General features: G+C 39.6%; 1 protein-coding gene across 2 annotated transcripts; it reads left to right on the top strand.

Annotated features, from left to right (window-relative positions):
* Positions 1 to 26,184: 26,184 nt before the first annotated feature.
* LOC128643529 (uncharacterized) lies at positions 26,185 to 54,574 on the top strand. Of its 2 annotated transcripts, XM_053696371.1 has the most exons (7): positions 26,185 to 26,279; positions 34,037 to 34,308; positions 42,482 to 42,691; positions 49,735 to 49,775; positions 50,220 to 50,246; positions 50,472 to 50,498; positions 54,236 to 54,574. In XM_053696371.1, exons 2-7 carry the CDS (start codon positions 34,044 to 34,046, stop codon positions 54,317 to 54,319), a joined length of 654 nt encoding a protein of 217 aa, XP_053552346.1. In that variant the 5' UTR covers positions 26,185 to 26,279; positions 34,037 to 34,043; the 3' UTR covers positions 54,320 to 54,574. The 2 variants fall into 2 exon arrangements, with proteins under 2 accessions (XP_053552346.1, XP_053552347.1); XM_053696372.1 differs by lacking the exon at positions 50,220 to 50,246.
* Positions 54,575 to 72,089: the final 17,515 nt, after the last annotated feature.

Below are 72,089 nucleotides of genomic sequence, written 5' to 3'. Positions count from 1 at the left end.
TGTGTCTAAGTGTATATATGCATATGTATATATATATATATATATATATGTGTGTGTGTATAAATGTATATACATGTGTATCTATGTGTTTATGTGTATATAATGTGTCTAAGTGTATATATGCATATGTATATATATATATATATATATATATGTGTGTGTATAAATGTATATACATGTGTATCTATGTGTTTATGTGTATATATATGTGTCTAAGTGTATATATGCATATAAATATATATATATATGTGTGTGTATAAATGTATATACATGTGTATCTATGTGTTTATGTGTATATAATGTGTCTAAGTGTATATATGCATATATATATATATATATATGTGTGTGTATAAATGTATATACATGTGTATCTATGTGTTTATGTGTATATAATGTGTCTAAGTGTATATATGCATATATATATATATATATATATATATATATATATATATATATATATATGTGTGTGTATAAATGTATATACATGTGTATCTATGTGTTTATGTGTATATAATGTGTCTAAGTGTATATATGCATATATATATATATATATATATGTGTGTGTATAAATGTATATACATGTGTATCTATGTGTTTATGTGTATATAATGTGTCTAAGTGTATATATGCATATATATATATATATATATATATATATGTGTGTGTGTATAAATGTATATACATGTGTATCTATGTGTTTATGTGTATATAATGTGTCTAAGTGTATATATGCATATATATATATATATATGTGTGTGTATAAATGTATATACATGTGTATCTATGTGTTTATGTGTATATAATGTATGCATGTGTACAAGTACACACACACATATATACATATATATATATACAGCTCCAATTCCAAAAAGGTTGGAACAGTATGGAAACTGCAAAAAAACAAACAAAAGAGACATTTGAAAATCCAATTCACCCTGTACTATATTGAAAGCACATTATTATCATATTATTTGATGTTTTTCTTTGTGAATTTAATGTATTTTTGAAAATATACACTCCTTTCAAATCTGATGACTGGTTGACTGCAACAAACTCCAAAAAAGTTGGGACAGTCGACTGTTTACCACTGTGTAACATCACCTTTTCTTTTAAGAACACTTATTAAGTGTTTGGGCACTGAAGACACCAGTAGTATAAGTGTAGCAAGCATCATTTTCCCCCATTCATCCATTATGCATGTCTACAGATGCGCAACTGTATGGGGCCTTTGCTGCCTTATTTTGCACTTCATAATGCGCCACACATTCTCAGTCTGAGACAAGTCAGGACTGCAGGCACGCCATGCTAGCACCCGCACTCTCTGCTCACACAACCATGAGCTTGTAATCCGGGCGGAATGTGGTTTGGCATTGTCCTGCTCGAAAATGCAGGGACATCTGGATAGCAGCATATGTTGTTCCAAAATGTATACATATCTTTCTGCATTAATTGTACCCTCACAGATGTGCAAGTTACCCATACAATGGGCACTGACACCCCCCATACCATATATCAAAGTAAGGGCCAGCACTCCTGCAAAAAGTGCTTGTGTAGACTGGGGTAAAACTGCCAAACCCCTCCAGTAATCCAGTAAAAACGTAATGTCCACAGCACTAATGTATAATGAATATGTCTGAATAAAGGAGATATTCATTATACATTAGTGCTGTTGACATTACGTTTTTACTGGACACCCCCATACCATGACAGACGCTGGATTTTGGACCTGACACTGATAACAGCTGATAACCTTTTTCTCCTTGTCTCGGAGAACACGATGGTTGTTTTTTCCAAAAACTATTTAAAATATTGACTCATCAGACAACAAAGCATGATTACACTGTGCTACAGTCCATCTCAGATGAGACCAAGCCCAGAGAAGTCGGCAGCGCTTCTGGACAGTGTTGCTGTATGGCTTCTGCTTTGCATAGTAAAGCCTTATCTTCCACCTGTGGATGCAGCGGCGAATGGTGTTGACTGACAAAGGTTTACTATTACAGAATCATGACGGTTTTTGAAACAGTGACGGCTGAGGGATTGGAGATCAAGCGCATTCAGAAGTGGTTTTTGGCCTTGCCCTTTACACACCGAGATTTGACCGGATTCTTTGAATCTTTTAATTATATTGTGCACTGTAGAAGGTGAAATTCCCAAAATCCTAACAATTAGACTTTGGGGAATGTTGTTCTCAAAATGCTGGATTGTTCGCTGAGGCGTCTGTTGGCAGATTGGCAAGCCTTGATCCAATGATAGCCTCACTTGTTTCACATCACCTTCTTATTTCAATTTGACACATCGCTATTAGTGCTAAATTGCCCCTGCCAGAATAGAGGTGTCATCTATGTCATTGAATGTTCATGTAGAAAACAATATGTTGGTGAAACCACAAAAACCCTTAGAGGAAGCATTAGAGAGAACATTTTATGCATAGATAGAGGCAATCTAGAAACCCATTTATATAACCATTTTAGGGATATTCATCACAATAATTTGAAAGATTTTAAATATTGGGGTATTAAAAAAGTTAAACCTAATTAGAGGGATGGCAACACAGAGTTTAACCTTTTAAAGTTAGAATCATAGCTTATATATAACATGGACACATTGTATCCACTAGGCTTAAACTCTAAAATAGAAATGTCCCCATATATTTGAGTATCCGTTGGTGTATAAGGGTCATCAATAGACATGTGTGCGGTCGAAAAATTAGTTTCGTTTCGTTTTTTTTTCTTTTCGGCTCGGTCGAATTAATTCGGTATGTGTACTTATTCGTTTCGGTAACGTTCGTAATTTAGTTAATTCGTTCTTTCGGATTCATTCAAAACCGTCATTCGAATTTCGGACCGATTCGTAATTTCGGTCCGAATTTAATTTCGGTCCGAATAGTAATTTATGATGTTTTTTTAATTTCGTATACGATTCGGTTCGATTATTTCGGATACATTCGATTTGTTTTTCTAATCAATTAGATATTATTTAATCATATCAAATATTATTCATAAATGAAATGTATTGTATTCCACTTTTAAATGACTGTAATATATTAATAATAAATAAATGTAATATGTCATTTAAACACTATCTTTATAATTATTTAGACTGTGCAGTGTGCAGTGTGTGTGCACTGTGCAGCCAATCAGGCAGCCTGGTTGACAATTATGCTTGCATCACTCCTGCACACTATAGCCACACCCATGTAACTAATATTTGATTCTTATAATTTTTGTGAGTTGAAGAGAGCAGATCAGTTTGATTGATATTGGAGAGAGAAGAATGTCTTTTACTAGAGAAATTGGTATTGTTCATGGAGGTGATAGGGACAGTAGAGATAGGGACAGTGTAGCTAGGGAGAGTACTAGAGGTAGTGATAGTGGACATAGAGATAGGGACTGTGGAGCTAGGGAGAGTACTAGTAATAATAATAGGGATAGTGATAGAGGTAGGGATAGGCATAGGAGGATTCATCATAGGCTTGGGACCTTGGTAGTACTAGGGAGAGAGTAGGTAGGGACAAGGAGAGGCATTGTAAGCACACCAGTGCCAAAAAACATTGTAAGAGGAGGAGGCCACTTACAAGTTCCTCTGAGGAGTCTGACTCTAGTGCTGCTGAACAGCGTGCCACATCACCAAGGCATAGAGGGCCAATGTTTACAGCAGATGAAAATTTGTGTCTAGTGTCTGCTGTGCTGAAAGTCAGGCACATTTTATTTTCGTCCAGTGTTTCCTCCTCGGCCAAGCAAGTGGCATGGAACACTGTTCGTGATGCCGTCTTCGCAGTTGGAGCAGTGGAGCGGACAGCCGCCTGTGTCAAGCACCGGTAAGTTTTCAAAAACAATTTTCTTTTATTGTAAAAAACTAACTCTAGTGTGTTTTAGCCTGTGTGTAAAGGCCAAAATGTGTAAACTAAAGAAACACATTCAATTAATATTATTTTTCATTGTCATGGCATCTTTATTTGAAAAAGCAGGAATGTAAGTCAAGCTTAAAGGGATAGTAAACTCTGAAAATTTATTTCATGATTCTGCTAGAGCATTTATTTTTTAATCAACTTTCTAAATTACTCCTATTTTATTATTAATTTGTCTTTTTTCTCTTGTTATCTTTATTTGAAATTGTAGTTTGATAAGTTAAGGACAGGACAGAGCCTGGCCATTTTTTGTTTTAGTACCCTGGCGAGCTTTTGAGATTGGTGGCAACATTTAACAAACCAATAAGAAAGTGCAACCCAGGTTCTGCACCTAAAAAATGCTCATTCCTGCTTTCAAATAAAGATTCCATGTGAATGAAGAAATAATGACTTAGGGGTCTAGTTATCAAGCCGTCAACCTCAAATACGCTGGAATTCCGCAGCGTATTTGTGGCGAGGCTGATTCGCCTTAGTTATCAAAGGCTAGAGACCGGCAAAAGTAGAATTTTGTGACGTAAACTTCGATCCGCCGGACTCAGTCCGACACAGATCGATTCTTACGTCACTCCAGATGTTCCGCACACAAGTGCGGCACAATCTGACTACTTTTGCTAGTTATCAAAAAACTAGCAAGTACGCTCGGCACTTTTACGGCCCAGCGTACCTGGTTTTCAAACCGCCACCCTGGAGGTGGCGGATCCCATAGGAATCAATGGGAGTCTGACCATAGCGAAAGTACAAGTTCGCTGTTGCCCGACATCCCATTCATTCCTATGGGAGCTGTCTGCACCTAACACCCTAACATGTACCCCGAGTCTAAACACCACTAATCTGTCCCCCTACACCGCCGCAACTAAATAAATGTATTACCCCCTAAACCGCCGCTCCCGGAGCCCACCGCAACTATAATATATGTATTAACCCCTAAACCGCCGCTCCCGGAGCCCACCGCAACTATAATATATGTATTAACCCCTAAACCGCCGCTCCCGGAGCCCACCGCAACTATAATATATGTATTAACCCCTAAACCGCCGCTCCCGGAGCCCACCGCAAGCTACTCTATACATATTAACCCCTAAACCGCCGCTCCCTGACCCCGCCGCAACTATAATAAATTTATTAACCCCTAAACCTAAGTCTAACAGTAACCCTAACACCCCCCTAACTTAAATATTAATTAAATAAATCTAAATAATATTTCTATTATGAACTAAATTAATCCTATTTAAAACTAAATACTTACCTATAAAATAAACCCTAATATAGCTACAATATAAATAATAATTACATTGTACCTATGTTAGGATTTATTTTTATTTTACAGGTAACTTTCAATTTATTTTAACTAGGTACAATAGCTATTAAATAGTTATTAACTATTTAATAGCTTACCTAGCTAAAATAAAGAGAAATTTACCTGTAAAATAAAAACTAACCTAAGTTACAATTACACCTAACACTACACTATACTATATATATTTTTTAGGCAAAATACAGAACCTTATGGCACCAGATAGATGTATATTGTATAGTCTTGATGTGGTCAGTCTATATACCTCTATTGAACATGAAGGCGGATTGGGCGCTGTAAGAAATGTTCTGGCTACAAGTGGTATATATACTGTCCAACAGCAAGATTTTTTGCTGAACCTGTTGAGTATTATCTTGTATTGCAACTACTTTCTTTTTGAGGATAATTTTTATATGCAAGTTAAGGGTACTGCAATGGGATCCAATGTCACCCCTACCTATGCAAATTTATTTATGTCAACATTTGAGGAGAAATTTGTTTACCAAAATAAGATGTTTCTTCTATATGGCGCCACCTGGTGGCGGTATATAGACGATGTCTTTGGAATATGGTGGGGCGACATTGGATCCCTATTGGAGTTTGTAGAGGATCTGAATAGAGCCACAAGATGTATCAAATTTACCCTTACTTGGGATGAGCAATCTATTAATTTTTTAGACACTTTGGTATATAAAGAAGGTGGTGGCCTTAAAACAGATTTATACAGGAAAAGTACAGACAAGAATAGTCTATTACATTATACAAGTGCGCACCCACTCTCTCTAATTAAATCTTTGCCTAGAAGTCAGATGACTAGGGTAAAAAGAATTGTATCAGATGAACAACTTATTGAAACTAGATTGGAAGAGCTGGGAGAGAAATTTAGAGATAGGGGCTATCCGGTTGACCTTATAAATAATGAAATAAAGAGAGCTAAAAAAGATACACTAACCAGTGGAAACAAGAAGAAAGTGGACAATAGAGAAGGTAGAATTATCTTTGTGTCAGAGTATAGTAATCAAAGTTATAAAATACAGAAAATTGTCAATAAATACTGGTTTTTGTTAAGAGATTGTCATCCAGATAATAAGGTTTTTGTCAATGGACCTATGCCAGCATATAGAAAAGGTACTAGCATTAAAGATAAACTCGTAAGAGCAGATGTAGGGAGTAAGAAGCTGAAACAAGGTTATATCTCTGGAAAAGGCTTAGGTTGCTATCCCTGTCTAGGGTGTGCGAATTGTAATAACATGGCCAAGGGCCGTAATTTTACACATCCTTTAACTGGTAAAGTATATAAAATTAATGGCTTCTACACTTGTAATACCGATTATGCAATCTATTTGATTAAATGCCCATGTGGGTGGATTTATATTGGAGAGACCACCCAAAGGGTGAGGGATAGAATCATACAGCACAAGTCTAACATTAGATGTAAAGATTTTAATGCCCCTGTCTCCAATCATTTTCTGACAATTGGCCATTCAATTGCACAGTTGAAATTCCAAATTATAGATCATGACCCTGTCCCACGAAGAGGTGGGGACAGAGAACTGATCTTAAAAAAGAGAGCGTCTATGTGGATTTATAGGCTAGATTGTCTGTATCCTAAAGGAATGAACTGTGAAATTGATTTTAATATCTTTTTGTGATTTTGCAGATTCTACAATAATCCCTTTTCTAGATATGAACAACTGAGATGAAGATTTATCCCTCACTACTATCTTTGTAAATATTAAATTGTGTATTGTTCTGAAATTTCGATATGAAATGTAATATGTAGTTGAAATACGAGTATGTAACACTGTTAGACTTTTATAGAAAAAGTTTTTTGATGCATTAATTGTTATACACCACTAGGTGGCGATAAGATTAGAGAATTGTTGCAGGTATAAACCAGATAATATTATCATTGACCACACCTGTGGTGTTGGGTATTTAAGGAAGTTGTATATTGAATGAGGCTCATATGATTAAGGGCTACTGAGCCCGAAACGTCATTGCTTTACCTCCAGGTACCTAATAAATTTGGAAGATTATTCACAATTGTTGTGCTGCTGGTATTTCTTTGCACTTGTTATATGGGAGTCTTTTGAGCAGTGGCTCCTCCAGCTTTGCACACTTAATCTATATCACTGGTGCTTGAGTCACTTTGACATAGTGGACATTTATTATAGTAGCAGTGAGGTCCGGTCGGCAGATTAGGGGTTAATAATTGTAGGTAGGTAGCGGCGACGTTGGGGGGGGCAGATTAGGGGTTAATAAATATAATATAGGGGTCGGCGGTGTTAGGGGCAGCAGATTAGGGGTACATAGGGATAACGTAGGTTGCGGCGGTGTACGGAGCGGCAGATTAGGGGTTAAAAATAATATGCAGGGGTCAGCGATAGCGGGGTCAGCAGATTAGGGGTTAATAAGTGTAAGGTTAAGGGTGTTTAGACTCGGGGTTCATGTTAGGGTGTTAGGTGCAGACTTAGGAAGTGTTTCCCCATAGGAAACAATGGGGCTGCGTTAGGAGCTGAACGCTGCTTTTTTGCAGGTGTTAGGTTTTTTTCCAGCTCAAACTGCCCCATTGTTTCCTACTGGGGACTTGTGCACGAGCACGTTTTTGAAGTTGGCCGCGTCCGTAAGCACCGCTGGTATTTAGAGTTGCAGTGGCGGTAAATTATGCTCTACGCTCCCTTTTTGGAGCCTAACGCAGCCCTTCTGTGAACTCTAAATACCAGTGATATTTAAAAGGTGCGGGGGGAAAAAAGCATGCGTAGCTAACGCACCCCTTTTGCCGCAGAACTCTAAATCTAGCCGGTAGAGTCTTATGTGTACTCTATGGGGCTGATTTATCAAATGGCGGATGGACATGATTCGTTGTAGCGAATTATGTCCGCCCGACATCGCTAACGGTATTTAAAATTGCACAAGTATTTCGGTAATATGCTTCTGCAATGCCGCCCTCTGCACATTCGTGGACGAGTTAAGGAGCAGCGGTAACATCGGGCAGAAAATATTCAATCTCCCCATATATCTTATTTTGAGCAATGTGTTTAAAAAAAAAACTAAGGTGTGTCATTTATTACCAATTAGCAATCCTGTTGTGTGATAGACCCTCCCTGACTTTATTGTGTCATGGTGAAGATTTCCTTAATTTACAGAGGGAGTGCATGTGTGTGTATATATGTGTATGTATGTGTGTGATTATGTGTGTGTCTGTATGTGTCCGTGAGGGTATGCTTGTGTCTGTGTCTGAGATTTTGTTTGTGTGTACATTTGTATGTGTGTGCAAGGTTATGTTTGTGTGTTTTTGCGCATATTTGTGCATGTAGATTTGTGAGTGTGCATGTTTATTTGTGTTTGTGGGTGTATATGTGTGTGTTTGTGTGTGTGCGTGTCTGTGTGTGCATGTGTATGAGTGTGTGTGTATATGTGTATGAGTATGCTTCTGTGTTTGTGTGTGTAGATGTATGTTTTTGTGAGTATGTATGTGCATGAGTATGTATGTGCATGCATGAGTTTGTTTTTGTGTGTGTGTGTTTGCACATGTTTGTGTGTGCATGTTTGTGTGTGCATATATGTTTGTGTGTGTATATGTTTGTGTGCGTCCGTGCATCAGTCTGCTATTGTTATTTAATTGCAGTTGCCTGTCTGCCAGCGTGTGTGCCAGGCCTACTTTCCAACTAGTGCCACGAATCATATTTGTTATAACAGTAGTGTAAATATTTAAAATAAAAAACTTTTTTGACTGAATCATCAGTCTGCTAGTGCAATTGAATTGCAGTTGCCTGCCTGCCAGTGTGTGTGCCAGGCCCACTAGCCAACTAGTGCCACCAATCATATTTCTTGTAACAGTATTGAAAATATTTTAAATCAAAATTTTTTTGATTGTGAATCATCATTCTGCTAGTGCCATTGAATTGCAGTTGCCTGCCTGACAGCGTGTGTGCCAGGCCCACTAGCCAACTAGTGCCAACAATCATATTTCTTGTAACAGTATTGAAAATATTTTAAATCACAACTTTTTTGATTGTGAATCATCATTCTGCTAGTGCAATTGAATTGCAGTTTCCTGCCTGCCAGCGTGTGTGCCAGGCCCACTAGCCAACTAGTGCCACCAATCATATTTGTTGTAACAGTATTGAAAATATTTTAAATCAAAACTTTTTTGACTGTGAATCATCATTCTGCTAGTACCATTGAATTGCAGTTGCCTGTCTGCCAGCGTGTGTGCCATGCCCACTTGCCAAATAGTTACACCAATCATATTTGTTCTAACAGTAGTGTAAATGTTTTAAAAAAATATTTTTTGACTGTGAAAGATCAGTCTGCTAGTGTAATCTAATTGCAGTTTCCTGCCTGCCAGCGTGTGTGCGAGCCCCACTAGCCAACTAGTGCCACCAATCATATTTGTTTTAACAGTATTGAAAATATTTTAAATCAAAACTTTTTGGACTGTGAATCATCCGTCTGCTGGTGCCATTGAATTGCAGTTGCCTGCCTGCCAGCGTGTGTGCCAGGCCCACTTGCCAACTAGTGCCACCAATCATATTTGTTCTAACAGTATTGTAAATATTTAAAATAAAAAATTATTAGACTGTGAATCATCAGTCTGCTAGTGCAATTGAATTGCAGTTTCCTGTCTGCCAGCGTGTGTGCCAGGCCCACTAGCCAACTAGTGCCACCAATCATATTTGTTGTAACAGTATTGAAAATATTTTAAATCAAAACTTTTTTGATTGTGAATTATTCTGCTAGTGCCATTGAACTGCAGTTGCCTGCCTGCCAGCGTGTGTGCCAGGCCCACTTGCCAACCAGTTACACCAATCATATTTGTCCTAACAGTAGTGTAAATATTTAAAATAAAAAATTCTTAGACTGTGAATCATCAGTCTGCTAGTGCAATTGAATTGCAGTTTCCTGCCTGCCAGCGTGTGTGCCAGGCCCACTAGCCAACTAGTGCCACCAATCATATTTGTTGTAACAGTAATGAAAATATTTTAAATCAAAACTTTTTGGACTGTGAATCATCAGTCTGCTAGTGCCATTGAATTGCAGTTGCCTGCCTGCCAGCATGTGTGCCAGGCCCACTTGCCAACTAGTTACACCAATCATATTTGTTCTAACAGTAGTGCAAATATTTAAAATAAAAAATTCTTAGACTGTGAATCATCAGTCTGCTAGTGCAATTGAATTGCAGTTTCCTGCATGCCAGTGTGTGTGCCAGGCCCACTAGCCAACTAGTGCCACCAATCATATTTGTTGTAACAGTATTGAAAATATTTTAAATCAAAACCTTTTTGATTGTGAATCATCATTCTGCTAGGGCCATTGAATTGCAGTTGCCTGCCTGCCAGCGTATGTGCCAGGCCCACTAGCCAACTAATCATATTTGTTGTAAAAGTATTGAAAATATTTTAAATCAAAACTTTTTTGACTGTGAATCATCATTCTGCTAGTGCCATTGAATTGCAGTTGCCTGTCTGCCAGCGTGTGTGCCAGGCCCACTTGCCAACTAGTTACACCAATCATATTTGTTCTAACAGTATTCTAAATATTTTAAAAAAATATTTTTTGACTGTGAAAGATCAGTCTGCTAGTGTAATCTAATTGCAGTTTCCTGCCTGCCAGTGTGTGTGCCAGCCCCACTAGCCAACTAGTGCCACCAATCATATTTGTTGTAACAGTATTGAAAATATTTTAAATCAAAACTTTTTTGATTGTGAATCATCAGACTGCTAGTGCCATTGAATTGCAGTTGCCTGCCTGCCAGCGTGTGTGCCAGGCCCACTTGCCAACCAGTTACACCAATCATATTTGTCCTAACAGTAGTGTAAATATTTAAAATAAAAAATTCTTAGACTGTGAATCATCAGTCTGCTAGTGCAATTGAATTGCAGTTTCCTGCCTGCCAGCGTGTGTGCCAGGCCCACTAGCCAACTAGTGCCACCAATCATATTTGTTGTAACAGTATTGAAAATATTTTAAATCAAAACTTTTTTGATTGTGAATTATTCTGCTAGTGCCATTGAACTGCAGTTGCCTGCCTGCCAGCGTGTGTGCCAGGCCCACTTGCCAACCAGTTACACCAATCATATTTGTCCTAACAGTAGTGTAAATATTTAAAATAAAAAATTCTTAGACTGTGAATCATCAGTCTGCTAGTGCAATTGAATTGCAGTTTCCTGCCTGCCAGCATGTGTGCCAGGCCCACTTGCCAACTAGTTACACCAATCATATTTGTTCTAACAGTAGTGCAAATATTTAAAATAAAAAATTCTTAGACTGTGAATCATCAGTCTGCTAGTGCAATTGAATTGCAGTTTCCTGCATGCCAGTGTGTGTGCCAGGCCCACTAGCCAACTAGTGCCACCAATCATATTTGTTGTAACAGTATTGAAAATATTTTAAATCAAAACCTTTTTGATTGTGAATCATCATTCTGCTAGGGCCATTGAATTGCAGTTGCCTGCCTGCCAGCGTGTGTGCCAGGCCCACTAGCCAACTAGTGCCACCAATCATATTTGTTGTAAAAGTATTGAAAATATTTTAAATCAAAACTTTTTTGACTGTGAATCATCATTCTGCTAGTGCCATTGAATTGCAGTTGCCTGTCTGCCAGCGTGTGTGCCAGGCCCACTTGCCAACTAGTTACACCAATCATATTTGTTCTAACAGTATTCTAAATATTTTAAAAAAATATTTTTTGACTGTGAAAGATCAGTCTGCTAGTGTAATCTAATTGCAGTTTCCTGCCTGCCAGTGTGTGTGCCAGCCCCACTAGCCAACTAGTGCCACCAATCATATTTGTTGTAACAGTATTGAAAATATTTTAAATCAAAACTTTTTTGATTGTGAATCATCAGACTGCTAGTGCCACTGAATTGCAGTTGCCTGTCTGCCAGCGTGTGCGCCAGGCCCACTTGCCGTTTCCAACTAGTGCCACCAATCATATTTGTTCTAATAGTATTGTAAAAAAATTTTAAATAAAATTTTTGGACTGTGAAGCATCAGTCAGCTAGTGTAATATAATTGCAGTTGCCTTCCTCCCAGCGTGTGTGCCAGCCAGGCCCACTTGCCAACTAGTGCCACCAATCATATTTGTTGCCACAGTACTTTTAATATTTAAAAAATAAACATTTTTGACTTTGAAACATCAGTCTTTTTTTTGGTGTCAGGCTCACAGCGTATACTGTGCCCACTTGCCCAGTGCCACCACTCATCATAATTTTTTTAATAGTATTGTAAGTGTACATTTAAAAAAAAATGACAGGCAGAGACAGGCCACCCCGCAGGTGCCGTCGTGGTCGTGGTGCTGTGATTCCTTTAGACGCTACAAATATGCACATTGTTCAGAGGCCAGGTGCCAGGGGGGACTCGAAAAGTTCTGAGGAGGACCTAGTTGAATGGCTAAAACAGGACACCCAATCTTCTACAGCTTCCGCTCCTAGTCCTCCTAACCTTGACGCACCATCCACGTCCAGCTGTGCTTTGGGCACCTCTCAAGTGACCAGTGCCATTCGCCCGCCTGTCGCCACCACCAACACTAGCACCACTGCCGCTTCACTTGATCTGTCAGAGGAGTTATTGACACATCAGTTGGAAGAAATGATTGATGTGCAACCATCATTGACAGAGGATGTAGATAACAGTGATATGTCTCAGTCAGGCAGCATTACAGACATGGAGGTACGGTGTGATGATGATGATGATGGTAATGATGTTGTACACGCTGCTGCTTCCTTTGTTGATGTGTCAGATACAAATGAAGCGGTTGATGATGATGTGTCGGTGGATGTCACGTGGGTGCCTGCTAGAAGAGAAGAAGAAGAGGGGGAAAGTTCAGATGGGGAGACAAGAGGAGGAGGAGACAAGTTGGAAGCAGGGGGAGGTCGTCGCAAGGAGCTAGTGGCACAGTCACACAGCATGCATCGGCACCCGGGGTCAGCCAGACAGCACGCCGACGCCAATCAACGCATGCTATTGCCACCACCAGAATGCCGTCATCGCAGAGCTCTGCAGTGTGGCATGCCTCTGACAACAGTGATGCCATTTGCAACCTGTGCCAAGAGAAACTGAGCCGTGGGAAGTCCAACAGCCACCTAGGTACAACTGCTTTGCGAAGGCACATGGTCTCACATCACAAACGCCGATGGGAAGAACACATGAGTAGAAGCAGCACACAAACTCAAAGCTGCCCTCCTCCTCCTGCTCCAGCATCTTCAGCCACGTCAGCCACTGCTGTCCTCCTTGCCCCCTCTCAACCATCCTCCACTGAGTCTCTCTTACGTAGCAGTTCCTGGTCATCTGCCCACAGTCAGGTGTCTGTCAAGGACATGTTTGAGCGTAAGAAGCCAATTTCTCAAAGTCACCCCCTTGCCCGGCGTCTGACAGCTGGCTTGTCTGAACTCTTAGCCCGCCAGCTTTTACCATACAAGCTGGTGGAGTCTGATGCTTTCAAAAAATTTGTATCTATTGGGACACCGCAGTGGAAGGTACCCGGCAGAAATTTATTTTCACAAAAGGCAATCCCAAACCTGTACTCTATTGTGCGAAAGGAAGTAATGGCATGTCTGGCACACAACGTTGGGGCAAGGGTCCATATGACCACTGATAGCTGGTCTGCAAAGCATGGTCAGGGCAGGTATATCACCTACACTGCACATTGGGTAAACCTGCTGATGTCTGACAAGCATGGAATGCGTGGCTCTGCAGAGGAGTTGGTGACACGGCCACGACTTGCAGGCAGGCCTGCTGCTACCTCCTCTAGTCCTCCTACTCCATCCTCTTCCATAACCTCTTCCTCGGCTGAGTCCTCTTTTGCTTCTGCGTCTTGCTCCACATCAACGGCACCCCCCCAGCTCCCCAGGTACTATTCAACATCCCGGATACGGCAGTGTCACGCCATCTTGGGGTTGACTTGCCTGAAAGCGGAGAGTCACACCACACCAGCACTCCTGTCCGCCCTGAATGCACAGGTGGATCAGTGGCTGACGTCGCACCAACTGGAGATTGGCAAGGTTGTTTCTGACAATGGAAGTAATTTGGTGGCGGCATTGAAATTGGGCAAGTTGACACATGTGCTGTGCATGGCACATGTGTATAATCTGATTGTACAACGCTTTGTGCATAAGTACCCAGGCTTACAGGACGTCCTGAAGCAGGCCAGGAAGGTGTGTGGCCATTTCAGGCATTCCTACACGGCCATGGCGCACTTGTCCGATATCCAGCGTCGAAACAACCTTTCAGTGAGGCACTTGATTTGCGACAGCCCGACACGGTGGAATTCAACACTCCTAATGTTCGACCGCCTGCTCCAACAAGAAAAAGCTGTTAATGAGTATTTGTATGACCGGGGTGCTAGGACAGCCTCTGGGGAGCTGGGGATTTTTTTGCCAAATTACTGGACGCTGATGGGCAATGCCTGTAGGCTCATGCGTTCTTTTGAGGAGGTGACAAACCTTGTCAGTCGCACCGAAGTCACCATCAGTGACAACATACCATTCGTTTTCTTCCTGGAGCATGCCCTGCGAAGAGTGCTGGATCAGGCCGTAGATGAGCGTGAAGAGGAAGAGTTGTGGTGTCCATCACCACCAGAAACAGCATCGCTTGCTGGACCTGCAGCAACGCAAGAAGAGGATTGTGAGGAAGAGGAGTCAGAGGAGGAATCTGGCTTTGAGGAGGAGGAGGAGGAGGAAGACCAAGCACAACAGGCATCCCAGGGTGCTCGTTGTTGTCACCTATCTGGTACCCGTGGTGTTATACGTGGCTGGGGGGAAGAAGATACCTTCAGTGACATCAGTGAGGATGAGGAACGGGACATGATTAGCTCGGCATCCAACCTTGTGCAAATGGGGTCTTTCATGCTGTTGTGCCTGTTGAGGGACCCTCGTATAAAAAAGCTGAAGGAGAACGACCTGTACTGGGTGTCCATGCTACTAGACCCCCGGTATAAGCATAAAGTGCCTGAAATGTTACCAAATTACCGCAAGTCGGAAAGGATGCAGCATTTCAAAAATAAATTAAAAACTATGCTTTACACAGCGTATAAGGGTGATGTCACAGCACAACGGGAATCTAACAGGGGAAGAGATGAAAGTAATCCTCCTCCTCCTCCTCCCACAACCACGGCGGCAAGGACAGGACGCTTTCCTGACGTGTTGTTGATGGAGGACATGCGGACCTTTTTAACTCCTATGCATCGTCAGAGCCTTTTGGGATCCAGCCTCAGAGAAAGACTCAACCGACAGGTAGCAGACTATCTAGCATTAACTGCGGATCTTGACACTCTGAGGAGCGATGGACCCCTTGACTACTGGGTGTGCAGGCTTGACCTGTGGCCTGAGCTATCCCAATTTGCAATCGAACTTCTGGCCTGCCCCGCTTCAAGTGTCCTGTCAGAAAGGACCTTCAGTGCAGCAGGAGTTTTTGTCACTGAGAAGAGAAGTCGCCTAGGTCAAAAAAGTCTTGATTATCTCACCTTTATTAAAATGAATGAGGGATGGATCCCGAAGGGACTGACATTGGGCGATACATTTGAGTAAAAAAGGCCTGATGATGAGCTGCCTTGGGCTACAAATGGTACACACGCTGGCGTATTTTTTCTTAGAATGCAGGATGACTTGCGTGACTTATCCGCCAACAACTAGTGTTCAAGCCGCAAGGTTTTAGGTCACTTTCTAACTGTTTAGCAAACATCAATTTTTCTGGCGGCTGCAACTATACCGAATTTTTAAGGCATTTGTACATGCCTAATTTTTCTGTCCTCTGCTGCTGCACTGTGGCTACAAAACTCAAAGCAAAAAAAAGGCACATAACAGTGATTAAACTGTTAAGAATAGTACTCATTAACACACCACTCATATCTGGTGGCACAGTAGATTGCACGCGCAGTGCCCCAAATTTGAAGTAGAAGGACCGACCAAGCATCTTTTTCCATCTCACGATTCCGAAAAATTATCTCTGGGTTCCATCGATGCCATACCTGTACTCTATTGTTCAAAAAGATGGCATATGTGGTGTTTCATGCTGTTGTGCCTGTTGAGGGTCGTGGGCCATCGTATAAAAAGGCTGAAGGAGAACGACCTGTACTGGGTGTCCAAGCACATTTTTTGTTCAATATTCCCGGTTCCTCTCAATTATCTCCGGGTTCCTCAAATCAATGCCATACCTGTACTCGATTGTGCAAAAGGATGGCATATGTGGTGTTTCATGCTGTTGTGCCTGTTGAGGGTCGTGGGCCATCGTATAAAAAGGCTGAAGGAGAACGACCTGTACTGGGTGTCCAAGCACGTTTTTTGTTCAATATTCCCGGTTCCTCTAAATTATCTCCGGGTTCCTCAAATCAATGCCATACCTGTACTCGATTGTGCAAAAGGATGGCATATGTGGTGTTTCATGCTGTTGTGCCTGTTGAGGGTCGTGGGCCATCGTATAAAAAGGCTGAAGGAGAACGACCTGTACTGGGTGTCCAAGCACGTTTTTTGTTCAATATTCCCGGTTCCTCTAAATTATCTCCGGGTTCCTCAAATCAATGCCATACCTGTATTCTATTGTGGAAAAGGATGGCATATGTGGTGTTTCATGCTATTGTGCCTGTTGAGGGTCGTGGGCCATCGTATAAAAAGGCTGAAGGAGAACGACCTGTACTGGGTGTCCAAGCGCATTTTTTGTTCAATATTCCCGGGTCGTAAAAATTATTATAAAAAGGCTGAAGGAGAACAAAGTGTACTGGGTGTCCAATCATTTTTTTGGTTCAATTTTCCTGTATTGTTCAAAAGGATGGCATGGTATTTCCTGCTGTTGTTTCTGTTGAGGGTCTGGGACCCTCATATAAAAAGGCTGAAGGAGAACGAAGTGTACTGGGTGTCCAATCATGTTTCTTTTTAAATTTCCTGGTTCCTAAAAATTATCTCCGGGTTCCTAAAAACGATGCCATACCTGTACTCTATTGTTCAAAAGGATGGCATAGGTGGTGTTTCCTGCTGTTGTTTCTGTTGAGGGTCGTGGGCCATCGTATAAAACGGCTGAAGTAGAACGACCTGTACTGCCTTGCTGCTCCTTTTAGGCAGGCCAACTCTTTGCATACAGGCCCACAGACTCTGTAACAGATCCCTCTTTTAGGGAGAGGTGCAGCCATAATGCAGGGTCAGAACCTCTGTCTGCAACTGGTATACTTGATTGTGCAAAAGGAAGTAACCTTACCATGGTTCCCTGACCGCACATCTTGTTGTTATATTTTGGTGAGGGTAATCATGCAGGCCATATAGAGCTCCCCCGATAGGGGGAGTAACAGGGATGAAAGTGCTAAAAATAGTACTACTTTACACAACCTAGTTAGCCATGGGTCCCAGTCCAAGACCGCATGTCTTGTTGTTTTATTTGGTCCGGCTAATCATGCAGGCCATATAGACCTCCCACCATTAGGGGTTGTAACAGGTATTAAACTAATAAGAACAGTACTACTGAAATAAACCTAGTTACCATGGTTCCAAGAGCGCAGGTTTTATTGTTGTACTTTGTTAGACTAATCATGATGGCCATGTAGACCTCCCCCAAGAGGTCTGGAAGTAACAGGGATGAAAGTGCTAAGAATAGTACTACTTTACACAACCTAGTTAGCCATGGGTCCCAGTCCAAGACCGCATGTCTTGTTGTTTTATTTGGTACGGCTAATCATGCAGGCCATATAGACCTCCCACCATTAGGGGTTGTAACAGGTATTAAACTAATAAGAACAGCACTACTGAAATAAACCTAGTTACCATGGTTCCAAGAGCGCAGGTTTGATTGTTGTACTTTGTTAGGCTAATCATGATGGCCATGTAGACATCCCCCGAGAGGTGGGAGTAACAGGGATGAAAGTGCTAAGAATAGTACTACTTTACACAACCTAGTTAGCCATGGGTCCCAGTCCAAGACAGCATGTCTTGTTGTTTTATTTGGTCCGGCTAATCATGCAGGCCATATAGACCTCCCACCATTAGGAGTTGTAACAGGTATTAAACTAATAAGAACAGTACTACTTAACACAACCTAGTTACCATGGGTCCCATACCGCATGTTTTATTATTATACTTTTTCAGGGTAATTATATATCTATCAAATCGATCTATTTATATTCTATCGATTCTATCTAACTATCAATCTATGTATATCTATCTATCAAATCTATCTATCTTGTGGTCGGACTGTTTTGAGACAGCCACTTGTGTTTAGGCCAAATTTGAAGTAAGAGGACAGACCAATCATCTTCTTCCATCTCCCTGTTCCAAAAATGCAGGCCATATAGACCTCCCCCGATAGGGGGAGTAACAGGTAGTAGTAAACTGCTAAGAATAGTACTACTTAACACACCACGGGTCCCAGACCGCATGTCTTATTGTTATACTCTGTCAGGGAAATTATATATCTTTCAAATCTATCTATTTATCTATCAAATCTATCTAACTATCAATCGTATCTATCAAATGTATATTGCATCTATTGATCGATGTAATTCGTATCTATAAAATGTATATTGCATCTTTTGATCTATGTAATTGGTATTTATCAAATGTATATTGCCTCTTTTGATCTATAAAATTTGTATCTATCAAATGGATATTGCATCTATTGATCGATGTAATTCGTATCTATCAAATGTATATTGCATCTATTGATCTATGTAATTTGTATCGATCATATGTATATTGCATCTATTGAGCTATGTAATCTATGTATCTTTCTATCAAATCTATCTATCTCGTGGTTGTGCAAATGGACTGTTTGCGGTTGTTTGCGTGTATTACACTTGGAGTTTGGTCTGTCACTGTGAAGCGGGCGTAACCCTTACACTACCTGATCGATACAACATCATAACTGATGTTTTAAAGCACATTATTGCAAACAATTTATTAATGTTAGGTGATTTAGGCCTTTTATGGGTTAAAAGCAGACTCTGCATCAAATATGTAATTTTCCATGGGAGTTTTGCCATGGATCCCCCTCCAGCATGCCACAGTCCAGGTGTTAGTACCATTGAAACAACTTTTCCATCACTATTGTGGCCAGAAAGAGTCCTTGTGGGTTTTAATGTTCACCTGCCTATTGAAGTCAATGGAGGTTCGCGCGGTTCGCCGGTTCACAAACAGTCGCGGAAGTTCGAGTCCGCCATTCGCGAACCAAATTTTTTAAGTTTGCGACATCACTAAGCATACACTTATAAATGCAGATACACACACATACACTACATAGTTTACACTTATACATGCAGATACACACACACCCAGGGCCGCCACTAGAGATTTTGGCCCCTGACTTAACCATTGATCAGCCCCCCCCTCCTTTGACATGTGCAATTTTTTACCAAGTGACTAAAACATATATGCACTTTATTCTTTAGTGTCTTTTTAAACTTGGAAATGTTGTAAAGGTAGTAACATACACACACACAGACACACTCATACACTGAAACACACACTCACACATAAGGATTCACATATAGACACTCTAGCAGACATGAAAAGAAACACACTCAGACACAGACACCCAAACAGACACTCAGCACTTGTTTACATTGACCTGACAAGTAATGAGGTAAACTACAGTTTTGTAAAAATAGAAGATTTAGAAAACAAAATATGGAGTTCTGATTATCTTTTTGTAAAGGAAGATGACAACTAAATGATGACAACAGCATGCAGTGGCTGAAAAGGGCCCTGAACTGACTAAACAATAATTTAAAGGTTAAATGGTGGATTGGTGACTTCCGGAAAGGTCTCGTTAGTCTCAAAGTCTGTAGAAAGATGCGAATAATCAGTAGTAAGGTCAAAATGTCCTAAAAAGGAACAGACAATGGACACACACACACACACACACAAACTCAAACTTGCACATACACCCAAGGAAACACCGACAGAGACAGCCTCAGAAAACACACAAAGACATACACACACAGAGACACCCACATAAAACACAGAAAGACATACATACACACACCCTCACTGAGACATCCACAGAAAACACACAAAGACATACACACACCCTCACAGAGACACCCACAGAAAACACACACCCTCACAGAGGCATCCACAGAAAACACAGACATACATACATACACACACACACCCTCACACAGACATCCACAGAAAACACAGACATACACACCCACCCTCACAGAGGCATCCAGAAAAAATACACAAAGACAAATATACACACACCCTCACAGAGACACCCATAGAAAAAACTCAAATACATATGCACACACCCTCACAGACATCCACAGAAAATGCACAAAGACATACACACCCACCCTCACAGAGAGACCCACAGAAAAAAATACATACACACTCATAGAGACACAAACCAAAGCACAAAGACATAAACACAGACACCCACAGAAACACTCACAGGAGGAAACATTTATGCACCTTGCATCCCCTAAATCAACAGTGTGTGACATGCATGATAACAAAAATTGCAGAAATTAAGAGATCACTTTTTAAAGAATCATATTTGTAAATGTGCAAACAAAAATATTTCTGTGAATTCAAAATTGTACATTAATTATCTGGGTAGATGGCTAGATGAAGAAAAGTACTTTTAAAAGGTTGACATGTGTTTGTTTTTTCCACATTTTCCCCAACCAAGAGCACCACTTCAAATATATTACTGTACTAATGTATTTTGAAAATGCTGTACTCTATATGGTCGTGGTGGAACCATAAGCTGTGGTACTCATACCATTAGATCTGGTTATATATATATATATATATATATATATATATATATATATATATATATATATATATATATATATATATAAATAAATAAATAAAAAAAAGCATATCTGCCAAAAGGGCACCTACCATTTGTGTATTGAGGAGGAAACATTTCTGCATGGTTTTAAATATAGAATTTCTACAGCATTGTCAAATAATCATAATTACACTGCTGCTAAAAAAAATGCGGTTTTATGGACCCCTGGCCCCACCATACAACTACTACCACACTAAAGTTACAATCCGAAATTGCACAAAGAAATAAAAAACATTTGCTAAGTAAGTCCTACCTCCTCTGCAAATGAAAGTGATCTGCCGTCTGACTCAGGCACACACTGTACAAAGTGCCAAGTCTGTCTCACACTGTGCATAGTGGTTTAGTGCACACTAAGAAATCCTCTCAAATGCTAATACTTTACTCCTTGTAATAATATTTCCCATGCTCAATTAGCACTCTGCTGTAGTACCCACTGGTGGCTGCCAATTTTTTTTTTATTTTTTTTTCTAGTTCTTGCCTCATGGGGCCCCCCTGGCCTATTGGGCCCCTGACAGGAGTCACCCCTGTCACCCCCTGATGGCGGCCCTGCACCCCCCCCCACATAGCTTACACTTATACCTGCAGATACACACACACTACACAGCATACACTTATACATGAAGATACACACACACTACATAGCTTACACTTATACATGCAGATACACACTCACTACACAGCATACACTTATGCATGCAGATACACACTCACTACACAGCATACACTTATACATGCAGATACACACTCACTACACAGCATACACTTATGCATGCAGATACACAAACACATTACACCGCATACTCTTATACATGCAGATACACACACACACTGGATAGCTTACACTTATGCATGCAGATACACACACACACACACACACTACACAGCATACACTTATATATGTAGATACACACACACTTATACATGCAGATACACACACACACTACATAGCTTACACTTTTATATGTAGATACACACACACTTATACATGCAGATACACACTCACTGCAAAGCATACACTTATACATGTAGATACACACACACACTACATAGCTTACACTTATATATGTAGATACATACACACTTATACATGCAGATACACACTCACTGCACAGCATACACTTATACATGTAGATACACACACACTTATACATGCAGATACACACACACACTACATAGCTTACACTTATACATGCAGATACACACTCACTACACAGCATACACTTATACATGTAGATACACACACACTTATACATGCAGATACACACACACACACTACATAGCTTACACTTATACATGCAGATACACACTCACTACATAGCATACACTTATACATGCAGATACACACACTTATACATACAGATGCACACACATTACATAGCTTACATTTATACATGCAGATACACACACATACAGTACATAACACTACATAGTATACACTTATACATGCATATACACACACAGACTTATACATACAGATACAAACACACACACTACATAACTTACACTTATGCATGCAGATACACACACTACACAGCATACACTTATACATGCAGATACACACTCACTACACAGCATACACGTATACATGCATACACACACACACACACTTATACATACAGATACACACACTACATAGCATACACTTACACATGCAGATGCACACACACACTACATAGCATACACTTATACATGCAGATACACACACACGTATACATACAGATACACACACTACATCATATATGGGATCTGTAATTCATTGTATGGGGTCCTGGGTTGGCAAGCACATTAGCTGGCAGTTTGAGGCTAACATTCTTAGTTACCCTAGCTTTAGCACTGCTCATCATATAAAACTGAAGGCATGCTAGTATTATCACCAGGGGTTAGACATCATCACTACCATAAGTTAGAGGTCACCATTACCTGAGGTCAGAGGGTATACAGCCTTCTTACTCCTGCTTAACCCACACACCATTACTTTTTCACAGGGAATATAACAGGTATCTAACCATGGGAGAGAAAAGCCAGCTGCTTCTGAGTATTGGCCCAACAGAATTAAAAAAATAAAATAAAAAAATTAAATGCATGGGGTAATGCGGGACAGGTGGCAAGCAACCCGGGTCAGCGGGACAGACCCCTAAAATCGGGACTGTCCCTCGAAAATCAGGAAAGTTGGGGGTATTAAAGTTTGTGTGTGTGTGTATGAGTATGTTTTTGTGTGTGTTGTGTGTGTGTATGAGTATCTGTGTGTATATATAAGTATGTTTGTGTTTTGTGTGTGTATGAGTATGTTTGCGTGTGTGCATGAGTATGTTTTTGTGTGTGTTGTATATGTGTATGAGTATGTTTGCGTGTGTGTTTGTGTGTATGAGTAGGTTTGCATGTGTGTTTGTGTGTATGAGTATGTGTGTGTGTGTATATAAGTATGTTTGCGTGTGTGTTTGTGTGTATGAGTATGTTTGCGTGTGTGTTTGTGTGTATGAGTATGTTTGTGTGTATGTATTTAAGTATGTTTGCGTGTGTGTTTGTGTGTATGAGTATGTTTGTGTGTATGTATTTAAGTATGTTTGCGTGCGTGTTTGTGTGTATGAGTATGTTTGTGTGTATGTATTTAAGTATGTTTGCGTGTGTGTAGAAGTATGTTTGCATGTGTGTCTTTGTGTGTATGAGTATGTTTGTGTGTGTGTTTGTGTGTATGAGTATGTTTGCGTGTGTGTGTTTGTGTGTATATAAGTATGTTTGCGTGTGTGTTTGTGTGTATGAGTATGTTTGCATGTGTGTTTGTGTGTATAAGTATGTTTGCGTGTGTGTTTGTGTGTATGAGTATGTTTGTGTGTGTGTTTGTGTGTATGAGTATGTTTGCGTGTGTGTGTTTGTGTGTATATAAGTATGTTTGCGTGTGTGTTTGTGTGTATGAGTATGTTTGTGTGTGTGTTTGTGTGTATGAGTATGTTTGCATGTGTGTTTGTGTGTATGAGTATGTTTGCGTGTGTGTTTGTGTGTATGAGTATGTTTGTGTGTGTGTTTGTGTGTATGAGTATGTTTGCATGTGTGTTTGTGTGTATAAGTATGTTTGCGTGTGTGTTTGTGTGTATGAGTATGTTTGTGTGTGTGTTTGTGTGAATGAGTATGTTTGTGTGTGTGTGTTTGTGTGTATGAGTATGTTTGCGTGTGTGTTTGTGTGTATGAGTATGTTTGCGTGTGTGTTTGTGTGTATGAGTATGTTTGTGTGTGTGTTTGTGTGTATGAGTATGTTTGCATGTGTGTTTGTGTGTATAAGTATGTTTGCGTGTGTTATTGTGTGTATGAGTATGTTTGCGTGTGTGTTTGTGTGTATGAGTATGTTTGCGTGTGTGTTTGTGTGTATGAGTATGTTTGTGTGTGTGTTTGTGTGTATGAGTATGTTTGCATGTGTGTTTGTGTGTATAAGTATGTTTGCGTGTGTGTTTGTGTGTATGAGTATGTTTGTGTGTGTGTTTGTGTGAATGAGTATGTTTGCGTGTGTGTTTGTGTGTATGACTGTCCCTCGAAAATCAGGAAAGTTGGGGGTATTAAAGTTTGTGTGTGTATATAAGTATGTTTGTGTGTGTGTGATGTGTGTGTATGAGTATGTTTTTGTGTGTTTGTGTGTGTGTATGAGTATCTGTGTGTATATATAAGTATGTTTGTGTTTTGTGTGTGTATGAGTATGTTTGCGTGTGTGCATGAGTATGTTTTTGTGTGTGTTGTATATGTGTATGAGTATGTTTGCGTGTGTGTTTGTGTGTATGAGTAGGTTTGCATGTGTGTTTGTGTGTATGAGTATGTGTGTGTGTATATAAGTATGTTTGCGTGTGTGTTTGTGTGTATGAGTATGTTTGCATGTGTGTTTGTGTGTATGAGTATGTTTGTGTGTATGTATTTAAGTATGTTTGCGTGTGTGTTTGTGTGTATGAGTATGTTTGTGTGTATGTATTTAAGTATGTTTGCGTGTGTGTAGAAGTATGTTTGCATGTGTGTGTTTGTGTGTATGAGTATGTTTGTGTGTGTGTTTGTGTGTATGAGTATGTTTGCGTGTGTGTGTTTGTGTGTATATAAGTATGTTTGCGTGTGTGTTTGTGTGTATGAGTATGTTTGCATGTGTGTTTGTGTGTATAAGTATGTTTGCGTGTGTGTTTGTGTGTATGAGTATGTTTGTGTGTGTGTTTGTGTGTATGAGTATGTTTGCGTGTGTGTGTTTGTGTGTATATAAGTATGTTTGCGTGTGTGTTTGTGTGTATGAGTATGTTTGTGTGTGTGTTTGTGTGTATGAGTATGTTTGCATGTGTGTTTGTGTGTATGAGTATGTTTGCGTGTGTGTTTGTGTGTATGAGTATGTTTGTGTGTGTGTTTGTGTGTATGAGTATGTTTGCATGTGTGTTTGTGTGTATAAGTATGTTTGCGTGTGTGTTTGTGTGTATGAGTATGTTTGTGTGTGTGTTTGTGTGAATGAGTATGTTTGTGTGTGTGTTTGTGTGTATGAGTATGTTTGCGTGTGTGTTTGTGTGTATGAGTATGTTTGCATGTGTGTTTGTGTGTATGAGTATGTTTGTGTGTGTGTTTGTGTGTATGAGTATGTTTGCATGTGTGTTTGTGCGTATAAGTATGTTTGCGTGTGTGTTTGTGTGTATGAGTATGTTTGCGTGTGTGTTTGTGTGTATGAGTATGTTTGCGTGTGTGTTTGTGTGTATGAGTATGTTTGTGTGTGTGTTTGTGTGTATGAGTATGTTTGCATGTGTGTGTTTGTGTGTATGAGTATGTTTGCATGTGTGTTTGTGTGTATAAGTATGTTTGCGTGTGTGTTTGTGTGTATGAGTATGTTTGCGTGTGTGTTTGTGTGTATGAGTATGTTTGCGTGTGTGTTTGTGTGTATGAGTATGTTTGTGTGTGTGTTTGTGTGTATGAGTATGTTTGCATGTGTGTTTGTGTGTATAAGTATGTTTGCGTGTGTGTTTGTGTGTATGAGTATGTTTGTGTGTGTGTTTGTGTGTATGAGTATGTTTGTGTGTGTGTTTGTGTGTATGAGTATGTTTGCGTGTGTGTTTGTGTGTATGAGTATGTTTGCATGTGTGTTGTTTGTATGAGTATGTTTTTGTATATTTATTTTGTGCCTTATGTGCATGATTTTGTTCTTTTTCATCATGTGATCTTCTGTAAATGATTTCTCTGCTACCTGACTTATTTTTCTTTCAGTTTCATTATGAGACTGCAGCTATTTGTGGAAGAATTTGTTGCATAGTCCTCTAAACCCCCAAAGAAGCAACTTGTCTCCAAGAGGTAGGTACTGTGATATGAGAATGTTGTGAGAGAGGGTTACTGGGTGAGAGTCCTGTACTGTGATGTGAGAGGGGTGTGATAGAGGGTCACTGGGCGAGAGAACTGTACTGTGATATGAGAAGGGTGTGAGAGAGAGTCACAGTGCGAGAGTACTGTACTGTGATGTGAGAGGGGTGTGAGAGAGGGTCACAGTGCGAGAGTCCTGTACTGTGATGTGAGAGGGGTGTGAGAGGGTAACTGGGCAAGAGAAATGTACTGTGATATAAGAATGTTGTGAGAGAGGGTTACTGGGCGAGAGTCCTGTACTGTGATGTGAGAGGGGTGTGAGAGAGGGTCACTGGGCGAGAGAACTGTACTGTGATATGAGAAGGGTATGAGAGAGAGTCACAGTGCGAGAGTACTGTACTGTGATGTGAGAGGGGTGTGAGAGAGGGTCACAGTGCGAGAGTCCTGTACTGTGATGTGAGAGGGGTGTGAGAGGGTAACTGGGCAAGAGAAATGTACTGTAATATGAGAATGTTGTGAGAGAGGGTTACTGGGCGAGAGTCCTGTACTGTGATGTGAGAGGGGTGTGAGAGAGGGTCACTGGGCGAGAGAACTGTACTGTGATATGAGAAGGGTGTGAGAGAGAGTCACAGTGCGAGAGTACTGTACTGTGATGTGAGAGGGGTGTGAGAGAGGGTCACAGTGCGAGAGTCCTGTACTGTGATGTGAGAGGGGTGTGAGAGAGGGTAACTGGGCAAGAGAAATGTACTGTGATGTGAGAGGGGTGTGAGAGAGGGTCACAGTGCGAGAGTCCTGTACTGTGATGTGAGAGGGGTGTGAGAGAGGTTAACTGGGCAAGAGAAATGTACTGCGATGTGAGAGGGGTGTGAGAGAGGTTACTGGGCGAGAGTCCTGTACTGTGCACATCAGAATGTTGTGAGAGAGGGTTACTGGGCGAGAGTCCTGTACTGTGATGTGAGAGGGGTGTGAGAGAGGGTCACTGGGCGAGAGAACTGTACTGTGATATGAGAAGGGTGTGAGAGAGAGTCACAATGCGAGAGTACTGTACTGTGATGTGAGAGGGGTGTGAGAGAGGGTCACAGTGCGAGAGTCCTGTACTGTGATGTGAGAGGGGTGTGAGAGAGGGTAACTGGGCAAGAGTCCTGTACTGTGATGTGAGAGGGGTGTGAGAGAGGTTAACTGGGCAAGAAAAATGTACTGCGATGTGAGAGGGGTGTGAGAGAGGTTACTGGGCGAGAGTCCTGTACTGTGATGTGAGAGGGGTGTGAGAGAGGGTTACTGGGCGAGAGAAATGTATTGTGATGTGAGAGGGGTGTGAGAGAGAGTCATAGTGCGAGAGTCCTGTACTGTGATTTGAGAGGGGTGTGAGAGAGGGTCACAGTGCGAGAGTCCTGTACTGTGATGTGAGAGGGGTGTGAGAGAGGGTTACTGGGCGAGAGTCCTGTACTGTGATGTGAGAGGGGTGTGAGAGAGGGTTACTGGGCGAGAGTCCTGTACTGTGATGTGAGAGGGGTGTGAGAGAGGGTAACTGGGCAAGAGAAATGTACTGTGATATCAGAAGGGTGTGAGAGAGGGTCACTGGGCGAGAGTCCTGTACTATGATGTGAGAAGGGTGCGAGAGAGAGTCACAGAGCGAGAGTTCTGTACTGTGATGTTAGAGGGGTGTGAAAGAGGGTAACGGCAAGAGAACTGTACTGTGATGTGAGAAGGGTGTGAGAGAGGGTCACTAGGCGATAGACCTGTACTGTGATGTAAGAGAGGGTCACTGGACAAGAGCCCTGTGATGTGAGAGGGGTGTGAGACAGGGTTACCGGGCACGAGACCTCTACTGTGATGTGAGAAGGGTGTGAAAGAGGGTCACTGGAAAAGAGACCTGTACTGTGATGTGAGAGGGGTGTGAGACAAGGTCACTGGGCAAGAGACCTCTACTGTGATGTGAGAGGGGTGTGAGAGAGGGTCACTGGGCAAGAGACCTCTACTGTGATGTGAGAGGGGTGTGAAAGAGGGTCACTGGAAAAGAGACCTGTACTGTGATGTGAGAGGGGTGTGAGAGAGGGTCACTGGGCAAGAGACCTCTACTGTGATGTGAGAGGGGTGTGAGAGAGGGTCACTAGAAAAGAGACCTGTACTGTGATGTGAGAAGGGTGTGAGACAGGGTCACTCGGCAAGAGCCCTGTGCTGTGAGAGGGGTGTGAGACAGGGTCATTCGGCAAGAGCCCTGTGATGTGAGAGGGGTGTGAGACAGGGTCACTCGGCAAGAGCCCTGTGATGTGAGAGGGGTGTGAGACAGAGTCACTTGGCAAGAGCCCTGTGATGTGAGAGGGGTGTGAGACAGTGTCACTGGGCAAGAGCCCTGTGATGTGAGAAGGGTGTGAGAGAGGGTCACTGGGCGATAGACCTGTACTGTGATGTAAGAGAGGGTCACTGGGCAAGAGCCCTGTGATGTGAGAAGGGTGTGAGAGAGGGTCACTGGAAAAGAGACCTGTACTGTGATGTGAGAGGGGTGTGAGAGAGGGTCACCAGGCGCAAGACCTGTACTGTGATGTAAGAGAGGGTCACTGGGCAAGAGCCCTGTGATGTGAGAAGGGTGAGAGAGAGGGTCACCGGGTGCGAGACCTGTACTGTGATGTGAGAGGGGTGTGAGACAGGGTCACCGGGTGCAAGACCTGTACTGTTATGTGAGAGGGGTGTGAGAGAGGGTCACCGGGCGCAAGACCTGTACTGTGATGTAAGAGGGGTGTGAGAGAGGGTCACCGGGCGCGAGACCTGTACTGTGATGTAAGAGGGGTGTGAGAGAGGGTCACCGGGTGCGAGACCTGTACTGTGATGTAAGAGGGGTGTGAGAGAGGGTCACCGGGCGTGAGACCTGTACTGTGATGTAAGAGGGGTGTGAGAGAGGGTCACCGGGCGCGAGACCTGTACTGTGATGTAAGAGGGGTGTGAGAGAGGGTCACCGGGCGCTAGACCTGTACTGTGATGTGAGAGGGGTGTGAGAGAGGGTCACCGGGCGCGAGACCTGTACTGTGATGTAAGAGGGGTGTGAGAGAGGGTCACTTCAATAGCAGCAGAAGTTCTCAGCATTGGCAGAATAAATCCATATATTTAAAGGGATAGGAAAATCAAAATTAAATTTGCACGATTCAGCTAGAGCAGGTCATTTTAAGACACTTTTAAATTCACTTCTATTTTCAAATGTGCTTCATTCTCTTAGTATCCCTTGTTAAAAAATGAATACGCACATATCATACACCAGTGGGAGCTGCTGCTAATTGGTGCCTGCACACATTTGTCTCTTGTGATTGGCTAACTAGATTTGTTCAGCAGCTGGCAGTAGTGCAATGCTGTTCCTTCAGCAATGGATAACAAGAGAATGAAGCAAATTTGATAGTAGAAGTAAATTGGAAAGTTGTTTAAAATTGTATGTTCTATCTGAATCATAAAATAAAATGTTGGGGTTTACTATCCCTTTAATGTATTTGTTTATAAGAATTAGACATCTACCCTTCATGTATTTCACTGACTGTGACGTGCATCTTGGGTTGTCAGATGTCCTGTATTTAACTGAACAGTCCAGTATTTTAGCAAGCTGTAAAATCTATACAAAATTACTGGACACTAAGTAACAGCTAAATAGAAAGTTCCTTCTATGCATCTATTCATTACAAATATGGCCAACAAAGAAGTAACTGTGCATTTGCTATTATTTGTGTTCTACGTAATAGTCAGTGAACAATCAGGATAGTAAACTTTATAATTATTAAACGTTTATGTAGTTTAAATAAATTAGCTAATCACCAGAGTGTAAAAACTTTCTCAATACATTGTTTAATATAAGCTTGTTTTTCTACTGCCAAACTTTAATTTGAAGGAGCCAATCCACAGATAGAAGTTGCTACTGTCCTATCTTATAACCTCTGCTGAGGCCAGTTTGGAACAGATATGTAGCAGGGTTAGGTTTATGAAAACCGTTACATTAAAAGATAAGGAAGCAAAATAAATAATGAAACATTATTGCAGGAAGTGTTGTGTTTTACTGCATGTAATTTACATAGCTTCATAATTCACATGAATGCTTTAAAGGGACAGTAAAGTCAAAATAAAACTATAAAGATTCAGACAGAGAAGCATTTTTAAACAATTTTTCAGTTTACTTCTGTTATCAAATTTGCCTTGTACTCTTGGTATCTTTTATTGAAGAGTAAAACTAGATAGGCTCATAAGCGCTCAGTAATGTGCACGTCTTTAGTACACTATGGCAACAGTGTTTTGCAACATTGTATAACACAGCTACAAATAATGTTGCAAAACATTGCATGCTTCTGAGCTCTTACTAGTTTTAGTCTTCATTAAAAGATACCAAGAGAACAAAGCAAATGTGATAACAAAAGTACATTCAATTTTTTTTTTAAATTACATGCTCTATCTGAAAGATAAAATAATCATTTTGACAGTACTGTCCCTTTAAGTAAACCATATTTAACACATGAGAAAAAAAGTTTGAATGTTTAGTAATTTTCTGTCCCTTTAACTAGGAAAGCATATGTAGGTATGCAACATTGGAAAACTCTATTAATTAACCCTTTTGCTGCTAAGCCTTTTTCACACCTTTGTGCTAAGCAGGTGTGAGCTTGTTTTTGCTGATGAAACACTATAGTAAGTCATATTTATGTGAGTAACCCACACAAATGATATGTTATTTTTTTAGCAGAGCCAGCAGATTCAGAATACACCATTATGCTATATAAATTTCATTGCATATGAAAAATGTTAAAAAAATGTATATTATTTGTTAAGATTTTGGTAAATACCATTGAAAATAGCAGGTGAGCACTTTTATTACTGTGATCACCTTAGGTAACAAGAGAGGAGGAGAGTAGGATGTTGTGAGCAGAGCGTAGGGAATGGGGGGGGGGAGAGTATCTGGACACAAGGTCTGAGATATAGGGGGGAGCAGTGCAGTTGAGGGCCTTGTATGTCAGAGTTAGAAATTTGTGTTTAATCCTTTAGGCAAGAGAAAGCCGGTGAAGGGATAGGCAGAGAGGTGCAGCAGATGAAGAGCAATGGGTATGGAAGATGAAGCTGGCAGAGGCATTCATTATGGATTGTAAACGTGCTAGGTGGCAGCTAGGGACACCAGAGAGAATGGAGTTGCAGTATTCGAGGCAGGAAAGGATGAAAGAGTTGATTAAAATCTTAGTTGTGCAAGGAAGTGTAGTATTAGAGCTGTTTTTAAGGTGGAAGCGGCAGGATTTGGCCAAGGACTGAATATAAGGAGTGAAAGAAAGATCTGATTCAAGTGTGACCCCAGGACATCGGGCATGTGGGGTAGGGGTGATGATGGAGTTATCGACAGTAATAGAAAAATGGTAGGTGGAGATTTTGAAAGAAGGGGGGGGGGGGAGAATAAGGAGCTCAGTTTTGCAGAGATTTGGCTTAAAGTAGTGAGAGGATATCCATGATGTGATATGAGAAATACAGTTAGTGACAAGGGTTCAGAAAGAAAGAGATAGGTCTGGCGCAGAAAGGTAGATTTGTGTGTCATTGGCATAGAAATTATATTGAAACCCATGGGACTTTATTTAGGAACCTAATGATGACGTTTAGATTGAGAAGAGAAGGGAACCAAGGACAGAGCCTTGTGGTACCCCAATATAAAGTGGTACCAGGGCAGAGGATGCCCCATAAAAGGCTACACTAAAGGTACGGTTAGACAGGTAGGAAGAGAACCACAAGAGGGCTGTGTCGCAAATGCTGAAGGATAGGATGGTTTGGATCAAAAGAGTGTGGTCAACAGTATCAGTGGCAGACAGATCAAGGAGGATAAGCAGAGAGCAGTGGCCTTTAGACTTTGCTGTAAGTAGGTTGTTAGTAACCTTAACAATTGATGTCTCTGTTGAGTGATGGGGGTGAAATCCAGATTGCAGTGGATCAAGGAGGGAGTTTAATGTAAGGAAATGGGATAGACGTGCATATTGCTTTTGAACAAACTTTGAGGCAAGAGGGAGTAGGGAAATAGCGCGGTAATTGGATGGGGAGGTTAGATCGAGAGAAGTTTTAGAGATGAGGGAAATATACCGGTGCTGAGAGAGAGGTTGAAAATGTGTGGGAGTATACCTGTAAGGGTAGAAGAGAGGGAGGGGAGTAGCTGTGAGGAAATATGATTGGGAGGAAAGGTAGTGAGGTGAGAGGACTGTATAAGGCTAGAATTTCTTCCTCAGTAAGGGGCAAAAAAGCTGAATATATGGCTATGTGGGTTTTCGATGATTGCAAGCTTTTGAGGGGGTGGGAAACTGTAAGTATATTGAGAGCTGATTTTGTTTCTGATTAAGTCAATTGTGTTATTGTAGTGACTGGCAAAATCTTGATCTGAGACTGAGAGGGAAGTTGTATTTGTAGGTGGGGGTAGGCAGAGAAGAGTATTGAAAGTATAGAACAGATGTTTTGGGTTTGAAGAAAGAATAGAGATACAAGTAGATAAGTAATATTGCTTATAAAGGCTAAGGGCAGAATACTAGGAGTTCAAGATGAACTTGTATTGAAGAAAGTCAGGTGAATTCTGAGATTTTCTCCAGTATCGCTCAACAGTATGGGAACATCTGCTTAGGTACCTTGTCAGAGGATGAGTGTGTGATTTCCAAGCTATAGTAGGAGGGGCCAAATTCTCAAGGACTGATGTAAGGGTGGAATTATAGTGGCAGATTGGTCAGGGCAGGAAAAGGAGGAGATAGAAGAGAGCAGAGGTTTGAGAGAGCTAGCGATCTGTTGCTGATCCAATGACTTAATGCTTTTGTGAAGTTTGGTGTGAGGGGTAGAAGGAGGTATAGTTGTAGGGAGGGATATGATGTTGCAAGTGAGGAGATGATGGTCAGAATGTGGAAAAGGTGAGTTTGTGAAGTTTGAGATAGTGCATCGATAGCTAAAAATCAGATCAAGGGAGTGACCATCTTTGTGAGTGGGAGAGTCAGTCTATTGTGACAGACTGAAAGAGGAAATGAGTTGCAGAAGATATAAAGTAACAGGTAGAGAAGATCTTAAGCTAACAATCTAAAGGAGAAGGTGTAACACAGAAGGTGAAAGAGAAGAAATGTCAGATGTATGTGAATTAATGTGAAATTAGTAGATGTTAACAAGTCAACGACCTGAGATGAGGTATTGCATGTGGTATAGTCACATGCAGTGGCTCTGGCTGATTAAAGAGGATGGGGAGGGGCAAATACAGGGTCACATAGAGCAAAAAAAAAATGTGTAAAATAGGAGACTGCAGACATAATCACATATGTTCTGTAGGTGAACACAATGAGCTCGATTTATCAAGCTCTTCTCTAAACTGTGACTGCAGGTTCGCACAAGAGAACCTGCAGTCAGGAATTATCAAGCAGTGGTCATCAGACCGCTGCTTCCCTGCCCTGTTATCCACCTCTTAAGCCTATACATCTATGAGGAATGTTAATGTTACCACCAGTTTCCAAACTTTAACACCTCAATGAAAACAAGCCCCAGGGCCTAGTTTGCATTGAGATGGTAAAGTTCGGAAACTGGTGGTAACATAGAAAATCTCCTTAGGCTTTAATGGAGATAAATCTTTTTATCACCAGTTTCCAAAATTTACCATTTCAATGTCTTCCATGATCCATTTGTAAGTTTTAGTTGAGCCAAATCTATGGACTTTTTGGTAAATCTTGGTATATTATTTTTAGTCACTTTAAAAACACGACCTATAATCTTCAATCTTTTGGCTTGTTTGTCAACAGCTCAATAATGGTGTCTCAAAACGTGGGTATCTTCTCAAGGGATGGAGAGAGCTGCTACAGTTGGTTGGTCACATACCTCTTGACATTTCTAGCACTAGGGGACGTCCATCCTGTTTACATCACCAATAACAACTACCATAGTGTGAGAGAAAATATATCATTATGCAACTTTGCCATTTTGTATCACACAAAGAGAAGAGGAAGAGTTAATATCACTGATGTAACAGACTCTCTGTATGAGGATGAACTAAATATGTTATCACGTTCACTAGGTAAGATGATATTTATTACTCAAGCTAATAAAAATATAAGTGACTTATTGAGTTTATAGACAGAATAATGTGTAAGATTGAGACTATATGTCCTACAAGATCAGCTTTCTTTTATCACTTTACTATGCATAGCAATACAGGCACTTTCAGAGCTCAATGTGGCACCCCTGCACCTGTCAAAGCATCCCTGTTGATATAGTGGTGTGCCTTTAATCTACAGACCCCCAAGACCCGATATTTAAAGCCCAGAAGCCCATTTTAAAAACATCCCCCACATAGTTTTGAATGGTCAGGTGATTACTGTGGTGATCGCCCGGTGAGAATAATTTTGCATTTATTTAAAGGGACACTGAACCCAAAAAAATTATTTTGTGATTCAGATAGAGCATGCAATTTTAAGCAACTTTCTAATTTACTCCTATTAGCAATTTTTCTTCGTTCTCTTGCTATCTTTATATGAAAAAGAAGGCATCTCAGCTTTTTTTCTTGGTTCAGAACTCTGGACAGCAGTTTTTGATTGGTGGATGAATTTATCCACCAATCAGCAAGGACAACCTAGGTTGTTAACCAAAAATGGGCCGGCATCTAAACTTACATTCTTGCATTTCAAATAAAGATACCAAGAGAATTAAGAACATTTGATAATAGGAGTAAATTAGAAAGTTGCTTAAAATTTCATGCTCTATCTGAATCACAAAAGAAAAAATTTGGTTACAGTGTCCCTTTAAGTGGAAGTTAATTGGAGTCCCTATGTGCATATCAAAGTTATACACAGATACCCAAAGGTTCTTTTTTATATGTAGATAACCTTTTTCTCTTTTTACAACTGAGTTTAAAAAAAAAAATCACAAACACACACTATTTTAATTACAATATTGTTATTAAAATTGTAATACAAGTATACATTTTAATATACATTTTGTTGCAGAGTTCTCACGTCATGTTATAAAGATAGATAGAAACGTTCCCTAAAGACCTGTCTGTGCAGGGAAGCTTATCACCCGACTTATTAACAAACTAACTTCACTTAACTAACAGTTGCCCTCTATCTACTCACTAATATCATTCTCACCTTTGCAGTCCCCACCTCCTGTTTCCCATCCTCCTACCCATCTAGATTGTAAGTTCCCACGGGAATAGGGCCCTCAATAAGCCACAGCCTAATAAAATGGGTTGAGTTTGTAGGTATAATCAGATCTCATTACTTTATCACATTGTGTACATATACCGGCTTCTTTATCTTATATCTTTCCATAAGCCATTCACCAATACTTGGAGAGAACAATAGAAAATTAACATTTTATTACCTTATCTCTTCTATACCCCACTGGGAGTGTAATTTATTCTACTGGCTGTGTTAACACAGCTTGTCCTTTAGGCCAAAAACTTTCAGAATAGGTGGGGGACTGTACAGGCTAAAGAAACTATTTTAAATGCCAATATAAGGGTAATGGAAATAATTGTAAACAATTTAATAAACTCCAGCAGGTAAAGTGGATCATTGGGAACAAATTACAGGGGGGAAAATTTTTGGGTAAACTGTTCCTTTAAATATAAGCAGAACCTAAAAATCAAAAAGATCTTCGTACAGGAGGTGGAAAAGGCTCAGCAGTTAAAGGGTTAAACCAACTGAAAACCAATAATTCACAGCATATTTGAGTCTTAAATTAATTTACATGGAAAGTAAGGTTAATATAATGAGGCCTACCGCAACCGTAAAGCCGTTAACCGCAAATACGCTGGAATTCCGCAGTGCAATTATGGAGAGCCTGATTCCCCTTAGTTATCAAACCCTACAGATCGGCAAAAGTAGAAATTTGTGACGTAACGTTATTATAATAAAATTACATTAAACTATATTAAATTAATAATTAATCTAACCTAACTTTTATAATAAAATTACATAAAACTACAAATTAAATTAACTATATTGTATATTTAAACACCTAACCCTACTCAAATAATTTAAATCTACACAAAAAAATTACTAAATTAACAAAAACTAACAACTAAGTTACAAAAAATAACAAACACTAAGTTACAAAAAATATATTTTTTTTTATCAAAGCTTTAAACTAATTACACCTAATCTAAGGGCCCTATGAAAATAACCCCCCCCCCAAATAAATAAAAACCTTACCTACAATAAACTACAAATAGCCCTTAAAAGGGCCTTTTGCAGGGGCAATGTCCCAAAGAAATCAGCTCTTTTACCTGTAAAAAATAAATAAAAATACCCCCCAACAGTAAAACCCACCACCCACACAACCAACCCCCCAAATAAAAAGCTAACTAAAAAAACCTAAGCTCCCCATTGCCCTGAAAAGGGCATTTGGATGGGCATTGCCCTTAAAAGGGCATTTAGTTATTATTTATTATCCAATCAGCCAATAGAATGCGAGCTCAATCCAATTGGCTGATTGGATCAGCCAATAGGATAAAAACTCAATTCCATTGGCTGAACAGCCAATAGGATTTTTTCAACCTTAATTCCGATTGGCTGATAGAATTCTATCAGCCAATCAGAATCTAAGGGACGCCATCTTGGATGACATCATTTAAAGGAAGCTTCATTCGTCGGTAGTCGTCAGAAAGAAGAGGATGCTCCGCGTTGGATGTCTTGAAGATGGAGCCGCTCTGCGCCGGATGGTTGAAGATAGAAGATGCCGTCTGTATGAAGACTTCTGCGGGCTTGGATGAAGACTTCGGCCGCTTCATTGACGACTTCTTCCGGCTTCTTGGAGGAAGGATGTCGGATCTTCAAAACTGTAAGTAAATCTTCTGGGGTTAGTGTTAGGATTTTCTAAGGGTTTATTGGGTGGGTTTTAGTTTTAGATTAGGGTTTGGGCACCGAAAAATAACTAAATGCCCTTTTAAGGGCAATGTCCATCCAAATGCCATTTTCATGTCAATGGGGAGCTTAGGTTTTTTTTTAGTTAGCTTTTTATATGGGGGGTTGGTTGTGTGGGTGGTGGGTTTTACTGTTGGTGGTGTATTTGTATTTTTTTTTTACAGGTAAAAGAGCTGATTTCTTAGGGCCAATGCCACGCAAAAGGCCCTTTTAAGGGCCATTTGTAGTTTATTGTAGGTTAGGGTTTTTTTTATTTTGGGGAGGCTTTTTTATTTTCATAGGGCCCTTAGATTAGGTGTAATTATTTTAAAGCGTTGATAATTTCTTTTTTGTAACTTAGTGTTTATTTTTTTGTGTAACTTAGTGTTTGTTATTTTTTGTAACTTAGTTGTTAGTTTTTGTTAACTTACTGCTAGATTACGAGTCTTGCGTTAGCATTAAAAAGCAGCGTTAAGAGGTCTCAACGCTGCTTTTTAACGCCCGCTGGTATTACGAGTCTTGCAGGTACAGGTGTACCTCTCACTTTTTCGGCCAGACTCGAAAATACAGCAAATCCACTTATCCTATTTATTCAATGGGATTTCCCTAACACCGGTATTATAAGTCTTCCAAAAAGTGAGCGGTAGACCCTCTCCTGTCAAGACTGGTACCGCATTTTAAAGTCAGTAGTTAAGAGTTTTATGGTCTAATGCCGTAGCAAAAAACTCTTAACTAAAGTGCTAAAAAGTACAGTAACACCCATAAACTACCTATTAACCCCTAAATCGAGGCCCTCCCACATAGCAAACACTATAATAAATATTTTAACCCCTAATCTGCCGAACCGTTCATCGCCGCCACTATAATAAATATATTAACCCCTAAACCGCCGCACTCCTGCATTGCAAACACTAGTTACATTTATTAACCCCTAATCTGCCGTCCCTAACATCGCTGACACCTATCTACATTTATTAACCCCTAATCTGCCCGCCCAACGTCGCCGCCACTATATTAAAGTTATTAACCCTTAAATCTAACCCTAACCCCCCCTAACTTAAATATAATTTAAATAAATCTAAATAAAATTACTATCATTAACTAAATTATTATTATTTAAAACTAAATACTTACCTATAAAATAAACCCTAAGATAACTACAATATAACTAATAGTTACATTGTAGCTAGCTTAGGGTTTATTTTTATTTTACCGGCAACTTTGTATTTATTTTAATTAGGTAGAATAGTTATTAACTATTTAATAGCTACCTAGTTAAAATAAATACAAATTTACCTGTAAAATAAAACCTAACCTAAGTTACAATTACACCTAACATTACACTATAATTAAATTAATTTCCTAAATTAACTACCATTAAATGCAATTAAATACAATTATCTAAAGTATGAAAAAATACAAACACTAAATTACAGAAAATAATAAAATAATTACAAGAATTTTAAACTAATTACATCTAATCTAATCCCCCTAATAAAATAAAAAAGCCCCCCAAAATAGTAAAAAGCCCTACCCTACACTAAATTACCAAAAGCCCTTAAAAGGGCCTTTTGCGGGGCATTGCCCCAAAGTAATCAGCTCTTTTACCTGTAAAAAAAAGTTCAATACCCCCCAAACATTAAAACCCACCACCCACACACCCAACCCTACTCTAAAACCCACCCAATACCCCCTTAATAAAACCTAACACTAACCCCTTGAAGATCACCTTACCTTGAGAAGTCTTCATGGCCCTCCAGATGGGCAGAAGTCTTCATCCAAGCCGGGAAGAAGAGGTCCTCCAGACAGGCAGAAGTCTTCATCCAGACGGCATCTTCTATCTTCATCCATCTGGCGCGGAGCGGCTCCATCTTCAAGACATCCGATGCGGAGCATCCTCTTCTTTCTTCGTCCGACGACTGATTGAAGGTTCCTTTAAATTACATCATCCAAGATGGCGTCCCTTGAATTCCGTTTGGCTGATAGAATTCTATCAGCCAATCGGAATTAAGGTAGAAAAAATCCTATTGGCTGATGCAATCAGCCAATAGGATTTTACTTCAATCCTATTGGCTGATTGGAACAGCCAATAGGATTGAGCTCACATTCTATTGGTTGTTCCATCAGCCAATAGGATATTTTCTACCTTAATTCCGATTGGCTGATAGAATTCTATCAGTCAATCGGAATTGAAGGGATGCCATCTTGGATGACGTCATTTAAAGAAACCTTCATTCAGTCGTCGGACGAAGAAAGAAGAGGATGCTCCGCGTTGGATGTCTTGAAGATGGACCCCCTCCGTGCCAGATGGATGAAGACTTCTGCCCGTCTGGAGGACCTCTTCTTCCCGGCTTGGATGAAGACTTCTGCCCATCTGTATGACCACTTCGCCTGGCTTCGTTGAGGACTTCGGCCCGGTTGGGTGAAGACTTCTCAAGGTAAGGTGATCTTCAAGGGGTTAGTGTTAATAATACTTTTATTAAGGGGGTATTGGGTGGGTTTTAGAGTAGGGTTAGGTGTGTGGGATTTAATGTTGGGGGGGGGTATTGTACTTTTTTTTTTACAGGTAAAAGAGTTGATTACTTTGGGGCAATGCCCCGCAAAAGGCCCTTTTAAGGGCTATTTGTAATTTAGTATAGGGTAGGGCTTTTTATTATTTTGGGGGGCTTTTTTATTTTATTAGGGGCATTAGATTAGGTGTAATTATTTTAAAATTCTTGTAATTATTTTATTATTTTCTGTAATTTAGGGTTTGTTTTTGTTGTACTTTAGATAATTGTATTTAATTGTAGTTAATTTAGGGAATTAATTAATTTTAGTGTAGTTAGCTGTAATTGTAACTTAGGTTAGGTTTTATTTTACAGGTAAATTTGTCTTTATTTTAACTAGGTAGCTATTAAATAGTTAATAACTATTTAATAACTATTCTACCTAGTTAAAATAAATACAAACTTGCCTGTAAATAAAAAAAAAACCTAAGCTAGCTACAATATAACTATTAGTTATATTGTAGCTAGCTTAGGGTTTATTTTATAGGTAAGTATTTAGTTTTAAATCAGAATAATTTAGTTAATTGTAGTAATTTTATTTTGATTTATTTAAATTATATTTAAGTTAGGGGGGTTAGGTTTAGACTTAGGTTTAGGGGTTAATAACTTTTATATAGTGGCGGTGACGTTGGTGCGGCAGATTAGGGGTTAATAAATGTAGGTAGCTGGCGGCGTTATTGAGAGCGGCAGAGTAGGGGTTAATAAATATAATGTAGGTGTCGGCGATGTTGGGTGCAGCAGATTAGGTGTTAATAACTATAATGTAGGTGGCGGCGGTGTCCAGAGCGGCAGATTAGGGGTTAATAATATAATCTAGGTGTCGGCGATGTCAGGGGCGGCAGATTAGGGGTTAATAAGTGTAAGATTAGGGGTGTTTAGACTCGGGGTTCATGTTAGGTATAAACATAAATTGTATTTCCCCATAGGAATCAATGGGGCTGCGTTAGGAGATCAACACTGCTTTTTTGCAGGTGTTAGGTTTTTTTTTCAGCCGGCTCTCCCCCATTGATCACTATGGGGAAATCGTGCACAAGCACGTTTAGCCAGCTCACCGCTACCGTAAGCAGCGCTGGTTTTGAGGTGAGATGTTGAGCTAAATTTTGCTCTCCACTCACTTTTTTGTGGCTAACGCCGGTTTTGTAAAAACCCGTAATACCAGCGCTGTCTGTAAGTGAGCATAAACTGCTCGTTAGCACCGCACCCCTATTACCGCAAAACTCGTAATCTAGGCGTTAATACTTTTTTAGTGTAGATTTAAATTATTTGAGTAGTGTTAGGTGTTTAAATATATAATATAGTTAATTTAATTTGTAGTTTTATGTAATTTTATTATAAAAGTTAGGTTAGATTAATTATTAATTTAATATAGTTTAATGTCATTTTATTATAATAGGGTAGGTTAATTATTAATTTAATATAGTTTAATGTAATTTTATTATAATAGGGTAGGTTAATTATTAATGTAATATAGTTTAATGTAATTGTATTATAATAGTTAGGGTAGATTAATTAATAGTTTAATATAGCTTAATTTAAATCTAAAGGTAAGTTTAAATTTATTCTAAGATAGGGATGAGTTAATATTTAATATAAAGTTAGTGGGTTGTTAGGTTTAGGGGTTAATAGGTTAATTCAGTTTATGGTGCTGTGGGGGCTGGTGGTTTAGGGGTTAATAACTTTATGTAGGTGGTGGTGGTATAGGGGGTGGTAGATTAGGGGTTAATAAGTATAATGTAGGTGGCGGTGGGCTCCGGGAGCGGAGGAATAGGGGTTAATAACTTTATTTAGTTGCGGCGGGGTCGGGGAGCGGCAGGATAGGGGTTAATAAGTTTAGCGTTGCGGGGGGCTTCGGGAGCAGAGGGGTAGGGGTTAATAAGTTTATTTAGTTGCGGTGGGGTCCGGGAGCGGTGGGAAAGGGGTTAAACAGTTTAGTATAGTGTGGGTGTTTAGTGACAGTATACAAATAAAGCTGTCAAAAAGCCGAAGAGCAGCGAGATCGATGACTATTAGTTATCAACAGTCTGCTGCTCATCGCCCCGTACTTGGTGCGCAGCTTTTTGACAGCTTTTTTGGTAACTATCGAGAGCGTATTCAGGTCCGCCGCCACAATGTTAGGCGATGTTAGGCGAGCGTATTGGTGCCGGCGAATGCAGCACAGTTGATGCTTTGATAAATAGGCCCCATAGAGTCTATGAAGGGAACAAAACAGGATGGAAATGTATTTTGTGGGCAAATGGATGAAGGGAAAGAGGAAGTTATCTGCCAGAATCTCTGTTTTGTGTGGTTGTTGATAGATTAGAAAACAGCAGAGGATACTTATAACACAATTAACAAAACTGTATACAAATCACAAAACATAATTAAAGGGACAGGAAACCCCAAACTATTCTTTCATGATTTGGATAGATCATACAATTTTAATTAACTTTCCAATTTACTTCCCTTATCAAATTTGCTTCATTCTCTTGTTATCATTTGCTGAAGGAACAGCATTGCACTACTAGCAGCAAGATGAACGCATCTAGTCAGCCAATCACAAAAGTCAAATGTGTGCAGGCACCAATTAGAAGCTAGCTCCCACTAGTGTAGGATATGTGCGTATTCCTTTCCAACAAGGGACACCAAGAGAACAAAGCACATTTGAAAATAGAAGTGAATTTAAAAGTGTCTTAAAATGACCGGCTCTATCCGAATCATGTAAGTTTAATTTTGTCTTTCCTATCCCTTTTAAATATAGAGATAAACAAAACATAGAAGATGACTAAAACAGCTTTCATGTTTCATTCATACAAAGGAAAAGAGAACGTTATTGTGGTAATCGATGACTTGGATGACAGCGGTTCTGTAGTGAAGGAGACGATTCTGCAGAACCAGCCCAGCATCAGGAGACTGACCCAGGACCTCTTCCTATTCAGTGTGCAGGATAAACAGTATATAAATGTAGATAACCATGGAGTGATGACTGATAAGCTGAATCCTATAAAGCTGCTCATCAAAAAAACAGGTACAAAATGTGCGTTTTATGTTTGTGCTTTAGATGGAAATATAGAGAGCAGAAATACAGACATGAGTCCACTATAGGTTACACATTGTAACATCACTCAGAGCTCAGAACATTTATATGTCAATTTCAAGGACAAATAACCACATACTAAACCTAAATGTGGGTGAGATGGATCCTCTTTTTTGTTACTATCCCATATACTGTATGTAATATATTATAGCAACAATAGTAATAATAAGAACAAGGGTCTCCAAGAGTCTGTTTGATCAGACTGTCTGGGAAATTAGAAATGATGTATGTGAAAAGGAACACATTAATGTACTTTGTTTTTATCTGCTACAGGGAGTGGGGCAACCAGCAAGGGGTTACATGAATGTATTATTCCTGGAATCTGGCAGCCAGACAAAGGAGCCGAATTATCAAGCTCCAAATGGAGCTTTATGCCCGTGTTTATGGCGATCATACAGGCTCTTCGGAAACACAAGTTATGAAGCAGCGTTCAATAGACCGCTGCTCCATAACCTGTCAGCCTGCTCTGAGGCGGCGGACAGACATTGCTAGAAATCAAGCTAATCGAATACGATTGGGTTGATTGACACCCCCTGCTAGCATCCACAAATCTGCAGGGGGCGGCATTGCACCAGCAGTTCACATTAACTGCTGGTGCAATGATAAATGCCGAGAGCGTATGCTGTAGGCATTTATGGAGGTGTCCCTCTTTCAAATTTTGAAATATTGGGAGGTATGTGACAGGCTCATCAGGCATCATTTACAACCATGACATATTGACATTCATTCACAGACAATCATTATAATTGTTTGTGAATGAATGTCAATATGTGATGTATAGTTCGTAGGAGGCATGGCATGACAAACTATGGTGGTGTGCCGCAGGATTTTTTTAATGTATAAAAGTGTGCCACGGCAAAAAAAAGGTTGAAAATCACTGGTATAGGGTAGGGCTTTTTATTATTTGGAGGGGCTTTTTTATTTTATTAGGGGGATTAGATTAGGTGTAATTAGTTTAAAAAACTTGTAATTATTTTATTATTTTCTGTAATTTAGTGTAGTTTTTTTTGTACTTTAGATAATTGTATTTAATTGTATTTAATTGTAGTTAATTTAGGGAATTGAATTATAGAGTAGTGATAGGTTTAATTTTAACTTAGGTTAGGTTTTATTTTACAGGTAAATTTGTATTTATTTTAACTAGGTAGCTATTAAATAGTTAATAACTATTTAATAACTATTCTACCTAGTTACAATAAATACAAAGTTGCCTGTAAAATAAAAATAAACCCTGAGATAGCTACAATGTAACTATTAGTTATATTGTAGCTATTTTAGGGTTTATTTTATAGGTAAGTATTTAGTTTAAAATTGGAATAATTTAGTTATTTGTAGTAATTTTATTTAGATTATTTAAATTATATTTAAATTAGGGGGGTGTTAGGGTTAGACTTAGATTTAGGGGATAATACATTTAATATAGTGGTGGCGACGTTGGGGGCGGCAGATTAGGGGTTAATAAAATTTAACTAGTGTTTGTGAGGCGGGAGTGCGGCATTTTAGGGGTTAATATATTTATGAGAGTGGCGGCGATGTCCAGTTCTGCAGATTAGAGGTTAAAAATTTTATTTTAGTGTTTGGGATTTGGTGGGGCCTCGGTTTAGGGGTTAATAGGTAGATTATGGGTGTTAGTGTACTTTTTAGCACTTTAGTTAAGAGTTTTATACTACGGCGTTGTAGTGTAAAACTCTTAATTACTGACTTTTAAATGCGGTACCAGTCTTTACAGGAGAGGGTCTACCGCTCACTTTTTGGAAGACTCGTAATACCGGCGTTAGAAAAATCCCATTGAAAAAATAGGATATGCAATTGACACAAGTGGATTTGCGGTATTTTAGAGTCTGGCCAAAAAGTGAGCGGTTCACCTGTACCTGCAAGACTCGTAATACCAGCGGGCGTTAGAAAGCAGCGTTGGGACCTCTCAACACTGCTTTTTAAGGCTAACGCAAGACTCGTAATCTAGCCGATAGTTTTTAAAGGAGCATTCTGTGCACGTTCCAGACAGTTTGTTGTTCCATGAGTTATTATTCGAATCAAGCAGGAGAGCGTCGGTGGCTCTGAATAGCTCCTGCATGACCGCACAAGATTTGATATGCAGACCTCATGTAAATGTCATCTCTACCGCTGTAGAGATTTTTTCTTTATCCAAATCTTGTTTTTCTGAAGCTGACTGCTTGGAGATTGAACGCTTAATTTTATCTAAGCATGGGTTCTCAGAGTCGGTCATTGAGACCTTGATCCAGGTTCGTAAACCTGTAACAAGAAGGATTTACCATAAAATATGGCGTAAATATCTGTATTGGTGTGAAACCAGAGGTTACTCTTGGAGTAAAGTCAGGATCCCAAGGATTTTCTCCTTTTTCCAGGAGGATCTGGAGAAGGGTTTGTCATTTAGTACTCTGAAAGCTCAGATTTCTGCATTGTCTATTTTGTTGCATAGCGTTTGGCAGATGCGCCAGACGTGCAATCTTTTTGTCACGCCTTGGTCAGGATCAGTCCTGTATTTATCCCTGTTACTCCTCCCTGGAGTATTAACCTTGATCTTAAAGTTTTTACAGAGGGCTCTGTTTATGCCTATGCATTCCTTAGATATTAAGATGTTATCTTGGAAGGGTTTGTTCTATCTACAGGCGACTAAGGACTTTTCATTAGTGATGTCACAAACATAAAATTTTGGGTTCGCGAACGGCGAACCGGGCGAACCGCCATAGACTTCAATAGGCAGGCGAATTTTAAAACCCACAGGGACTCTTTCTGGCCACAATAGTGATGGAAACGTTGTTTCAAGGGGACTAACACCTGGACTGTGGCATGCCGGAGGGGGATCCATGGCAAAACTCCCATGGAAAATTACATAGTTGATGCAGAGTCTGGTTTTAATCCATAAAGGGCATAAATTACCTAACATTCCTAAATTGTTTGGAATAACGTGCTTTAAAACATCAGGTATGATGTTGTATCGATCAGGTAGTGTAAGGGTTACGCCCGCTTCACAGTGCGCAGTGTAGGTGATATACCTGCCGTGACCATGCTTTGCAGACCAGGTATCAGTGGTCAGATGGACCCTTGCCCCAACACTGTGTGCCAGACATGCCATTATAGCAGACTTATATGGCTTTGGTGTTGCTTTTTGGTAATTAGAAGGCTGCTAAATGGCATAAATGGTTGTAAATGCTTCTCTGGGATCCCCTTTGTTCAGAAATAGCAGACTTATATGGCTTTGGCGTTGCTTTTTGGTAATTAGAAGGCTGCTAAATGCCACTGCGCACCACACATGTTTTATGCCCAGCAGTGAAGGGGTTAATTAGGGAGCATGTAGGGAGCTTGTAGGGTTAATTTTAGCTTAAGTGTAGTGTAGTAGACAACCCAACGTATTGATCTAGGCCCATTTTGGTATATTTAATGCCACCATTTCACCGCCAAATGCGATCAAATAAAAAAAGAATTGTTCACTTTTTCACAAACTTTAGGTTTCTCACAGAAATTATTTACAAACAACTTATGCAATTATGGCATAAATGGTTGTAAATGCTTCTCTGGGATCCCCTTTGTTCAGAAATAGCAGACTTATATGGCTTTGGCATTGCTTTTTGGTAATTAGAAGGCTGCTAAATGCCACTGCGCACTACACGTGTTTTATGCCCAGCAGTGAAGGGGTTAATTAGGGAGCATGTAGGGAGCTTGTAGAGTTAATTTTAGCTTAAGTGTAGTGTAGTAGACAACCCAAAGTATTGATCTAGGCCCATTTTGGTATATTTCATGCCACCATTTCACCGCCAAATGCGATCAAATTTAAAAAAAAACAATTTTTTTCGCAATTTTAAGTTTCTCACTGAAATTATTTACAAACAGCTTGTGCAATTATGGCACAAATGGTTGTAAATGCTTCTCTGGGATCCACATTGTTCAGAAATAGCAGACATATATGACTTTGGCGTTGCTTTCTGGTAATTAGAAGGCCGCTAAATGCTGCTGCGCATCACACGTGTATTATGGCTAATAGCTTGCAGGGTTAATGTTAGCATTAGTGTAGAGATCAGCCTCCCACCTGACACATCAGACCCCCTGATCCCTCCCAAACAGCTCCCTTCCCTCTCCCACCCCACAATTGTCCCCGCCATCTTAAGTACTGGCAGAAAGTCTGCCAGTACTAAAATAAAAGGTTTTTAAAAAATATTTTTTTTAGCATATTTACATATGCTGTGGTGTAGCATCCCCCCTTAGCCCCCAGTCTCCCTGATCCCCCCCCAAAACAGCTCTCTAACTCTCCCCATCTGCCTTATTGGTGGCCATCTTGGGTACTGGCAGCTGTCTGCTATTATTTCACAGTCAAAAAAGTGTTTTTTTTTTTTTAAATGTACACTACTGTTACACCAGATATGAGTGGTGGCACTGGGCAAGTGAGCACAGTATACGCTGTGTGCCTGACACACACGCTGGCAGACAGGCAACTGCAATCAGGGATAGGCACAGACCAGGGCTGTGGCAGACATTTTCCAAAGCACAGACCTTAGTGAAGGATACCAAGGTACATTTCAAATTAAAAACATAAAAAAAACTGGGTAGTGGATACATGGTGGAATAGCCATTCAGCAGAAGTGGTAGAGACAGTGATGTAGTTTAAACATGCATGGGATAGGCATAAGGCTATGCTAGATATAAGATAAGGCCAGGAACTAAGAAAGTATTAAAAAATTGGGCAGACTAGAAAGGCCAAATGGTTCCTCTCTGCCAACACATTCCAAGTCAGGAGAGCGACACTTTGCTGTCAAATGGGCTGCATGTTGGACGCCCCCTGGTCTAGTTCCACAAATACAAATTAGTCATCTAATCAAACAAGTTTAAAATAACATTTATATAAAGACTGCTTGTGGTATTACCTTTTATTTATTTTTTGGGTTTTATTGAGAGTCTGCAACTCTTGACCAAACCCACCCACCTTGATGTTAATTGCATTATCATCATGGTTGGTTACTTACTTGGTTACGTAAGGTTTGTCAGAGTAGGCAGCGGTCTTCCACCATACAGACACCAGCACCACGCTGCCGCACAGATCAAGGAATTGGGACGGGTCACGACTCACGGTTAGTTAACTGCAGGGAGCTTGCTTCTTCCCTCACTTTCCCTCTACTAAGTGTGGTGCCGCTTGGGTCAAGGAGGAGTGAGGACCAGCATTCATCTGTCCTACTCCTCCCTCCCGTCCACAAAACAGGTGGCGGACACTGCAAGGGCCAGTCACGGACACCAGTGTCCGTGTACGGACACCTTGCCTATCCCTGACTGCAATTAGATTACACAGGAAAAAAAAAAAAAAGCAGACTGATGTTCTAGCCCTAAAAAGGGCTTTTTGGGGTGCTGTCCTTACAGCAGAGATCAGATGAGTCCTTCAGGACTGTAGTGGACACTGAATACACTAGCCTAGCTATAGATTTCCCTATTAAATCAGCAGCAGCTACACTGTCCCTCCTCACACTAAGAATGCAGCTTCCGAATGAATCTAAAATGGATGCTGTCCAGGAGGTGGGAGGGTCTGGGAGGGAGGGTCTGCTGCTGATTGGCTGGAATGTGTCTTTTGACTGTGAGGTACAGGGTCAAAGTTTACTCAATGATGAGGTATAGGGGGCGGACCGAACATGCTATGTTCACCGGGAACTATTCGCCGGCGAACTATTCGCAACATCACTACTTTTCATCAGTTTTCTGCTTTGTTTGTTTGCTTCTCTGGGAAACGCAAGGGTCAGAAAGCTATGGCTACTTCTCTTTCCTTTTGGCTGAAGAGTATTATTCGTTTGACTTATGAGACTGCAGGACAGCAACCTCCTGAGGGAATCACAGCTCATTACACATAGCGCTGCGGAATCTGTTGGCGCTCTACAAATAACCGATAATAATAATAATAATTAGGGTTGTTTATTCTTCCTGGGCCTTCAAAAATGAAGTTTCTGTGGAACAGATTTGCAAGGCTGCAACTTGGTCCTCTTTGCATTCTTTTTCCAAATTTAATACATTTGATATTTTTGCCTCTTTTGGGAGAAGGGTTCTTCAAGCAGCGGTGCCTTCTGTTTAGGTCACCTGTTTTGTCCCTCCCTTATCATCTGTGTCCTCAAGCTTGGGTATTGGTTCCCAACAGTAATTAATGATGATCCGTGGACTCACTGTATCATTAGAAAGAAAACTAAATTTATGCTAACCTGATAAATTTATTTCTTGACACGGTGAGTCCACGGCCCGCCCTGTTTTTTAGACAGTTTTCTTTGTTATATAAACCTCAGGCACCTCTGCACCTTGTGTTATTTTTTCTCTCCTTTCCCTTGGTCGAATGACTGGGGATTGTGGATAGGGAAATGATACTTAGCAGCTTTGCTGTGGTGCTCTTTGCCTCCTCCTGCTGGCCAGGAGTGATATTACAAACAGTAATTAATGATGATCTGTGGACTCACCGTGTCAATAAATAAATAAATTTATCAGATAAGCATACATTTTGTTTTTGATAGAGGTTTGAACAACACAGCTATAACTAAGGGGCAGAAACACATGAGAATTATTATTTTTTTACTTAAAAATAATTAATCTATCATTTGTATTTTCATTTAGCTTTTATACGCTTTCTCTCCATCATTTAATCATTACGTTATATGAACATATTTTGTGTAGATGTTGGGTACAATCGTGTAAACTCTTTGGGACTGATAAAAAAAGCTCTCTGCACAGGCAAGATGAACTAAGAAGTTTTGTCAGAACTGTGAGGTCCTTCCAAGAATTTTAGAAACTTAAATTTTACCTCAAAATATGTGCATTTCACTATGCAGGTTCTGAATGTGAAGTAGAGACCCTTATTTTGCAATATAAGGTATAAAAAAAAATCCCAAAGATGTTTTGCGATTCCTTTCCATAGCGGGAGTTTTTGATCATCAAACTTTAGTATGTTTCTGACTTGTTACTTATGTTGTATTTTCCTCATTTCATTTTAAAAGCTGGCTGGGAAGAAACACACATCGTTATCCAAGGATATCAGGTAAAGATTTCATGTTCTCAATAAAGTATTCTGGATTAACCATGAATTAAGATCATGTATTTTTTTTATAATACTAAAAGAGGGATCAATTGTATACCAAGCATTGACAATTATTTTAACTTGAGTTATTATTTTTAATACGTATATTAAAAAAATATACAGGCACTAAATTCTGTTTAACACTATCATTCATCAAAATAGAACAATGTGTTGAATCATATTATGTTATAGTGTAATCAGGGGCGTATTAAGGCATAGGCCAACAAGGCCGGTGCCTAGGGCAGCAGATTTTTAAGGGGCAGCAGAATTTTGAGTGCCTAGGGCAGCACAAAACCTAAATACGCCCCTGAGTGTAATATAATATTTTGCAGATGAATATAGATTGTGAAGGGAGTGAAGAAATGAATCTCACTAATCTATTTATATATATTTTTCTTTTTAAAGGAGTCAAAGATACGAGAGAAATTATGGGTAAGAAATAAAATAGTATCTAGCATAATGTTTTAATGTGTGTAGTAGGTAAAATAGTCATTGTGAGACTGTTCTCAGACACAAAGTGGGTACTTCTTAAACATCACTGCTAGAAGTCATATTATGTTATAGTGTAATATAATATTTTGCAGATGAATATAGATTGTGAAAGGAGTGAACAAATGAATCTCACTAATCTATTTATATATATTTTTCTTTTTAAAGGAGCCAAAGATACAAGAGAAATTATGGGTAAGAAATAAAATAGTATCTAGCATAATGTTTTTATGTGTGTGTGTGTGTATATATATATATATATATATTAGATTACTATTGGCTAGATTACAAGTGTTGCAGTACAGCTTTTAACGCTGAAAAAATGGCCATTCCAGCATAATGTCCAGGAACGCATATTACAAATCGTGTTGGTATAGCTGTAACACAAGCATTTAAGCCTGTAACGCAACGTCCATTCTGCACTCAAAAAAATTACATTTTTGTGTGGGCTTTTCATAGCACTGGTATAACAGGTTGTGCGTTCAGGCTAAAATGCTTGCGTTACAGCCTACCGTCATACCGACACAATCCATACCGCCATCTGAGAGCAGTAGTTATGAATTTTGTGAAACAAAAATGTTTCACAAAACTCATAACTAAAATGTTATAAAGTAAACTAACACCTATAAACTACCTATTAAGCCACATCGCAATCACTATTTAAAACGTATTAACCCCTAATCCGCCGCTCCCCGACATCGCCACCACTATAATAAAGTTATTAACCCCTAAACCTCTGGCCTCCCACATCACCACCACTATAATAAAGTTATTAATCCCTAAACCTCTGGCCTCTTACATCCCCGCCACTAAATGAAACCTATTAACCCCTAAACCTCCAGCCTCCCACATCGCCGCCACTAAATAAACATTAATTATTATTTTTTGTAATTTTAGATTTTTTTATTTTTTTCATAGTGTTAGTATTTTTTTAAATTTGTCATTTAGATTTTTTAATTGGTAGTATTAATAATTTTAATAGAATAGTAAGGTTAGGTTAATGTATAGGTTTATGTTAGGTTTATTTTTATTTCACGTAAGTTTTTATTTATTTTAAGATAGTTATATTGTAATTTTAATTTAAAGTTAGGGGTTAGTAAGTTTAGGGGTTTATAGTTTAATTTAGTGTTTTGCAATGTGGCGGGCTAGCAGTTTAGGGGTTATTAGGCTTATTTAGTAGCGGCAATGTGGGGGGCCAGAGGTTTAGGGGTTAATAGGTTTATTTAGTGGTGGCGATGTGGGAGGCCGGAGGTGTAAGGGTTAATAGGTTTATTTAGTGGTGGCGATGTGGGAGGCCAGAGGTTTAGGGGTTAATAACTTTATTATAGTATCGGCGACGTCGGGGAGAGGCGGAACAGGGGTTAATAACTATTATAGTGTCAGCGATGTTGGGGAGTGGTGGAATAGGGATTAATAACTTTATTATAGTGTCAATGATGTCGGGGAGTGGTGGAATAGGGGTTAATAGCTTTATTTAGGTGTCAGCGATGTCTGGGGCGGCGGATTAGGGGTGTTTAAACTTGGGGTTTATGTTAGGGTGTTAGGTTTAAACGTAACTTTTTCTTCTCCATTGACATTAATGGGGTTGCGTTACAGAGATTTTTCATTTTGCACTTCAGGTGTTAGTTTTTTTTCTAACACTCTCTCCCTATTGATGTCTATGGGGGAAAGCGTGCACGAGCACGTCAAATCAGCCCATGGATTTTGTGCGGTATGGAGCTTAACGCCACCATATCGCACACACAGGGAGGCTTTTCAGTAACTCGCAATGGCAGCGATATGGAGAGTGAAATAACGCAACTTTTTGGCGTTAGTTTCGCTCCCTGTTTAGCTCAAAACTCGTAATCTAGGTGTATGTGCTTAACTTTTGTATTGCAACTCAGTGAGCAAAACCAGGACTGCATATTCACATAGCCACCAAACAGCTTGAGAGGTGCTGTGCCACATACTGCTGTGCGGAACTTTACTAAGGGTTAACAGCTAGAGCTAGATTACAAGTGGAGCACATCTGGCGCTTGGTCTCCTGCAAGAATAAAGCACAATCTGGTATCACAAGTGGAAGTTTATTATTTTAACCAAAGCATCTTAACATGGACAAACCTTTTTTAGTGGTGCTGTGCTTTTAATGAGAATCGCAGAGTGGGCTCTTAGCGCATTGTGCTCATATTACAAGAGGTGCGATAAGGGTTGCGCTCGGGCACATTTCAAAATACCACTTTCAAATGTAGCACTTTTGGACAACTGAAGTAAATGATTATCGCTTGCTTATTTGCAGAATAAAACACATGGAAATAAAGGATTTTAGTTGCATTTAGTCTTAGTACAAAGGAAACAAAGGTTTATTAATGAATAAATAATAGAATTGTGCAGAAATTAATTATTAGTTCCAAATTTTCAAGAAATTAATTACAGCCTGCATTAGTTTCTATGATTTGGTCAACAAACTTAGCTTAAGAAATTGTGTTAAACAAATTAAAATGCACTGCAGCCCCCAAAATATTAAATCTAACTGTTAACTTATTATAATAACCCCCCACAACAATTAACTCCGTTTGTACTGGTGTCACTGAAATTAAATGAATTGAATTAAATGAATGTATATATTTTTGTTATTATAAAATGCATTACAAATAAACATTGATCATTTTATATATAAACAAGAATATGAATGAGTTATTCCGTTCTTCTGTTACATAACCGATAATGAAAAAGAAGAGTGAGTTATCCATGTTACATATAAACTAATCAGGCACATTTTATAAACATATACAAAAAGACTGGGCACCATTTGTAAGTCCAACCCTATGATAAAGGATCTGTTATTCATGTTTGTGAGATTATTTCCCAGATTACTTTTATTTGTACAAAGATTTCTAATTTGCCAGTTCTCATGTAGTGATATTCTTTATATAGAAGGATTTTATTAACGTTTGCTACCCAATCACTCTATGAGGGTGGCTCAGCTTTCTTCCATTTCAAGAGAATCACTTTTTTTTCCTATTAAACATTATTTGCACTAGGTCTAATACCTATTAATCACATTCTTTATGTATGTTATTCCATAGTGCTGATACAAAAATATTGATTTAATTACTATCTGTTTGTCGAAAGTAGTAAAAAAATTAGACATATCTTCCAGACTCCCCCACTGTCCACATTCTCTCTGGTAACCATGGGAGTGTGGGTAGTTTTTTTAAATTCTCAATGGAGTCAAATACCACTTAGTAAGAATTTTAAAATTCTGTTCTAAATATTTTGTTGATATGGAAGATTTAGCTGTTTGATTAAATATTATACCCTAAGGCCTAGTTTTCATTGAGGTGGTAAATTTAGAAACTGGTGGTAACAGACGAGATAAATGTTTTTACCACCAGTTTCCAAACATCACCTCCTCAATGGAAACAAGCCCTACGTTTTTGCACTATAATTATTGCCCAATACTTGCCTAGTTTCCATTGAGGTGGTAAAGTTTGGAAACTGGTGGTAAAATAAAAAATCTCCATAGACCGTTTTTATTGAGGTGGTAAATTGTGGAAATTGGTGATCAAAGAAATTATATAAATTTAAATCTAGGAAGAATGTTTATTTTACTACCAGTTTCTAAGCTTTACTACATCAATGGAAACTAGGGCCTAGTTTCCATTGAGGTGGTATATTGTAGAAACTGGTGATAAAAACATTGGGCTAGTTTCCATTGAGGTGGTAAAGTTTGGAAACTGGTGGTAAAAACATTTATCTATATTAAAGGACTAGAGTCCATTGAGGTGGTAAAGTTTATAAACTGGTGGTAACATAAAAAATCTTCTTTAGTGGAGATAGATGATTTTATCACCAGTTTCCACAGTTTACCACTTTAATGGAAATTAGTGCTGTTTCTTTTTATCTTTTTTTGAATTTGCTTTAACAAATGTCTCTTTTTTTCTCTTTTTCAGTGTGGATTAAACAGGATTGTCGTTGCATTAATTCTCTTTTTTATTGTTGTTATGATTTTAATTATATTGATGTGGAAAGTGTAATTATTTTGTGTCATATATTACAGATCCCTTTAGTATAAATCAGTATTATTCTTTCATTATCTCTCAATATCTGCTTTATCCTCACTTTCTCTCTGTTGATATGTGATATTCTGCAGCTGTCTTTTTTCCTTAATCTTGTCATTTTTGTATGTGATGTTCCAGCCTTGTTAATATTAGCTTTAAAGGGATATTAAACACCACAGGATATTAATGCAAACTGTTTAATTCCATTTAGTAAAACAACTTTGTAATACACTCTCATTATTTATTTTGTTCTCATTTCCTGTTATTTAATTCTGAATATTGTGGCCTTTCCAAATTATATTAAATATAGAAGTGCAGACACAGGTCTATTCCACACAGTCTTTGGCTGCACACTATAGTAAGGCATTTAGTTCTTGTGAACTGCTTATGCAATGCCACCCCCTGCAGATTCGCAGCCAATCGGCCCCTAGCATGGGGTGTCAATCGGGTTGATTTCGGTCTGCTGCCTCAGAGCATGCGGACAGGTTATGGAGCAGCGGTCTTTAGCCCGCTGCTTCCTAACTTCTGTTTCCGTGCGAGCCTGAAGGCTCGCATGGAAACAGGTGCATCAAGCTCCATTCGGAGCTTGATAATCTGGCCCCATGGTCTCTTCTTCAACCACTCCCTCAACCTCCAGGGTCAGACAGAAACATGTCACTCTCCCTCAGACTCCGCCTCCCCTGTAGCATTCATATATGGGGTCTCCATTCCTGCCACACTATGCCTGAGAACAGAAATGGAGGTGGTATTGACATTCTACTTTCCCTCACTTCACCATTCAACAAATAACCCCATCTGTTTTCTCACATTTTCTCCTTTATGCTAAATTCAGGGTGATAAGACCAGCTGTCCTCCGCGCTTCACTGACAGGCCAGGAAGATCTTCAGCACTCTCTCAGCTGAAGCGACCTCTGTAAGTGCAGGGCTGAGCTGCAAGAAGTGGCTCTCACACCTATCCCAGCCATGAACTGGTTATTTCTCCCACATATCCAGCTCAGGGTAATTAATAAACCCTGACACATAGTTTAAAACCCTGTCTGGGCAAATCTGTTAGAGCTGTACAAATGAATCCAGTTATTTACTCTGTCATCAGATCATTTATAAACTCTCAGTCTGGCACAAAATCTCAGTCTGCCTTATCCCTGAGCACACAATAACGTTCACATCAGACTTTCTTTCATGTAATTGGCAAGAGTCCATTAGCTAGTGACATATGGGATATACAATCCTACCAGGAGGGGCAAAGTTTCCCAAACCTCAAAATGCCTATAAATACACCCGTCACCACACCCACAATTCAGTTTTACAAACTTGTGAAGTAAGTTTGTGCTAAGATTTCTACGTTGATATGCGCTTCTCAGCATTGTTGAAGCCCGATTCCTCTCAGAGTACAGCGAATGTCAGAGGGACGTGAATGGAGTATCACTTATTTGAATACGATGATTTCCCTAACGGGGGTCTATTTCATAAGTTCTCTGTTATCGGTCGTAGAGATTCATCTCCTACCTCCCTTTTCAGATCAACGATATACTCTCAATTTACCATTACCTCTACTAATAACTGTTTTAGTACTGGTTTGGCTATCTGCTATATGTGGATGGGTGTCTTTTGGTAAGTATGTTTTTATTACTTAAGACACCTCAGCTATGGTTTGGCACTTTATGCATTTATATAAAGTTCTAAATATATGTATTGTACTTATATTTGCCATGAGTCAGGTTCATGTATTTCCTTCTGCAGACTGTCAGTTTCATATTTTGGGAATGTAAACATTTTAAGAAATGTATTTCTTACCTGGGGTTTAGTCTTTTTTTCAATTGACTACTTCTTGCAATTGCGGGTATTATGCCCGCGGGTGCGTCAAATGCTAAACTTTATTGCGTCATTGTTGGCGCGAAAACATTTTTTGGCGCGAAAGTATACGTTTATGACGCAACTTCGTCATTTCCGGCGTCATACGTGACGCCGAGACCTTTCACATGGCGGCGTTATTAGTGACGCAAGTGTGTCATTTCTGGTTATTTTTGGCGCCAAAAAAGAGTTTACGTTACGTTGTGCGTCATACTTGGCGCCAAACTTTTTCATTATTTCAATACCCCTTGTTTGTTTGCCTCTTGCTTTTTGCTTTCAGAGGCCTATGCTATTGCATTTTTTCCCATTCCTAAAACTGTCATATAAGGAAATAGATAATTTTGCTTTATATGTTGTTTTTTTCTCTTACATTGTGCAAGATGTCCCAATCTGATCCTGTCTCAGAAGTTTCTGCTGGAACATTGCTGCCTGACATCGGTTCTACCAAAGCTAAGTGCATTTGTTGTAAAATTGTAGAAATTATTCCACCAAATGTCATTTGTAATAGTTGTCATGATAAACTTTTACATGCAGATAGTGTTTCCATCAGTAATAGTACATTGCCAGTTGCAGTTCCTTCAACTTCTAATGTGCATGATATACCTGTAAATTTTAAAGAATTTGTTTCTGATTCTATTATGAAGGCTTTGTCTGCATTCCCACCTGCTAATAAACGTAAAAGGTCTTTTAAAACTTCTCATTTAGCTGATGAAATTTCAAATGACCAACAACCAAATGGGTTTTTCCCATTCCTGAAGCTATTTCTGATATGACTTCTAGGGAATAGAATAAGCCAGGTACTTCTTTTATTCCTTCTTCAAGGTTTAAAAAATTGTATCCTTTACCAGCAAAATCTATAGAGTTTTGGGAAAAAAATCCCCAAAGTTGATGGGGCTATTTCTACTCTTGCTAAACATACCACTATTCCTATGGAAGATAGCACTTCCTTTAAGGATCCTTTAGATAGGAAGCTTGAATCTTATCTAAGGAAGGCCTATTTATATTCAGGTCATCTTCTCAGACCTGCTATTTCTTTGGCTGATGTTGCGGCTGCATCAACTTTCTGGTTGGAAAATTTAGCGCAACATGAATTGGATTATGACATATCTAGCGTTGTTCGCTTACTGCAACATGCTAATAATTTTATTTGTGATGCCATTTTTGATATTATCAAAATTGACGTTAGATCCATGTCTTTAGCTGTTTTAGCTAGAAGAGCTTTGTGGCTTAAATCTTGGAATGCTGAAATGACATCTAAATCTAGATTACTATCTCTTTCTTTCCAAGGTAATAATTTATTTGGTTCTCAGTTGGATTCTATTATTTCAACTATCACTGGGGGAAAAGGAGTTTTTTTGCCTCAGGATAAAAAACCTAAGGGTAAATCTAAGGCTTCTAACCGTTTTCGTTCCTTTCGTCAGAATAAGGAACAATAACTAAATCCTCCCCCCAAGGAATCTGCTTCCAATTGAAAGCCTTCCTCAAATTGGAATAAATCCAAGCCATTTAGGAAACCAATGTCAGCCCCTAAGTTCGCATGAAGGTGCGGCCCTCATGCCAGCTCAGCTGGTAGGGGCAGATTAAGGTTTTTCAAGGATTTTTGGATAAAATCTGTCCAAAATCATTGGATTCAGAGCATTGTCTCTCAAGGGTATCGAATAGGATTCAGAGTAAGACCTCCTGTGAGAAGATTTTTTCTCTCACGCATCCCTGTAAATCTAGTAAAAGCTCAGGCTTTTCTGAAGTGTGTTTCAGACCTGGAGTCTTCAGGGGTAATCATGCCAGTTCCTCCTCAGGAACAAGGTTTGGGGTTTTATTCAAACCTATTCATTGTACCAAAGAAAGAAAATGTATTCAGACCAGTTCTGGATCTAAAAATTTTGAATCGTTATGTAAGAGTACCAACTTTCAAGATGCAGACTATAAGGACTATTCTGCCTTTTGTTCAGCAAGGACATTATATGTCCACAATAGACTTGCAGGATGCATACCTTCATATTCTGATTCATCCAGAACACTTTCAGTTTCTGAGATTCTCTTTTCTAGACAAGCATTACCAATTTGTTGCTCTTCCATTTGGCCTAGCAACAGCTCCAAGAATCTTTTCAAAGGTTCTGGGTGCCCTACTATCTGTAATCAGAGAACAGGGTATTGCGGTGTTTCCTTATTTGGACGATATCTTGGTACTAGCTCAGTCTTTACGTACTGCAGAATCTCACATGAATCAACTAGTGTTGTTTCTTCGGAAACATGGTTGGAGGATAAATTTACCAAAAAGTTTTTTGATTCCTCAGACAAGGGTAACCTTTTTAGGCTTCCAGATAGATTCAGTGTCCATTAAAATTGGTCTCAGCATGCCGGCTCCTTCAGTCTCAGTCATTCCCTTCAGTGGCTATGTGCATGGAAGTTTTAGGTCTCATGACTGCAGCATCGGACGCGATCCCCTTTGCTCATTTTCACATGAGACATCTACAGCTTTGTATGCTGAATCAATGGTGCAGGGATTATACAAAGATATCAAAATTAATATCCTTGAATCCCAATAGATGACACTCTCTGACATGGTGGATAGATCACCATCGTTTGGTTCAAGGGGATTCTTTTGTTCACCCCACCTGAACTGTGATCTCAACTGATGCAAGTCTTTCAGGTTGGGGAGCTGTTTGGGGATCTCTGACAGCACAAGGGGTTTGGAAATCTCAAGAGGCGAGATTACCAATAAATATTTTAGAACTCTGTGCAATTCTCAGGGCTCTTCAGTTCTGGCCTCTACTAAAGAGAGAACCGTTCATTTGTTTTCAGACAATATCACAACTGTGGCTTATGTCAATCATCAGGGTGGGACTCACAGTCCCCAAGCTATGAAAGAAGTATCTTGGATACTTGCTTGGGCGGAATCCAGCTCCTGTCTAATCTCTGTGGTGCATATCCCAGGTGTAGACAATTGGGAGGCGGATTATCTCAGCCACCAGACTTTACATCCAGGGGAGTGGTCTCTCCATCCAGATGTGTTTTCTCAGATTGTTCAGATGTGGGGTCTTCCAGAGATAGATCTCAGGGCCTCTCATCTAAACAAGAAACTTCCCAGATATCTATCCAGATCCAGGGATGTTCAGACGGAAGCAGTGGATGCGTTGACACTTCCTTGGTGTTATCATCCTGCTTTCATCTTCCCACCTCTAGTTCTCCTTCCAAGAGTGATCTCCAAAATCATCATGGAACAGTCTTTTGTGTTGCTGGTGGCTCCAGCAAGGCCACACAGGTTTTGGTATGTGGATCTGGTTCGGATGTCCAGTTGCCCACCTTGGCCACTTCCGTTACGGCCGGACCTACTATCTCAAGGTCCGTTTTTCCATCAGGATCTCAAATCATTAAATTTGAAGGTATGGAAATTGAACGCTTAGTTCTAAGTTATAGAGGTTTCTCTGATTCAGTGATTAATACTATGTTACAAGCTCGTAAATCTGTTTCTAGAAAGATTTATTATAGAGTTTGGAAGACTTACATTTCATGGTGTTCTTCTCATAAATTCTCCTGGCATTCTTTTAGAATTCCTAGAATTTTACAGTTTCTTCAGGATGGTTTGGATAAGGGTTTGTCTGCAAGTTCCTTGAAAGGACAAATCTCCGCTCTTTCTGTTTTATTTCACAGAAAGATTGCTATACTTCCTGATATACACTGTTTTGTACAGGCTTTAGTTCGTATTAAGCCTGTCATTAAGTCAATTTCTCCTTCTTGGAGTCTTAATTTGGTTCTGAAGGCTTTACAGGCTCCTCCATTTGAACCTATGCATTCTTTGGACATTAAACTACTTTCTTGGAAAGTGTTGTTTCTTTTGGTCATCTCTTCTGCTAGAAGAGTTTCTGAGTTATCTGCTCTTTCTTGTGAGTCTCCTTTTCTGATTTTTCATCAGGATAAGGCAGTTTTGTGGACTTCTTTTCAATTTTTACCTAAGGTTGTGAATTCTAACAACATTAGTAGAGAAATTGTTGTCCCTTCCTTATGTCCTAATCCTAAGAATTCTTTGGAGAGATCCTTACATTCTTTGGATGTGGTAAGAGCTTTGAAATATTATGTGGAAGCTACTAAAGATTTCAGGAAGACTTCCAGTCTATTTGTTTTATTTTCTGGTCCTAGGAAAGGTCAGAAGGCTTCTGCTATTTCCTTGGCTGAAACTTTTGATTCATCAAGCTTATTTGGAGTCAGGTCAGGCCCCGCCTCAGAGAATTAGAGCTCATTCTACTAGATCAGTCTCCACTTCATGGGCTTTTAAGAATTAAGCTTCAGTTGATCAGATTTGCAAAGCGGCAACTTGGTCCTCTTTGCATACATTTACTAAATTCTACCATTTTGATGTATTTGCTTCTTCGGAAGCAGTTTTTGGTAGAAAAGTTCTTCAGGCAGCTGTTTCAGTTTGATTCTTCTGCTTTTGATTTAAGTTTTTTTCTTTCAAAAATTAAAATAAACTTATTTTTTTGGGTTGTGGATTAATTTTTCAGCAGAATATGGCTGTTTTTATTTTATGCCCTCCCTCTCTAGTGACTCTTGAGTGGAAGATCCACATCTTGGGTATTGATATCCCATATGTCACTAGCTCATGGACTCTTGCCAATTACATGAAAGATAAGCCCCTAGGGAGGACAAGAGGTGGAGGAATTACCGGAGGGGAGCTCCATTGGTAACTGGGGGTTTTGGATACCCCTACCCTCATAAATTAAATGGGCTGTAACTCCAGTCCCCAGTAACGAATCACTTTATGTGGCATCTGGGGACTGAGAGCTTTAAAATGACAGCCTGGAAGTACAGCCACTCTACCGGGATCACCCCAAAACCACCACCCCTGGGTACTGGGATTCTGTGGGACTGTGACTTCTATGGAGGTGCCAGCCTATCTGGAGGGGCGGGAATGGTGGGAAAATTGTGGGATTGTCCAGTGCCTTATCAAGATGAGCTGTGTGTATAAAAGATGTGTGTGTTTGTCAATAAAGCTCAGTTCTTGTTTCACCTGAATGCTAGTATGTCTAGTTATTTGGGTGGACTCCTGCTAATTTACTTCTTCTCCGCTACATAGTGGCCCCTTGTCTGGTAGGGGAAGGACCCTCTGGCAGAGTTACCTAGTCTGGGTAGCACCCTGAATACTGGTGCTGTCGGGCATCAGGGGTGGCTACAGGCTGTGGTCACTTGCCAGCTACATAGCTGCAGTAGGCAGGGAGGAAGCAGGACCCGTTTGGTGGAGCTACCCAGTTGAGGTAGCTGGGGTATCCATCACAGGGGTTATTTAATAAGAGTATAAAAACATGTGATACGGGACGTGTTTTGCAATACTGCTGGTATTGCTTCCTCAAGGAAGTAATTACTGGCGGTATTGCAAAACGTGTTCAGCATCACATGTTTTTATACTTTTATTAAATAACCCCCAAGTATTTTGGAGTTTTTTTTTCTGTGGATGTTATTCTAAGGTGTTTTTTATGATACTTAACACATTCACCTAGATTACAAGTTTTACGCTAAACAGGGTGCAAACTAACGCCAAAATAGTTGTGTTATTTCACTCTCCATAGCGCTGCCATTACGAGTTACTGAAAACCTTCTATGTGCGTGCGATATTGTGGCGTTAAGCTCCATACCACTCAAAATTCAAGGGCTGGTTGGACATAGACATCAATGGGGAGAGAGTGTTAGAAAAAAACACCTGAAGTGCGGAATTAAAACTCTCCGCACTTCCTCGAGCTTTCAGCCTTTCCCCTAACCTTTTCTCCTTTAAACGCTCCCTAAAGACCTTTTTATTCAGGGAAGCCTATCTCCAAATCAGTAACAAATGAATTCCACTTGCCTAATAGCTGCCCTCATCTAACTTAACACTAACATCATTCCCACCTCTGCAGTCCCCACCTCCTGTTTCTCACCCTCCTACCCATCTAGATTGTAAGATCTCACAGGAACAGCGCCCTCATTCCCCCTCTATTTGTTTGTTAAACTTTGTCTGTTGTCTTTTATATTGTATTGTACTGTACTTTTATCTTTGTATCCACGGACAGTGCTGCAGAATCTGTTTGTGCTTTATAAATAAAGAATAATAATAATAATAAATGATAAAGATCAGTCTGGGGCAGTAAGATATCAAGATGGAGATTAGTCTGGTGCAGTAATATATGAACATGAAGATCAGTCTGGGGAAGTAAGAGATGAAGATGAAAATCTGTCTGGGGCAGTAATATATGAAGATGAAGATCAGTCTGGGGGAGTAATAGAGTAATATATGAAGATGGAGATCAGTCTGGGGGAGTAAGATGAAGATGAAAATCTGTCTAGGGCAGTAAGAGATGCAGTTGTAGATCAGTCTGGGGCTGTTTCGTAAGTATTTAAGTAAAATCCCTGACTATTGTTTATATTATATTTTTATTGTATTTTCTATAGGTATAGAATTATTTAGAACAGACAGACAGTATGATTAAAAACAACACATTTTCCACAATTTCTGTGCTGTATATATTTAATTTTGGTTAAACATAGAAAAGGTGTTTCAATTAAACAATGTAATAGCATCAGCACAAGTAAAACTAACAGAGTGGTCTCATTGTGGTGCACGTATGTTAGCTCTGCTATGTAAACATGGTAAAGGTGCATTAAACAGAGGAAACGTCTATAGGTCACATACAAGAAATGTTAACATACTGCAAGAATTGTAAATAATGTATCAAGCACTGAATATAATTGTAGGTAATAAAGCCTGATGTTTGATGAAAATACTCATGTTTAGCTATTGAGACTCTTAGAATGACAACTGTAAATGTGCAGGCGAAGAGCAAGACACAGTTCTCGGGTATAAGGTGTTTTTATGCATTTTAAGCAGAAATAGTCATTTTTCACACATGTAAATGTAAAATTAAAGGGATATTCTAGTCAAAATGAAACGTTCATGATTTAAGCTACTTTCTTATTTACTCCTATTATAATTTGTATTTGTTCTCTTTGCGTCTTTATTTGAAACAGCAATAATGTAAGCTTAGGAGCCAGCCCATTTTTGGTTCAGCACCTAGGTAGTGCTTGCTGATTGGTGTCTAAATGTAGCAACCAATCAGCAAGTGGTACCCGATGCTGAACCAAAAATTGGTCAATTCTTAAGTTTACATTATTGCTGTTTCAAATAAAGATACCAAGAGAACAAAGAAAAAGTGATAATTGGATTAAATTAGAAAGTTTCTTAAAATTGTATGCTCTATCTGAATCATGAAAGTGTAATTGTGACTAGACTATCCCTTTAATGTTTAGTTTGTCTAAAGGAGCTGTAATACCTAACAATAAAGCCAAATATTTGGGATTCCTGATCCATGGTGTCTCTCTACTTAATTGGTTTCTAGTTAAGTCACACAGTAAGACAGAGTGACACAATTTATTTTGAGTGTCTTCTCAAGATCAGATATGGATAATCACTTTCACACCGTGAAGGAGTCATGGGGTGCCTATATAACAACAATGTGGCTTTTTCTTTATTAAAAAATAATACAAAAAGAATCTGAAAAAATATTGGGGGAAGCATTATACCAGTAATTCCCTTAAAAAAAATGGTTGTCCGCATTCTACAGACTCAATGGAAATGAGGGCTGGTCTTCAAATTTTTCCAGTGCTGCTTTTTATTCCCAGTCTGGGGTATAATCTAGTTGACTTGTTTTATAGAATATACAAATCTGCTACATTCAGTAATGTTCCTGTGCATACTTCTTTGAGTGTGAACATTTCACATTCCAGCCTCTAACTTACATACTGTAAAATGATTTGTGCACTAATGCACTTGAAAGGAATTGTTATAACTTCTGTCTGGTCGCTTTATGTAAAGAAAAGATCAGTAATTGGCACATCATGAAAAGGGAAGGTATACAAATTACATGGCCTCTTTAGGAGTGGGTGCTATGAGAAACAGCTGTTGTGTTTCTAGTGATATTTAAATAGGAGGTTGTAACAATATCGGTAACCGGTGACTGTCTATTAATCAGCGTGGCACAGAGGACCACAATCAGAATGACGACAACAATAAACACCAACCAGATAAAGTATTTCTGGGGAAAAAAAAGGGAAAATGATTAGAATGTGTTTGAGATCTCTGGTGGATAAAAGAAATTAATTAGAGCATGTCCTTTAAGACTAAGGTTGTCCTTTTAACATGATTTCATTAAAAAAAAAAAACATTTCATTTTTACATTAGCTTATTATCTAATTAAAGGACATAAAAATGAATAAAGGGCTAGATTACAAGTGGTGTGCTATTGTTTACTTGAGTTGCGATAACCAGTATCACGACTGTGCTAACTTGAGTGTTTATTACAAGTTGAAAGTAAACATGTTCTCTCAAGCGTTAATACAATTTACGCTTGTCTAGTTAGTGCGACTAAAGACCCTGTGTAAAGGCTAAAAAAAACAACATAAATGCAGTAAAATAAAGTTACACTCATATATGTATACACTATCTGACAAAAAGTATTCATATAAATACTAATATAATTTTTTATAAGGGTTAAAACTTATATGACAAGGTATTTGAATGGAAATGAAATATACCAAAATGGGTCTAGATCAATACTTTGGGTTGTCTACTACACTACACTAAAGCTAAAATTAACCCTACAAGTTCCCTTCAAGCTACCTAATTAACCCCCTCACTGCTGGGCATAATACAAGAGTGGTGCGAAGCTGCATTTAGCGGCCTTCTAATTACCAAAAAGTAATGCCAAAGCCATAAATATCTGCTATTTCTGAACATAGGGGATCCCAGAGAAGCATTTACAAACATTTGTGCCATAATTGCACAAGCTGTTTGCAAATAATTTGAGCGAGAAACGTAAAATTTGTGAAAAAGTTTGTGAAAATGTGAATGTTTTTTTTTATTTGATCGCATTTGACGGCAAAATGGTGGCATGAAATATACCAAAATGGGCCTAGATCAATACTTTGTGTTGTCTACTAAAAAAAATATATAAACATGTAAAGAGTTATTCAGGGATTCCTGACAGATATCAGTGTTACTATGTAACTATCGCTAATTTTGCAAAAAAAAAAAAAAAAAAAAGCAAAGAACATGTAAACATTGGGGGGGGGTAGTTATCAAGCCGTCTACTTTTCTGGCTTCGCCGGCCCAATACGCCCGCCTAAGCTCGCCTACCTTCGCCGCCGCGGACCTTGAATACGTTCGCCTAAGTTATCAAATAAAGCTGTCAAAAAGCCGCGGGGCGATGAGCAGCGGACTGTGACAGTTATCACTCATCCGATCTCGCTGCCCTTCGGCTTTTTCCCAGCTTTATTGCTAGCCTGTCACTAAGCACTCACACTAAACTGCACTGTTCTACCCCCTATACCGGCGCCCCCGGAGCCCCCCGCAACTAAATAAAGTTACTAACCCCTAAACCGCCGCTCCTAGACCCCGCCGCAACTCTTATAAATGTATTAACCCCTAAACCGCCGCTCCTAGACCCTGCCGCAACTCTTATAAATGTATTAACCCCTAAACCGCCGCTCCTAGACCCTGCCGCAACTCTTATAAATGTATTAACCCCTAAACCGCCGCTCCTAGACCCTGCCGCAACTCTTATAAATGTATTAACCCCTAAACCGCCGCTCCCGGACACCGCTGCCACCTACAGTATACCTAGTAACCCCTATCCTGCCCCCCCTACACCGTCGCCCTCTATTATAAAATTATTAACCCCTATCCTGCTGATCCCGCACCTCTCCGCAACTAAATAAATAGTTTAACCCCTAAACCGCCGCTCCATGAACCCGCCGCAACCTATATTAAACCTATTAACCCCTATCCTGCCCCCCCTACACCGTCGCCACCTATAATAAATGTATGTCAGGATTTTACCATTCTGTACCTTTAACAACTAATTATCATACTGCTATTTAAGGCTCCACCTACTGTTGAACGTTGCTTGGTAATTTGTTCAGTCACCCACTGTTCCTGAACACTTCGCACCCAGCTATTCCCTCCTGTCTAAGTTGGGATTCCCTGCTTCTGATACTAGTTCTTGTTACTCAAGTCTTGTGGTTTTGCAGCTCCACAACTTTGTTCCTGTCTCTCTCGCTGCTTGCTTCCTGCTTACTCGCATGCTGGTCCGTTGGCGTGTGACGTCACCAGGTGAATCCGCAGCCGCCACACACTCTCACTGAATCTCGGCACACGCTGTGTGCATTTCTTCTCCGGTAACTCCGCTTCTGCTCCACTTTGAGGATACTATTTGGGAAGTCGGTTTGTATACAATATCATCTGGATTACCGGTCTGTATTACCAATTTACAAATAAGGATATCTTGCCTTTCATGTCATTTGCTACTGCTTGCCTCAAATAATCAAGTAATCAAGTCTACCTGCCATACTAAGCTATTAACCAGTATATCTCATGCACTTGCTGTTACATGTACTATTCCGCTTGTGATTCACTATATTGACTTGCACAGTGACTTTTGCCATATCTATCATTTGCCTAAATAGCACTACTCCATTTGCATTAACCTCTGATGAACTTTATGTGCCTAAACTGACTTTAACCAACGAAGCTACTCTGCACAACTCTATCTAAAGTGTGTGTGTGAGCCTGTGCAAGTTATGTAAATATTTTATATGTGTGTGATGCGAGTCTACAACTCATTTGGATGTGAATAAGATTCTCCCTAAACTTTGGATTCTGAGTTATCCTACATTACCATACTATATTACTGTTTAGCTCTTATCCAACTCCTTTTGGTATACCATCTTCACTCTGTATCCTACAGTAGTGACCCTCAGATCTATGAGCATAACAGGGTTCACACAAGTTAGATCTTAGTGAACCCGAGGTAAGGTGTGAGACTGAGTGGTCCTGCATGAACAAGGGTACTAGTTCATACTTAAACATTACATATTACCAAGCCTATAAAGATAACTAGTACTTTGTTTAATGGATATAACAGAGCTTTACAATAGGGTTGGCTCCCTAGCTCAAAGTATGGATCACATGATACAGGGACTAAGGGAGATACAATTGGAGAACCAAAATATCAGAAAATTCATAAATGAGCAGCTTGCCAGTAAACCTCCTGTAGCTGAAAATTCAGCTGAACCTTTAATTAGCCCTCCTGAAAAATTCTCTGGGGAGAGAGCTTTATTCAGGGATTTTAAGAACTCTTGTACACTGATGTTTACTCTGAAACCTAAATCATATCCAACAGATAGGGTCAGGGTATTAACTGTTATCTCATTCTTACGTGGTGAGGCCAGGTCTTGGGCTAATACCTATTATGAAAAGGATGACCCCATCTTAAATTCTCTCGATGCATTTTTTTCTGCCATGTCTCTGCTTTATGAGGATCATAATAAACAGAACACAGCAGAAACAGCTATTAGGTCCTTACGTCAAGGGAAGAGAGTCGTGGAAGAATACATCACAGATTTCAAACGTTGGGCACCAGACACTCAGTGGAACACTCCAGCCTTAAGGAATCAATACCGATTAGGTCTCAGTGAAGCAATAAAAGATGAGCTTGCACGTGGTATCATTCCTGATGATTTAGAAGCCCTCATGACACTTAGCATTGGTATAGACCGAAGATTAAGGGAAAGAAAATCTGAAAGATCCTTCAGTGATGCAAGTTACAGAAAACTACCCACTTATCATGCTACACCTTCAACCTTGCCAGCAAGGTCCCTTGATGAACCTATGGATGTAGCAGTGATTCGTGCTCCTCTAAAACCAGAAGAAAAAGCTAGGCGCAAATTATTGAACCTTTGTTTATACTGTGCTGACAAAGATCACACTGTTAAGGATTGTCCAATACTTCTTCGCCAAAAGAAGGGTAAGACACCTCCTAGTTATCATATAATCAATATGGTACCTGATTTCACTTCTCATTTGTCCCTTCCTCTCTCCCTACAGTGGCATCACCGGAAGATAGACGTACAGGCCGTAGTTGACTCTGGCGCTTCTGGGAACTTTGTAGATATTTCTTTTGTTGTTAAAAATAAGATCCCACTAATAAAAAAGAGTGTTTCACTTGCTATACGTTTGGTTGATGGCTCACTATTCAGTTCAGGTCCAATAACACATCACACCATTCCTATTACTGTAGTAACTAAGTCTGGTCATATTGAACAATTGTCTTTCGATGTACTTCCCACTTCAGTATATCCTATGATTCTTGGTTTGAACTGGTTAATAAGACACAACCCCACTATTTCATGGTGTGAGGGGTCTGTGATATTTGATTCAGCATTTTGTAAACATTCATGTTTTACCAAACACTCTTTATACCATTTATCTGTCAATGCCCTACCTGACTGTTACAAAGAATTTAGTGACGTTTTTGATAAGGTTGAGGCAGACACACTACCACCACACAGGACGTATGATTGTTCTATTGATCTTATACCAAACAGTACCATACCTATAGGACATATATATCCTCTTTCTGAGCCAGAATTAGCTCATTTAAAAAATTATTTGGATGATAACTTAAAAAAAGGCTTCATTAGACCCTCCACATCCTCAGTTGGAGCTTCTATGTTTTTTGTTAAGAATAAGGATGGTAGTCTCCGTCCAATCATTGACTATAGGCAACTTAACAAATGTACAAAGAAAAATAGATACCCCCTGCCTCTCATTCCTGAACTAATTGAACGGTTACGTGGTGCTGTAATTTATACAAAATTGGATCTTAGAGGTGCCTACAATTTGATTAGGATGAGAGCAGGGGATGAGTGGTTAACAGCCTTCCGTACACGTTACGGCCTCTATGAATACACTGTAATGCCGTTTGGTTTATGCAATGCACCGGCGACGTTTCAGTGTTTCATAAATGATGTGTTTCATGATCTCTTAGATGTATGTATTGTCATCTATCTGGACGACATTCTTATATTCTCGGAATCATACGAAAAACATGTGTCACATGTAAAGCAGGTTTTACTACGATTAAGAGCTCATCGTCTTTTTGCTAAGCTGGAAAAGTGTATATTCAATACAGATACAATTTCCTTTTTAGGATACAACATATCCCCTCTAGGTATCTCCATGGAATCTAACAAGGTGGATGCTATAACCAATTGGCCTGCTCCCCGTAATAAGAAAGAAATCCAGAGATTCTTAGGGTTCGCGAACTTTTATCGCAAATTCATTAAAGGGTTTTCACATATTGTTCAACCCTTGACTTACTTAACACGTAAACATATAAAATTTGTTTGGAATCAGTCAGCAGAAGATTCTTTCATTAGTCTGAAACAGAAATTTATTACAGCTCCGATTCTACAGTTCCCAGATCCCAGTTGTCAATACACCCTGGAGGTTGATGCTTCCGAGTATGCCCTTGGGGCAATCCTTTCTCAAAGAAAGTCTCCAACAGAACCTCTTCACCCAATATCTTACTACTCCAGAGTAATGACCTCTGCAGAAATGAATTATGGTATTGGTGATAAGGAGCTACTTGCTATCAAATCCGCCCTGGAGTTCTGGAGACATCTTTTGGAAGGAACACAACACCCTATTTTGATATATACTGACCATCGGAATCTTGAATTTCTGAAATCTAACAAAACCCTGACTTCACGTCAAGTCAGATGGAGTCTTTTCTTTTCACGATTTGATTATATCATAACTTATAGGCCCGGCTCCAAAAATCTCAAGGCAGACTCTCTTTCTCGGAAGGATCCGAAACCTTCACATATAGAAACACCTGAATCTATCATACCTCCAGACAGAATAATCTGTTTAACTACCAGTTTTAAAACCACCCTAAAACAGCATCTCTCTCAGGACTCATCTTTGCAGCAACTTGGATTAAACAAACATCAGGACGGTTTGTACTACCATGACAATCTACTTTATATACCTGAAGCTCTTAGGGATGAGATAGTTGGTTATGCTCATGACTCACTATTAGCAGGTCATCCTGGAGTTCATAAAACATTGCATTTATTAAAGAGAGATTACTGGTGGCCCAAAATGAATGACACAGTCACTCGATATGTACAAAGTTGTCCCACATGTACCACTAAAAAACACCCACATAACCGCCCTTATGGTTACCTTCTTTCGCTTCCAATCCCAGACAGACCTTGGACAGACATCGCCATGGATTACATAGTGGACTTACCATCTTCATCAAATTTCAACACCATATTAGTGGTGGTTGATTTGTTTTCTAAAATGGCTCATTTCATCCCCCACAGGGGTCTTCCAACAGCTTCAGAAACTGCCTCTCTATTCTTAAACAACATAGTGAAACTTCATGGATTGCCTAAATCTGTCACTACGGATAGGGGGTCACAATTCACATCCAGGTTCTGGACCCAGCTATGTCGTACCCTCAACATATGTAGAAGACTTAGCTCAGCCTATCATCCCCAGACAAATGGGCAAACGGAAAGAACTAATCAGTCACTTGAGCAATATCTCCGCTGCTATTGTACTTTAGAACAAGATAATTGGCATTCACTGTTGGCCACTGCCGAATTTGCTCATAACAACTCACTACACTCCTCAATGAAAACCACACCATTTTTCATCAACTATGGGTTTCATCCATCGTATCATCCTACCTGTACGTCCGATTCTACACTTCCAATGGTAAATGATACAATCAATTCCATTGCTAATGGTTTTGCTTCTTTAAAAACAGTATTAGAAGTGGCACAAACTACCCAGAAGCATCATTATGTGTCAGGATAATGGCATACTTATTTCTCTGCACTGTCCCTTTAAAGCATCCTGCTCTCATTAACATCAACCTATTTAAGGCCCCTCCCAGCATTTTCACATTGCGTAGTATTGAAGTTTGTTTTAAACCTTATCCTGAGCCTGCTCTCTGTAAGATTTATCTTACTACTTCTGTTTGTTGGATTCCTCTTCTCCTCCTAGCTGGATTTTTGTTGTCATCCTCCCCTTTCTGCCTGCTTCTCCATCAAGAAGATTCAGCTATTTCAAAAGCCTCATTCATACCTTTACTCTAACTCAGTTTCCCCTGCAGCTCACCGGCCTTGGGATTCACTTTTCACTGAGCTCCACTTCCTCATGCTGTGACGTCATCAGCCAGCTGCTACTGAGCTTCCCTGCTCCCTCTGGCAAGTCGCCATTACAACCCGGTGTTTACAACTATCATTATAACAGTCCTGTTAGGGGTAAGCCAGTCTCTGTATTTTACTTTGCTGCTATACTCTAAGATTAGTATCTCAGTTGCTGCTGTTATTTTTCTGTGACTTTTATTTTCATTCCTCATATCCTGCTGTTTTACCATAACTCTGTACACAATAGCAATTGCTTATTTTTTTCTATGATCATAGTACCATTTTTTCCTTGCTTATTTATTTTTTCCTTCATTAATGGTAAAATCTCAGGTTTATCTGAGCATATCCCTGCTGCATTTACTTTCTCACAGTGACTACCCAGACACATGTGGCAGCCATAGGGAATATGCTCAATTACTGCCTGTATATTAAAACTATGCAATAAGGAGTAAGGTTTTACATAGCTGCCTAATTCCTAATCTTTGTTTTACCTTATCACTCTGTTGCAAACAACCATACAATTTTTATTGTCTTTTTCATTCCCAGCAGTTGTGGTCCAAATAACTAAGCTGCACACATTTTTTCTTTCTTAGTTGTGCCTGACATAATACTAAGCCCAAAACTATGGACCCAGCTGGAATGAACGCACATGGGCCAACACTTACTTCGAGAATAACGATGATATACTTAATTCGTTGGAAAGTTTTTTTTCTGCTATGGGTCAGCTATATGAGGATCCATATAAACAGCTTACTGCTGAAACTGCAATGCGAGGCTTGAAACAAAAGAAAAGAGTAGTTGAAGATTACATTGCCGAATTTAAAAAATGGGCGAAAGACACTCAATGGAATGACCTTTCACTGAGAAAT

This window comes from Bombina bombina, unplaced genomic scaffold, assembly GCF_027579735.1.
Source record: "Bombina bombina isolate aBomBom1 unplaced genomic scaffold, aBomBom1.pri scaffold_622, whole genome shotgun sequence".
NCBI classification, from domain to species: domain Eukaryota; kingdom Metazoa; phylum Chordata; class Amphibia; order Anura; family Bombinatoridae; genus Bombina; species Bombina bombina.
This window is presented reverse-complemented; position numbering and strand designations above follow the sequence as displayed.

Coding starts and splice junctions, on each gene's coding strand:
- LOC128643529 (XM_053696371.1), top strand. CDS start 34,044: ATGGTGTCTCAAAACGTGGGTATCTTCTCAAGGGATGGAGAGAGCTGC. Junction 42,692..49,734: donor GCTGCTCATCAAAAAAACAG/GTACAAAATGTG, acceptor TCATTTTAAAAG/CTGGCTGGGAAGAAACACAC. Junction 50,499..54,235: donor AGATACAAGAGAAATTATGG/GTAAGAAATAAA, acceptor TCTCTTTTTCAG/TGTGGATTAAACAGGATTGT.